The 72089-nt window shown below is 39.6% G+C and overlaps 1 protein-coding gene across 4 annotated transcripts; it reads right to left on the bottom strand.

Annotated features, from left to right (window-relative positions):
* Positions 1-19910: 19910 nt before the first annotated feature.
* TRIQK (triple QxxK/R motif containing) lies at positions 19911-57324 on the bottom strand. 4 transcript variants are annotated; one of them, XM_084864767.1, is made up of 5 exons: positions 57185-57324; positions 53238-53384; positions 40709-40790; positions 32055-32140; positions 19911-22950 (listed from the first exon to the last, which is right to left on the bottom strand). In XM_084864767.1, the coding sequence occupies exons 3-5, from the start codon at positions 40767-40769 to the stop codon at positions 22837-22839; spliced, it is 261 nt and encodes an 86-aa protein (XP_084720893.1). In that variant the 5' UTR covers positions 40770-40790; positions 53238-53384; positions 57185-57324; the 3' UTR covers positions 19911-22836. The 4 variants fall into 4 exon arrangements, with proteins under 4 accessions (XP_084720893.1, XP_084720894.1, XP_084720895.1 ...); XM_084864768.1 differs by having other exon boundaries at positions 53238-53381; positions 57185-57294; XM_084864769.1 differs by lacking the exon at positions 57185-57324 and adding an exon at positions 55165-55182.
* Positions 57325-72089: the final 14765 nt, after the last annotated feature.

Raw genomic sequence — 72089 nt, 5'->3', positions numbered from 1 at the left:
TAAGGGAAAACCAATGAAAATAACAAGATAAATAAAAACAAACAAACAAAAATCTGGTTTCTGTTTAAAGATAAGAAGACTGGAATTTGCCAATCATGAATAGATTTTATTATCAAGATCAATTTTCTGAATTTTTTTCCTTTTAAGTAGAACTTTAATTATACATATTAGCACATAAGAGTTGATAAAACTTGACTGGGATATGGAAGTCCCAAGTCCTCTAAGATTTTGATATCCAGTAAACAATAATAGCATTAATAAAGTCTAGATGAGAGTTTTAAATTACAATTAAGTCTGTAAATTTACATTTAAATAGAAGAGGAATTTAAAAATCTTATTGTGGAAGATTATACACTATTTAACTATTTAGGCTGATACACTTTTGGATTTAGCCTTTGATAAATAAATTTGAATTTGATTATGTATAAGCTATGTTTATAACAATAAAATATCAGTTAGTTGCTTCCTTAAAAAATAAAAGTTTAAGTAGCAGAAAACACTAACATTAATTTGAGTTTCTCTTGTTCTGATAAGTGAAATGATATAAAATTTAACTTTTCTTCTAAAACTAAAATGAGGATGATGTAGCTTTAGAAGAAAAATTAACAGCTTTTAAGTATATTATCATGTCTAATTAATTTTTATGGTTAGAAAACATGAGGCAAAGTCATTAATAAAACTCTTGCTATAGAGAATATAAGCTATAATAAAATTCATCAATGAGAAGATCAAAATTCCAGATTACACAAACAAGAGTTTTATGCAAGAGGGAAATCATAAGTGTCATGCTTTTTCTTTATTTTCCTTTACTAAATTTTCTGAAAGTGAAATATTTTACCTCTTGAAACAAAATGCATATAACAATAAATGAATACACTGATCCCATTTATATTGAATTGATCCCATATATATTTTATACTATTTATGAATAAATTGATCCCATATATATTTTGTATTTAATGGTAATATCTTCAATTAAGAGAACCAATATAATGTATTATTTGAATGAATATAATGCAAACTACGCAAAGGATATGTTTCAGATTTATCCTGAAAGCAGAATGCTTCCCAGTTACATCCCAGACTCATCCGACCAACTGGATACTTTCAAAGGGTAATGTTCTCCTCTCCTGTACATTCTGGGTTGTTTTCCATTTTTAGTGGAAACATTTCCCAGGGTCTAGCCCTATCCAGACACAAAACTGATTAGCTCCACCCTTTCATCTCCATTGGAGGGCATCATTATTTCTCTGTACATCCTCTGAGGAATGAACAGCTCAGTTCTGCCCAACTGCTTATCATTATACAGTCTTGAGGATTATTTAGCCTCATCAACAAATGGGACTCATCTTTCCTTTACTCTATTTGTTATGATCCTTCCCTAAACTTGCAAAGTTTTGGTTCATTTCATGTGCTAGTTCTTTGCTGAGGTCAAATACATAGCCCTGATCATTATTCTCAGTGATCTTGGTTGTGGTTCCTATCCTTTGTACATGAGTCCCATGTGGTCATTGTTTAGTATAACATGTCTTTATCCTTCATATTCCTACTGTTTGAATAATCACAGTACACAGTAATAATATCTGCTGTTCTTTTAAAAACAATTAAGAAGCATCGTTATTTTTTTCCTGGTAAAGAACAAAATTTTAATAGAAAATGTTATAAGAATTTATCTTTATGTAGGTTGTTTTGTGAATTAAAAAAAAATGGGTGCATGAGGTCAAATACAGAGAGTTAAAATGAAAAAAAATCAAAGACTGTGATCAAATTCCAGTTTAAAATCGAGTCTGCTTAATAGTTTCTGATCGACTTTCCCTAAAATTCCTTTTAAAATACTAAGCAGACCCCAAATATTGTTTTATAATTAGCACTAGTATGCAGAATTAAGATGCTAACATCCTTCGACCAGAATCAAGAAAGTATTTCATGAAATATAAATCTGAGGCAGTAGGAATCTGGGAAGTCTCTTAGTAGACACCTCGTGCTTTAACCTCAGAAACAACAGGTGGAAACAATGACAGACCCTCTTAGGGTTCTCCTGTGTGTAAGAGTGTAGAAAGGAACCTTTACTTCCTCAGTTCCAAGTTCCAAACATGTAACAGCCCCAAATCTGGCTCTAGTTCTTTTGGTCATTATTGCTATTTTTTTTTTCAAGTTATTCCCATTTTACATGATTTTCAATATCCCTTCAGACAAGACGTCTCCCAGAACATAACAAGACAGTCATGAGACGGTACTTGTGGGACCATCTTGCATTCAGAGAAAACTTGAAGGAAGAGTAGAAAGAATGTTTTCATCAACAAGGTGAGAGACTCTGCGGTGAAATGAGGCATGGCGCTAGTTAGGAGGGCTATTCCGGCTACAGCATGGGGACAATGGAGGAAAGGAGAAGGGGAGTGTAACAGGTTTAGATTTTACCCTAGTACTCAGCGTTGCCATGGGAATGATGGACACTGGTTTGTGCTTCGGAAAGGGCAGTCATATTGTAGCACAGAAGAGAGTTTGGAAAGCAACAAAAGTGAAGGAAGGGAGACCAGACAGTAGGCACAATCACAACAAATACCTTGACTCAACGGTGCTTTATATGTGTGTACATATGATGGTATCCCTAGCGGACAGTTATGGTGAGATGGTTATGAAACAAAGTTAGCTTTTATTTGGGATAAAAATGACTTCTTATTGGTACTTTTGGCTGGCAAGATTTCCAACACTATGTTAGGTGATGATCATATTGTTTTGTGAAAGGATTATGGCCTGCATCATGAACCATTCAGAAATGTATTATAATATTAAAATCATTGGCTATTTCAAATATCATATTCAAATTGAATTAAAAATTCTTATCTGTCTACAAACTAGTATGTCAAGTCTAAATGACATACTCAATCACTCATTTATTCTCACGGTCATTGTGTGCATGTGCCAGACACTATTCCTGTTTCACTGAGTGCTGTTACCATAAGCAAAGAACCTTTTAAAACCCCACAACAAATAGCTGAGCTGTAAATAGTTACTTTCCCCATGACTTTTTTTTTTCAGCATAGAAAATAAATTCCATTAGGCTAAGGATATCAAGAAAAGTGCTTCAAGTCTTGGTTAGTGTAAGACATAGAGTCTTTTCTCATATATTCTTTAATAACTACAAAAGTAGTTATTTCCTGGTTAGCTAGACAGTCAATGGGACTATTAGTGCAATTCTTTTCAGCAGAAAATAGTTTGGGGGGCAGGGGAGAAAGGTTGATGAAGAGGGAAATGTGGTTATTATATAAAGAGTTTGAGGACATATAATAGGTACAAAACTGTACTTAAAATGTTAGTCATTGTGGAGTGCAAACTGGGAGGATTCCGCAAATAGAGAAGGGGACTGAAATGACAAGGGCAGTGAAATAAATTTACTTTGCAATCTCTGTTGGTTGACTGGTGTGTGCTATAGACCCACTTTGGACCCATTTTGTGGTACTTTCTTTTTTTTAAGATTTTTTTTTTAATTGATTTCAGAGAGGAAGGGAGGAGAAAAAGAAACATCAAGCATGAGAGAATCATCGATTGGCTGCCTTCTACATGCACCCTATTGGGGATTGAGCCCACACCCCAGGCATGTACCCTGACCAGGAATCAAACCATGACCATAGGTCAACACTCAACCACAGAGCCACACCAGCTAAGCTGTGGTACTTCCTTGAGAGCAAATAGGTAGCCATTCAGCAATTTATCTCTTCGCCAAACTCATAAAATACTATCCAGTATTCTAACATACCCCAATGAATATTCAATAAATGCAAGACTGGGCTAAGTGGAAGCTATATATACAGAAAACCCCCTATTTATGCTATCACAATTTTGCATTTTCTCATTTCCCGAGCCATGAATTTGTCTGTGTTGCTAATGTACAGATTTCCTCCCATTTGCTATCATTTTCAGAAGCTGTAAAAATATAATTCCATGTTTGCTGTGAAATTACCCTTGAAATGAAAGCTGCTGAAGAGTACATAGCACCTTCTTGAGTAGCACACACCTCCCCGATTCCTCCTGCCTTCCCATTTGGGTAGAAAAATATACTTTTCCTAATCAGCAAACAAGCAAGCGTTAATAACACACTCTAATCTAGGCCCTGTGCTGGAGACAGGTACGAGGATTCCCTAGGCAACAGCTTCTCCGAGAAGGCCATTCGGAGGAGGATTGTTCTGACTCGGGTTGTGAAAGGGTTGCTCTCACTGCTGTGTGACTGTGTCCGTGGTGGGTGAGCCAGAGGAGAGAGCGAGAGGGAGGACAGAGAATCCTGTCCATGGCTCTTGTGGCAATCCAGCGTTAGGACAGTGGCTTTGGTGAGGCCATTATTAGTGAATATTGTGAGAAGTAGTCAGATTTAAGAAATACCTTAGAGGGGGAAATCTATGTGAGAAAAGGATCAACCATGGTAATAGTATGTTTTTTTCCTCTGTCTGAAAATGAATGGTGAGGTCATTTACTGAGATGGGGAACATTAAGAAAGAGGACTGTTGGGGAGGAACATTAAGAGGTTTGTATTGGAGGTGTCTCTTAGATATCCACCTGGAGATAGTAGGTAGGCAGGGGAGAGGTGGGAGCTGGACATCAGCTTTAAATATCATCAGCACATTAAAAGTATTTAAAGCCCGAGACAGGATGAGATCACCAAATGAGTAAGTTATATGGAGAAGAGAAGATAGAATGGCAAATTGTCTCACTCCCCACTAGCTCATACCCAGCCCTGAGTGATGGTGGCCGCCGGTCCCTCCTGGAGCTCACAGAGGACCCCCGTTTTTCCTTACATGGATACCACTGGCATCATGCTAGTCCGAGTGTGAGCTGTGCGCTGTCCCTGCACTGGCCTTTTCTGAGCAAGTGTAGAACCTCCTTCCTTCATTCTCTCAGCTGGAGGAGCTGGTAGCACAGTGTTGGTGTGTTAGGAAGACTGGCGAAAACCACAGTTTATCACAGGAAATTATGTTACAGAGAAGGAAACCTTTCCTCTTCTATTTCTACACCCCAAACTGTGCCTCTCATAACCCAACAAGGCTACCTTTTTCTTTTTTTATATCACGCAATTTAATTTTGCTTTTTCTTAACTTCCCCATTCCATACAGATTCTTGACACTGTCAGGCTGTGCTTAAAGTTCTAGTAAAATGTTTTCCAAACAAACAGAAACACACACACACACAGTTTTCATTCTATAATAAATTCTGCTTATCCCTAGGATTTGAAAAGTAATTTGTTTTTGTTTTTAAAAAGTGGCATCTTTCATTTGTCTTTTTTCTAATTATATTCACTCCAGAGGCCTGGTGCACAAATTTATGCATGGGTGGGGTCCCTTGGCCTGGCCAGTGATTGGGGCCCATCAGGGCCATCTTGCCCAGTCCAGGGGTGGGGAGACTGCTGGAGTTTGGCTGGCCACAGGAGGTGGGTTGTGGGAGCACACTGATCACCAAGGGGCAGCTCCTGCATTGAGTGTCTGCCCCCTGGTGGTCAGTGTGCATCACAGTGGCTGGTCGACTAGTAGTTCAAGTTCAGTCGACCTGTTGTAACTGCCACTTAAGCTATATATATATATATATATATATATATATATATATATATATATATATATATATCCTACAAATGACATATCACACTTCTAAGGGGATTCCTAAATATATTCCTATTCATGCTGTAGTTCAGGTACTTGAAAAAGTTCTGCCAGTTACCTGAGGTAAGTCAAGTTTAGAAAAAGTAAAGTTGTCCTATTTAAGTATGTAATAGCAGAGGTGAGCATATCTTCACCTTTGTAATTGATTGTTTTCCTTTTTTCCTTTATCATTTATTCCTGTTGATATCAGTCCCTCCCCTTCACGACAAAAAGTGAACTAGAAATAATTGACCGAGTTGTAGGTAGAAACAGAAAATTGCTGGGAAACCAGCAACAGAATCTGGAAGCAACCCAGCTTGGGGACGGGGCACCCTGTGTCTGATCTGAGCTCTTCTCACTCTGAGCCGTGCAGCCCTGAGATGCTCCTCCACCTGCCCCTCCGTGCTTCACCTCAGAACAATGACCGTCACCTGGAGAGTCCTTCTGAGGACAGAGCAAACATCGGTAAATACCTGCTACATGACAGGCACTGAGTCCTGGTGACTTCCCGCCTCCACCTTCTTGTTAGGACCGGGGGAGATGACGGCCTAGCCACTGGGTAGCCAGGCAGAGCCACAGCGCTTCCATGGACACTCTGACCCAGGAAGATGCAGCCGGACGCTCCCTGGGTTGCCCATCTCACTTGTCAGCTCCTAGACTTGACTCACGTCTGCCATATCCAAGGCACAGGACACCTGCGCTTGGCAGGGAGCCCTGCCCTGTCAGCAGTTCCTGACAGGGAGACCCCCGGGCCCACGATCAGAAAGCTTGCTTGCTTTGCAGACGGACCCGCCTCACCTGTCAGCTGTCACGGTCACTCTGTTTCCACTGCTCCACTCCAGGAGAGGCGGGACCTCAGCCTGGAGTTCTGAGCACAGATGAAGTGTTTGCTGCTGTTCACGGGACTGTGTGTGGCGTTTCTTAGAACGGGTTTGCTCTCCATGGATACGTGAAAGAATGGCTTCTCCCGTGGCACGTTAGGGTCACACCTGAAGGTTGTGAGGCTGACTGCCTCGCTGCAAAAGTGGGGTTTGTTGCTTAAAAGATCCCCAAATTCATCCGTCTATTCCAGGTGACAGGACAGTCTCAGGGTACGGCTGCTGGGGGGACACGGGGGGGGGGGGGGGGGGGGGCTCCACCTGTCAGCTGTCTATCTCAGTGCAGAGACCTGGTTCTAACCAGGAAATACTGAGCTGCATGCAATCAGTGGTCTGCTCTCAGCCTCCAACTGACAGAGAACATCCTTAGGAAACAGAAAATATTGTTCAAGAGCACAACCTGCCTCCTCAGAACTCAGTAAATACAAGCACCATCCAAATCCTACCAAACTGTAGGCTGTAAGAATGATGGCAATGGTATCTCTTCTGCTATTGACATGCATAAACACACACACAAGGCATGCCCCCCACACACGTGAACATGTGTGCATGCATGTACATGCACATGCACACCCAAAGTTTTTTTTTATGTTGGGTCAAAAAAAAAAAATCTACTCTCTCAGAAAAGGTCTTTCAAATAACAACTACCTAAAATTAAAAATAAAATAATATTCCCAAATATTAGAGTCACGCAGTCAGAAAGACAAAAACAACAAAAGGAGAAACAATAACCATTTTAAAATGCACAATTTTTGTTGCACCAGTAATTCAAAAATTGGAGTGCATAAAATAGAACACTGAAGTACCTTCTTCCCTCAGCTACTTCCAGATATCCCCATGGCAAAACTTTTTTATTTGTGTTTTTTTTTTCAAATATTTTATTGATTTTTTACAGAGAGGAAGGAAGAGGGATAGTTAGAAACATCAATCAGCTGCCTCCTGCACACCCCCTACTGGGGATGTGCTTGCAACCAAGGTACACGCCCTTGACCGGAATCAAACCTGGGACCTTTCAGTCTGTAGGCCGACACTCTATCCACTGAGCAAACCGATCAGGGCCCCATGACATAGCTTTTTAAGCGGCTTTTTAACTCACACACTGACTCATTGCCTCTTCCCTCAGGGAGATTTCACCTCAGCCAGAGTTGACTGTCTAGCTCACCATCATTTCACCAGTGTTGAGCTCAATGTCTGGCATGATGGAGGGACAATGGTGCCTGGGATACATGAGATGTGATCTACTGGCCTCCAGGTTCTCAACCATCATATGACCTATTGGTCCCCCTTGGGAAGAAGGAAATATGGAGCAGAGACTGTAAAGCCAGAAATGGTCCCTTCAAAACTCCCCAAACTGGCCCCTTGTATGGGATATAAAGATAAAGGATCCTCCTTAAAAAACCTACCCAGCAGGACTGGTAAAATGAGTAAATGAAGTATACATGGAAAGCTCCTCAATATAACCAACCACATAATAGATTTTACATAATATTGTATTAGTCTAAACATAAGGATAGTCCTTTAACTACAGTGTCTGACCTCCAATAGGAAGAAGTTGCCAGTAATAACTAATTACTAATAATGACTAATTTTTCAACAAGTGCTTTAATCAATCCTTATATATCATTGCTATCATTAAGTACCTAACAAGGTTGGTTGGCATAGAACAATGAATTCCTTGAATTAAAAAACAGGCAGTACTTCAATAGAGAAATTGATAGGCAGTGTAGAACCCTTTAAATTGAATTAGATTCTTACAATAGTACTTATAGTTTTCTTGGTGTAAGCTTTGTTAAAGCATTAGGGGAGTTAAACAAAGTCTATATTTTTGCATAGCGAGTTTTATGTTCAATGCTGAACATTTATGTTTGGCCCTATTCATTTCATAGGAAAATATAGGTTGTGCATCTTTTATTTGCTACTCTGTGTGTCTTTTATTTGCTTAGTTAGACTCAGTGATAGTTCAGGGGCAATCAGGCAGGCAGGCAGGCTAGTGGTTGGGAGCCAGCAGTCCTGGATTGTAAGAGGGATGTCCGATTGCCCATTTTGGCCCGATCCCAGTGGGGTCCCAGATTGGAAAGCGTGTAGACTGGGCTGAGGGACACCCCCACCCAATGTGCAAGCATTTCATGCACCAGGCCTCTGGTTTTCTTAACAAGTCTTTAGTGTGTCCTATTAGTTGGAATCTTCCCACTAATATCAACCCTTCTTCCTAGCCCTGCCCTTAACCACCCAAAATGTTAAATTTGTTGACTTTTTTCTTATCCCCAAGTTGTCAAGAAACCAAATATTAAAGTAAATCATGTCCAAACTTAAAGTAGCAATTATTATGACAATATCCCTGAAGAAAGGCCATTTCACCTCGCCTGAATAGTTAGTTATGCTAATGCTTTTATTGTGTAATTAATTAAGAAAAAGGAATCCAGGTCAGATGTGAAGTACAGTGTGGTATTCTTCCCTAAAAGCAATTAGCCACTTGGTTTTTAACATTTATATTCCTTTAAAACATTATGTTTATTTACATGTGCTCCCCCTCTCCACCTCCCCAATTCATGTGTAAACAGTGATAGAGTGTTAGCCATTTCTGGTACATCTGTTAGGAGAATATTTGCTTCTAACAGCTGAAGATGACTGGACCTTCACCTCTACTCAATTTCCTGAAAACAACAGTTGTCAGATACATAAATATGTCTATATAAATAAAACCTCGGAAATAAGCATATGCAGAGAATCATATGCTCATAATAAAATATCTTACCACAACTCAATTAATTGAGGTTTTAGCTTTTTCAAGTTCAAGTAATTGTCAAAGATCTATTCTGAGGCAGGTTGGGAGAGTCAAACACATGCAAATACAAGATAACTGGGAGCTCCTGAGTGTTGGGTATGCTAGAATGAAATAAAATCGTTCTTCTAGACTGGGAGTAGTAGTTACAAACTCAAAAGCCTACAGGGGCCCGGCAGATGGTGGAAAGCAGTGGAGTAGTGAAGAACAGTGGTCAGCTAAGGAGCCTGAAGTCCTAACCAAAGGCAGTCTGGTCACTAGGCATGAGCAAAGCTTTTCTATCAAAAGATGCAATCTCAGTTTTCTAGCTTTTGCTATTTTTTTTAAGAGAAGTCAGACAGCTTTTTCTTTCTTTCTTTTTTTAAGGAAATCTCTTATTTTTAAATGTTGGACACTAGCTCAATGAATAAATAACAAAAACTCAAGCAAAATCCTGGCCAAACAAAATATCCAGGCAGGCCCTGGTGTCTCCGTTTAGGTAAACTTGTTTTAGGCAGCTAAGCCAGTTTCAGCTTCTTCCCTAGTCATTTATTTATATACTTACTCGTAAGCAAATTATTTTTTTTCTAATGTTTTCAAAGTGCTGAAATTAAATTAGGTAGGGAATTCCTTCGAGCTAAATCATCTTAGATCAGGGTCCGCTAGTTAAGGTACCGACAATTATGTTAGGTTGTGGAAGAGGGAGGGAAGCCAGAAAAAAATGTTTCCTTGTAGAAATTTTTGTTAAGCAGCACTAAGGTCACCGTCCCTTAGAAATATCTGCAATGTGAGTATGTGAAGCACAGAGCTTATTCTTGGTATTATTCTTTATTAATTATTGTATTATTTTTCATATGAACAACTGTAGACCTACTTTTGCCCCACCCTGTATATCTGCTTGATTCAAACAGTTGAAGGATTTCAGAAGGACAAATTAGTGTTACAAGATAGTCACAAAGATGTAAAGTTCAGCATAGAGAATACAGTCAATAATCTATAATAATAGAAGTGTAATATGCTAATTAGACCAGACACCCTTCCAGACAACCTTCTGGACGCAGCCAGGGCTGCGAGGGAAGCCCAGGTCCCGGGTGCCAGAGGGAAGCCAATCCTGGCCGCCCAGGGGTAAGGGGTGGGGTGGGGGTGGGGGGGGGGGGAAGGCAGGCCTGCTCTTGCACGAATTTCATGCACCAGGCCTCTAGTGTTGTAATGACTATGTATGGTGGCAGGTGGGTCCTTGAAATACCAGGGAAAAGGCTTTGTAAAGTTTATGACTATCGATCTACTATGCCGTAAACCTGAAACTAAAACAAAATATTTTTAATGTAAATTGTAATAAAAACATAAATTAGAAAAAAAAAGGGAATTCCTAGATTGAGGAAGGGCCCAGAGACTTGCTTTTGAATGAAGCAGCCCATGTGACTCTTGTTCTTTTCAAAACACAAGAAGGCATTATGTAGTTGAACCCCGTGAAAAGAGCCTGGCAGCCCCAAAAGCTTGGGCTTTTGTCACTTGCAGGAGTCAGACACACTGCGAGCAGATCTGGGCTGAGACTGGGACTCCTCTGAAAGGCCATAGCTATTCCGAGCCTGAGCTTTTAAGACAGAAAGACTTGAACTCTGATCCAGCCTTTGCCACTTACTTGCTGTTGAATCTTGAGGTTACTAAATCACTGTGAGCCTCAGTTTCCCCCTGTGTAAGATGTGGGTACCATGATAGCTACCTCAGAGGGTTTGGGGGCGCTTAAAGGAGATCCTGATGCAGGTAAAGTGCAAAGTGTGACACCTGGACTAAAAGGATTGCCCAATAAATGGCTGCCATTTGCATCAATCACCGCTGTCCTCTGCTCTCGGGAAAGCACTGGACGTATTCGACTAATGAAGCATTTCTTGAAAACATCCAGCAGTGAAGCTGTGGAAGGGTGAGTTGCTCGGTGGGACAATAACTAGAAAATAGATTTGGACCTAAAATTGGGGTGCCATAAAATGTGCTACCCAACCGGGCCTTGTTTGTCCGAGACAAATGCTAAAACCAGGGCACTGCCTAGACAACAAATCAGGGGTCTTCAAACTACGGCCTGCAGGCCACATGCGGCCCGCAGAGGAGTCTGATCCGGCCCACCAGGTTTTTTGGGCAGTGAGCGCAGCCGAGGTGTTACAGTAGGAATTAGTAGTTCATATAGTCCGGCCCTCCAGCTCTCTGAGGGACCGTGATCTGGCCCCCACTTTAAAAAGTTTGAGGACCCCTGCAACAGATGAACTTTGGAATCTTCCCAGGAAAAGCAGACTATATGACTCACCCTGTTTACAGCCCAACCTCCACCCTGCAAAGAGCCTGCCTTTGACATGGAACATCCCAGCACAGCACAGTCTGTCATCTTCTGCTGGTACCTAAAAACAACAATCCCTGGATTTGCCCCCAGTTGGAGACTAAACCAGGGCCAATAGTATTCTTTTCAATTTCGCATTAAATAAACTATTCCACTGTTGAGCAGATCGTATGTGCCAGGTGAAGTTACGCTATAGATTTGTCAGCTCGGCCTAACAGCTAGGACGAGGGATAAAAATTACAAAAACGATGGCTAGCAGGTCATAACCTAATTCCTCTTGTTGCAGGGTGACGTACGATGCAACGGAGAACCGTAAATAAGGATGGTTCAGTTGCCCGGATGCTCAGCTGGCTGTGTGATCGCAGGCAAATCACTAAGCTCGGCTGTGTCACCGGCTCCATCGGCTGCAGAATGAGAACATGCCATCTGCCCTCAGCTCCTCGGAGACTGGTAATACGATCAGATGAGACTGCCAGAGCACGTGCTTTGGGAAAAAATAAGACAGAAGAACGCACTTTCGGTAAAAGATGGGGCCTCCCTCCTGGAGCAGGAAGCACCCCCATCTCTTCATCAGCTAACAAATGGCACTGAAAGAGGGCAGGCATAATTGCAACAAAGCTCCAAAGATCTGGTCTCGGGGGCTTCATTTTCCTCGTGGCAGACGATTAATGACCAGGTTTCTGACTTCCCCCTTCTCTGGCCGGCCACCCCGGGGTCCGGGCCACTTTTCAGATCCATGTCTGGGCTTTGCAGCGAGTCAGAGCCGAAAGCCCTCCCTGGCGACAGGTCCTGCCGGAGCGAAACCCAGAACCCGCATTAGCCTAATTGACGGCGTGCCTCTCCCCTGGGGAGGAGGGTAATCATCGAGCTATTTATCTTGTCTGTGGGGCGACCACCACGGTGCTGAGGCGGGACGTTTGCACAGAGAGACGGGGTGAGGGGACATGAAAGCCGGGCTGGGGGTCAGAAGGATGAAAGGGGAGCATCTGGGTTCGTGGTCCTCTCTGTGGCCGTTTCATGTCTCAAGTGGCCTTGGAGCGCGTGGCCGCTCGGGAGGCCACGGAAGAACATGTCTCTGCAATTGGGAGCAGGCCAGGCTGCTGCTTTCCTGCGAGGCAGGCGAGGCCCGTTAGCATGGCGAAGGGGTGGTTTCATTCTGCAACGAGATGGGTACAAATGTCTGCCTCCTGTGCAGACCCATGCAGCGGCTTCCAACGTTAATTAAAAGCTCATTTCCTAATGAGGTGGCAACACTGGCAACATGTCATCGGGGCGACAGTGGCAGCCAGCAGCCGGCGAGGGACCAGGCAACCTCTCCCCCCTCTTGCAGAATGGAACCATCCTACCTGCGCCTATTCATTAGCCTCCAGCAGCATCGCTTTAGCATTAGACACCGGGATAGACTGTCACGGAAATCAGAAATTGCTTTCAACGGTGTTGCCAAAATATTGTTGCTACTTGTTTTGCGGCGAGACTCTTTCCCGCTATAACCTCACAGGCAATCAGATGCGTTCCGGGAAGTGTTACATCCAGGCGGCGGTGCCATGTGACGCGAGGGTTTGCTGACCACTGTTCTGGAGCAAAATACAACACAACTTTACAGAGGTTCAATGTGAAAACTGGAAACGCCAATGGAAGTGGTGTCACCTACCCAAATCATGTCCTGCTGAAAGCAAACCGATTTAGAAGCGAAAAGGTTCAAAGACTGGCTCTGGGGTCAGACATTTTCGTTTTTGGAAACCAGGATCTATCATTTCTACACTATGGCCTTGAAAAATCACTTTACTTTTCTAAGCCTCAGTTTTGATGTAAAAATGGGAAAAACAGTACCGTCTACCTCCGGGGATTCTGAGAGAAAGAAAATGATATACATAAACGGTTCACCAGTGAGCCTAGGCTGGCACAGTGCTCAGAAAATGGTAGCTTTTGTTGCTTTTATTATTCCTAGCTAATTAAATGTAATGGTTTTTGGTAGCTGCAAGCCCAAGGGATGCTCAAGGGAAAGGGGCCAATATAATGGCATAATAAATTTTAAAACTGTTAAAGGAATTATCATATAAGGAATATTAGTAATCAGTTTAATAAGCTCTAATCTCACATGTTAATATTAATGCTCCATTAAAATATAATTAATAATCATTAATGTTAATTTTATTTCAGAGTGAGGTTTGCCAAGATACTCAGAGAACTGTGGAGTCATGCATAATAAATGTCTAAAACATTATAAAAATGTGAAATAACAGAATTGATATACATATAAATGGCTCGGTGGAAGTGACTAAAGATAACTACTGTGATCTGCATGTTTGTAATTGTGTTTCCATACGTTAGCATCCAGTTATCAAGAGCTGTGAGAAGATGTCTACTTATACGTGAAATTGTGCCATACCCGTCACTCACTGAGATGCTTTGTTAAGCCCAGTATTTAAAACAGGCAAGGAACTTGTTTGCTCAGTCCTTAATTTGGGAGTGTGCTAGGCAATTCTGGAAGTTGCTAACTAAATGACCTTTTCATAGTGACTATACTATGTCATTGTAATATCAGTACATTCTTCTTTATTTATTGTCCATTCAGTTCATTTCTTGACTTCCAGCTATATGATGTATGTAGAGCTGTGGTGCTTGTGAAAGGTACAGCTGAAGTCCTCTGGGAGGGAAGGAAAATGCTACACTCCACTTGAGTCTTGAACCCCCCAGTGCTATATAGATCTTGAAGAGGGTTAGAAAGAATCTGGAGAATAGGGGCAGCTTATTAAAGAACAAGAAGAAAGACGCAAGTGAACACTGGGGAATGAATGAGTTTAATTAGATTGGAACAAAGGCTTCATGTAGATTAAAGACCAAGCAGTACTAAGAGAACTATGAACTCCAAGGAACACCCAGGAGGCTGGGAAGAATCGGAAGTGAAGGAGGATAATATGGTGTGACTGAGCCACGAGAATAAAGGGTCTCAAGCAGAAGATAGCTTCCAACAGTGCCAAATGCTACCAACAGGCAAACTCAAAACTGAAAATTGTCCATTGCATTGGTAATGAGGTATTAGCAAGCTCAGCTAGATCAGAGCTTGCAGGAAGCCAAGCGTTGTCTTCACTAGCAGAGAGATGTGGACCAGGAACCCAGAAGGCTGGAGACCTTGAACTCTGGCAAAGGTCAGAGCCATACACCCACGGTGTAGTTGAGACAAAGGGAGCTGAAGCAACTTCCACCTTTTAGTCTATGTAAATCCTTGCTGTTAGGCAATTACTGGAATTGCCTGCCTAAGGGCTATGGGTGTGTCCCAAGCAAAGGGATGGCTAGGCCAGAGCAAAGCAGGGTTCTTCTTTGGGCTTCCTTCTGGCCCCCAATTTCCAAATTAGTATTTCTTGTTTGTCTCTTTCACTTGCAAACCCTGAACCACATGGGATGTGGGACATTCGCAAGAGCTGGTGGTGATGTGAGGGCACAAGTCAAATGCGATAAAGGAGTAAAGAAATGGAAGTGAAAAGGGGAGTGAGTGAATACAGATGAACCTTAAGAGAGATGCACTGGGTTATGAAGAGAAGACAGAAAGGGTAACAGGAAGGGCCTGGAGGGCATCCGCAGAAGGCAAGTGGAAGTGCAGAGGTGAAGAGGCCAGGATGCGAAGCCAACAGCCAGTCCCTTGGCTAGAAGGGAGGGAAGAGGAATAGTGTGGGACAGCCAGGCTTCTACATAAAGATGTGCCATTGACCGGAGCAGAAAACACGGAGAACAAAGATAATGGAGAAAGCGGGTATTGAACTCCTCGTTAGACCGTCTCCACCTGAGGTCCCATTGACTCTTGTAGATCAATGGTCTCCAAAGTGCAGTTGTGCATCTTAAGACTTTAGAGATCATCGTTCATTCACTGGGATACCCTGCAGTTCCTGTCCATGTGTTGCATGTGGCTAATTGTATGGCAATGAGAATATAATACTTGGTAATAAGATTAGAATGACAATAAAAACGTATTTACAACTTAGAAATACAGAGGTTATCTTGCAGTGTAGTAACAAAAGAGGAACAAACAAAAAAACGATTCCATATTTGCTCACATTTCATTGAAACATTTCCTTCGCTTGGATTATAGGAAGCTCTGCTGCTTATTTCCCTCTTCCTACCTGCTTTCCGAAGCCTCTTCCCTAGAGGCTCCTCTTCTTGTAGATTTCCTAACATGGGCATGCCCAAGGGCTTTTCCGAAGACCTCTCCTTTCCTCTATTTTCACTCATTCCTAGATCTCTTCAAATTTTCTAACTGAAAATGTCACTCCATATCACTCCAAAATTTGTATTTTTAGCATGAACTTTTCCTCCTAAACTCAAATCTTAGGTATTCAACGACTTATTCAACATCTCCACTTTAATCATTTATATACATTTTTTATTGATCTCAGAGAAGAAGGGAGAGGGAGAGAGAGGTAGAAACATCAATGATGAGAGGGGGTCATTGATCAGCTGACTCCTGTATGCCCCCCACTGGGGATTAAGCCTGCAACCCGGGCACATGACCTGTCTGGGAATCAAACCCTGACCTCCTGGTTCTTAGATCAACACTCAACCACTGAGCCATGCCAGCTGGGCCCACAAATATATATATATTTTTAACTTATTACCTGCCATGCACTAGGTTTAACATTTGTGATACGTTACAAAGCAAAAAATCTCTGCTCTTTTGAACCCTATATTCTAGTAGAGGCAGGCTGAAAATAGATAATATGCATAACAGCTAAGTAAAATACATTTGCACAATGTTCAAAAGTAAAAAGTGTTAAGTAGTGAATTAAGACTATAGCAAGTGGCTTGTGAGTGCTGGGGTAGGACAATGGCATCGGATTGCAATTTTAAATTGAGGTGACTTCTGAGTAAAGATTAGGAAGAAGTGAAAGTGTGAGTCACAGAGGTAGTCAGGGTACAAGTCAAGCAGGTCTGAAGAAATGGAAAATAGTCTGAATTGTGCTGTGGTTGAGCCACTAGGATGAGTGGGAACTCTTAATTCTCTGCCTCCCTCCCTTCCTTTTCTTCAGTAGCACTCCTCACCACCTGACATACTATGTGTGTATGTCTGCATTATTTTCATGTTTATGTCATGTCTGCTTACTTATTCCTTCAGAATGTGAGCTCTGTGTTGACAGATATTTTTAGTTTTAATTCACTACTATATTTCCAGGTGCTAAAAAGTACCTGGTATATAGTAGGAGTGCAATAAATATTTGTTGAGTGAATGAATAAATAAGAATATGGTAATTTCTATATGTAAGCATTTTTTGGTTAAAACAGCAAAATTTGGGTATTACTGCAGTCACAAGCCATTGTGGCCTAAGGACAAATAAATTGCATGTTTTTTTTAAAAAAATATATTTTATTGATTTTTTACAGAGAGGAGGGGAGAGAGATAGAGAGCCAGAAACGTCAATGAGAGAGAAACATCAACCAGCCGCCTCCTGCAACACCCCCCCCCTGGGGATGTGCCCGCAACCAACGTACATGCCCTTGACCGGAATCGAACCCGGGACCCTTCAGTCTGCAGACTGACGCTCTACCACTGAGCCAAACCGGTTTCAGCTAAATTGCATGTTTTTATAATATGAATGTATCATAAAGTTTAGAAGACTAAAAGCAAAATAACAAATATGTAAACATTATTAGGGAATATTTCTGGATACCATGACTTGGATTGAGTTTTTAATTATTTTTTTTAATCCTCACCTGAGAATATGCTTTTATTGATTTGAGAAAGAAGTAAAAGGGAGAGAGAGAAAGGGCGGGGGGAGGGGAGGGGGGGGAGAGAGAGAGAGAGAGAACGAACACTGATGTGAGAAAAACCAATCCAATAGGTGGCTGCAGTAGGGATTGAATCTGAAAACCTGGGCATGTGCCCTGCCTGGGAATTGAACTTACAACCTTTTGGTGTACGGGACAACACTCCAACCAACTGAGCCACCCAGCCAGAACTTACAGCTTGTATTTTTTCTATAATAAACATACAATTATATGTTAAAACTACATTTGAGCATTTGAACACTTTTTGAAACAGAGAGCGGGTAAGTGCATTGTTAAAGCTTTGCGTTGGAGTCGTTACCATTGTGGTTCAGTAAAATAAAATGTGGTGTACCTCCACGAGCTGCAATTTAATGAACCTGGGGCCTCATTTGGAGGACCAAAGAAGTCTGGGAAACATGGAGCTCAATAATGCCGTTTTGTTTCATTAAATGTCCTCCCGGCCTGCATGGCCATGGACGTGACTTGTCCCCGACAGATGATAAAAGGCCGCAGACATCATTAGTGTCCATCGCAGGACTCCTGACGCCTACTGGAGAGGCCTCTGCTTGCTCATGATCAGAGGTAAAATCTTTCCAGATTGATCTGAAATTACTTCTTTAGTGTTCAGATCTAGCCATGAAGCCAAGCGTGGCTTTCCATTTCAACCTTAAAAACCTGCTTGTGCGGTTTTGAAATCATGTCAGCTCTGCTTTTCACAATGTTTTTAGGGGGTCACCATGTCCCCAGAAGAGGGCTCATGGGACAGTTTATTAGAATTTCAAAAAAAAAAAGTGCCACCTCTTGATCCGCTCATTACTAGGCACAACCTGACGCCAGGCCATTTGTGATTATGAGAACATGAAAAAGCTACAGGTGGTAGCTTTTTGAGTGGCTACTCTATACAGTTAGATGTTAAGGCGTCTGCTGTTAGACGTTTCTAAATATTGAATAGTTTCTTTACTTTCTTGACTTGTGTATGGTAGCACAGCAAACTCATAGGAATTAGTAGCGATGGTACATGCTGGGTTTTCTAGACTTGCATTTTTTAAATTTTTGTAATAAAATTATGTATATTAAAAAACAAGTAGATGGCTGAAATCTAAGAGACTTTTTTGAATGTGTTTAATCATTTAAACACATTTAAGAGATTTTTGAATGTGTTTAATCATGTTAATCACTTTATAAATGTGAAGACGGAAAAAGAGCTCTCTGAATTTCACATGATCCTAGTGTGTGCAGGTTAGCACACCAATGAAGACCCGCCTGGTCCCATACCACAGGACAGCATCACAAGCAATTTGTTACAAGCAGAGGGACAGTGGAACACTAACATGGACGGTAAACTAGAATGAAATTAGATATTGAAATGTATTTCTTTCAGGCTTCCCATGAAATTTCACATTTACACAAACGATCGCATTGAAAGAAGTCAGCGGGGAAATGCGGGTGTCCGTAGAGACAGAACTTGCCACACGCTATAGCCTGCATAGTCACCATTCCCTCGGTTGGTCCAAATATTTACAGTTCATTGTTATGACTGCCAACACTGGCAACTACGGGATTGTTGTCTCAATTAGGACAGTAAACAGACTGTCTCTTTTTTCTTTAATGAAAAAAAACCTAAAATGTAATACTTCACAGTTTAGCATGTTTATTCATTCCAACGAGCTCAAAAATAATGGTGTGACATCTGTTCGAGAGGCACTGGTACCTCAGATTTTGGCTGCCTCCCCACCAAATTGGTTCTTTGTTTTTTTTGTGTTTTTTTTTTTTAAATAAAGAATAGAGGGAGGTGCTGTCATCAAAAAATCTTCTGGCATTTAAAGTATCTTATTTTTCTAGAAATAAGGATTTCAAGTCTGTTGCTGGTGATAAAAAAAAAAAAAATTAACAAGGAGACAAATGCAGAACATAGCAGCAGTTCCATGTTTTTTGCATGAATTGACTGACTCGCTGTATGTGTTTCCACACTGGTATCATTATTTAGGTGACTCCCCTGTCCCCTCTATATTTACCTGGATAAGCTGAACCCTGTATAAAACAGTAAAGATGTTTATGTAGGTGCTGAGTGCATCTGTTACAGCCTCAGATAAGCGTCAACTAATGGTAAAAAGAAAACAAACTTTATATAGGCTCTGGCTTGACAACCTTCTATTATGAAAGAAAGAAAACCACATTAAAATTTAAAATATACGTGGATAGAAGTTTACTTTGGAAGTTTATTTATCTAAAGCATAATTTGCACTACTGAATTATCATTCACTATATATTTTAGAATCTGGAAAATATAGTTCTTTTGCATTCATATAAATATAACCATCACAAGGGAAACGTAGCTTTACTTTCATTAGGAATGAAGATGCGTACTCAGTTATATTGAAAACATTTGAGAATGGTTTTTAATGATACTGAGATTTAAAAAACACAGCGTATTTGGTTTTCTAGAAAAGAACAATGTGACATTTCCACAGTAAATGTATTGCTGGTTTCTTGATAGTAAAGAGAACCAGGATGAAACACATATACGACCCAATTCAACCAATGACCATAAATGCTAAGTGTTAAGAGTTGATGAATATTGTGATTTTTAAGTTTTATTTATTAGGTGCAAATAAATTTGATCATCCAATACATACAAAAACTGTGTCAGGCTCTGAGAGGACTAGAAAATATTAACTGAAATTTTAACATGCATTTACTAAATACATGTAGATCATTATATTGTTGAAATTAATAGAAACGAATAAGAACATATAATCAGTATCTTACAATCATTGGTTGGGATGGGAATACTCTTTCCATCTTTATGAAATATTGAAAAGATAGAAAATCTTCAAGTGTTTTACCACCTTAAAAAACAGTAACAAACCCCATGCTGTTACTACTAGTAAGATAGGCTTTTTTGTTCATTTGTTTTTAAAGAAATTCTAGATGAGGTTATCTTTTTACAATATTTCTTCCCAAATGAATTTTATAGTCTTTCTTTTATATGCAAACTTCATTCACGCGGGCGATCCGTTAAGTCTGCTGCAGTAGTTGCAATTTATTCTGCAGAATATGTGAACAGACTCAAACATTCTGAAAAGCCATTATCATTTTTCTGTTTTTGTCTTCTGAGTTACTCTGTGCAGTCGATTATTGGAGGGGAAAAACCCGTGCTTCAAGTGAGTATCCGGTGCCAGTGGCAGACGTGTGCCAAACACCACTTACTACGTGTGGTCCCTGAGCCGCAGGCTGCCTGCCACCTTTGCAGAGAGTGAAACCAGACTGCGACCCGGGATTTCTCTGCAGAGGACTGGCTGCTTCCCAGTGAGCGTGAGTATGGAATATTTGCCCTTCACAAAAACAGTATTATATAAGCATACTAGCATACTGTCTCACGTCAGCTGCTATTTATTAAAATCAGAGTTTAGCCTTCGGGACGTACGGCTGTCTGGGGCTATCATAAGTCAATCAGTCATACAAATGGACTAGCCACAGGCTCAGGGTATCAGAAAACTGGGTAATGAAACTTTAGGATTACCTAGTGGGGTGGTTTTGGTTTCCCCCACCCCCACCCCCCACGATAATATTCAAACATTTCCAAGAATATAATCATCTATTTTATATACTATGAATTCTGTTGTCACTTGGATTGGTATTTAATAAACAATTACTACATAGCCTCTCATTTAAATTATCACCGAAATCAGCAATAACTTTAGTAAGACTGTGTTGAATGCCATATGGGAGGGGAAATAACGAAATGAAAACTGTTCACGTAAATGGAGCAGGAGTGGGGGAAAGTATTTCTTGACATGTGGCCTGTCACTTGGGAAAGGAAAAGGCCCATCGGATCCAAAATGCCAGCTTGGATATTCCTTTGCCACCCACTCCGCAGACAGACACACCACATGGCATTAAATGCTGTAACCTTTCCTGAAAAATGCCATTTGGCTGGGTCTGCGGTGGCGAGTGTGTAAGAACTCTTGGTCTCTCTGGAGTTTGTGATTTCAAGGGGAGGAATCCAGTAAGTAACACAGTCTGAATTTTGCCCTCCGATGTTTGGCACACATGATTGGTGAGAATAATGGAAATTTTGGCTGTTTTCACGCTGATGAATAATTATGCAACTCGAAAACATTCTGCAGAACATAATGCTATAGTCACATCCACTATTTGCAAAAGTCTCAAAGAATATGTAGGGTATTTATGAAAGCTTTCTTCCCTTGGCAAGTAGGAAAACAATCTTAACATTTTATTTATTCTTCAGAAATAGAATGCATATCCTATAAAACATTTTGTGCGCATGTTTCAAACTATTCCTTTTCTATAAATCTTTATATAACAGTAAACACATATTCTTCCATCTTCTAAACTTTTTGTATTCATGCGTTCTAAAAATATGAAGAAATTGTATTATCGGTAAAAATATTGGATATATTTGTCATTATAGTGTAACAAATGCAAAATACTTGAAAAAAATGTTATAAACAAAAAACTGTATATGCCAGCAACGAGACATATATTTCCTTCTTGTTTTTCATAAAAGAGTTCTAACTGGTTATCTGTCAAGAGAAAAACAATGTAATTTTGAAAAATACTTCATATCGTTCAGCTTTAAAAGATAACCATAACCCACGAAAATCACTCTGAATAGGTAGGACTTCTCCTACTGCCTACCGTTATGTGAAAAAGACTGCACCATCACGTGTGACAGACTGCCGCATGAAGACCTCGCAAGAGAAGCAAACTGATACCGCAAGCAGCCAGAACAACATAATTAAAATAGAATTCCAAGTTTATATTAATAGTCTCATAAGTTAATTAAATTCAAGATCAGCTGAACTTTCTATTTACGCCAGCTTAGGCGGCCTAGGAGGGAAGGAACTCTATTTCAGAGACATATGTGGCTCATTGTGCTTCTGCCATCCAGGTGCCGTTTCTGAGGGAGCACATGTGCACGGAACAGTTGGCAAAGGAGGAGAGAGATTGCTGTAGCTGTCTGCGCAGAGTCTCTCTCTAACGATACAAAATATGTCTGGAAAGAAAGCAAGACTTCTTTGTAAGATGACAAATTTCCCATGACTTTTCGTTCCTTCTTCGGCACTGGATGTGAGCTAAGCATGTTTCTGTAAATAAGGATGTACACTTTGGCTTCTGATGTACGCATGGAACAAAAACAGGTTCCATAATCTGCACGTGATGGAGTTATCCGCGTAGATGGGGTGAGACATCTGAAGGATTTGGGATCTGTTTCCCATTTTATCTAAACGCACCATGAACAGGTTGCCTGTGTAAGTAGAAGGATTTGTGAAAGCATTCGGTGGCATACATTACACTGCATTGCTAGGTTAAGGTTCTTTTCTTGATATACGACCAACTATTTAAAAAAATCTCTCTCCAAAAGGAAAATACTAACAGGAAGAACTCAAGATGTAAAAAAGCATTGCTCCCGAAAGGTCCTTTTATAAAATGTTTTCTTATAACGCATTGATGGCTGCTCGGCTAATTTTCATCAGGCTCCAGGTGAGGGTCCCCGTCTGTGGACAGTCTGAGATAAAAGAAAGCATAGAAAGCCAGGAGGAGGGCCAACAGAGCTGCGAGGACAAGACCAACTTCCTGAGGGAGAAAGAGAAAGACTTGAAATTGATAAAATGAGATTGGTTGATGTTATCAGTTTCATCAGATAAAATAACCACACAGTTCCAGTCTCGAATGAACATTTTGAAACTAATAATCACATTCATTTGAACACTTTTGCCGTTAAGAAGCATATTTTGACAATATCCATTTCAATGGCAAGTACATCAGTGGGTGTGTCATTCTGTATTATTTTTATTTTTTGTTTCACTAATAGTAAAATTAACATTTATACTTTTGAATATATTTTCATAGTTTGGATATCAAAATGTCGGGGACAAGAAGTGTTGTGTGTGCCTACAAAGTTTATCTGTTCTCTATTTGGTTATGTTTAATTTTATTTCTTGTTTCAATAAATGTATTAGTTATAACACTTAATCAGAGATCTTAAAAACAAACAAACTGATCATTTCTTTTCTAATGGGAAGAAACCATTGCAGCAGTATCTAGATTATGCCTCTTTAAGATCTTTATTGAATACTAGAGGCCCGGAGCACGAGTGATGGGGTCTCTCGGCCTGGCCTGTGCCCGCTCACAATCCGGGACCTCTCTGGTTTCAGCCAGATCCCTGCAGGCCTGGCCAAGGGAACCCAAGGGAATCCATGCACCGGGCCTCTAGTGTGCATGTAAGATCTTTGGTTAATCTCTTCCCGCTCTCCCCCTTCACCCTATCCTCTGAGATTGATCAGTCTGTTCCGTGTTTCTATTCCTGTGCATTAAGCATCCACCCCCGGTGGTCAGTGCATGTCCTAGCTACTAGTCAAATGGTCAAATGGTCTCTTAAGTTTATATACTGTATTTTCCAGCATATAAGACGACCGGGCGTATAAGACGACCCCCTAGTTTTACAGTTAAAACATAGGTTTAGGCCTATATTCGCTGTATAAGACTACCCCCCACTTCCGAGGCAACACCAGTTCTTTTTTTAATAGACCACCTCTCTGACTCTGGCCAATCTGAGCAGGCTTTTTTTCATTTCAAACGTCGTCTTATACGCCGGAAAATACGGTGTGTGTGTGTGTGTGTGTGTGTGTGTGTATATATATATATATATATATATATATATATATATATATATATATATATATATAATAGAGGCCCGATGCATAAAATTAGTGCAAAGGGCTCGGCCCTCGCATCTCTGACTACCTCAGCTGTCTCAGTCCTCGAAGCCCCAGCTGCCTTGTGGCCACAGCCCAGCCCACTGGTTGTTCCAGAAGGTCATTTGGAAGGTTGTTCTGTCGTCCAGTCTAATTAGTATATTAGCTCTTTATTATTATATATAGGACTAGAGGCCCAGTGCATGAGATTCATGCACTTATTTGGGGGGGGGGGGTCCCTCGGCCTGGCCGGTGCCCTCACAACCCAGGAGCCCTCGGGGGCAGTCGGACATCCTTAATGCTGCTGCGGAGGTGGGAGTCTCCCGCCACCAGCCCTGTGCTTGCCAGCCTTGAGCCCGGCTCAGGGCTTCTGGCTGAGTGGCACTCCTCCTGTGGAAGCACACTGACCACCAGGGGGCAGCTCCTGCACTGAGCGTCTGCTTCATGGTGGTCAGTGTGTGTCATAGTGACCGGTGGTTCCACCATTCGGTTGATTTGCATGTTAGCCTTTTATTATATAGGATACATGATTTTGTTGAACCTCTAATTTTTATACTCTAAATTCTATAGCTTATATAATGTGGTAGGACAAAACTGAACATTCAGCTCATGAAGCATGATACAGTATAATTTATCACAACTGTGAAGAATGGCCCTGGATTTTTCCGTGGTGATTGAATGTGGGTCATATTAATCAATAATGTTGAAATAGTAGTAAAAAAAAATTATTACATATAAATGGCAATATTCATACTATGTCTCAAAAAGTCTATAAAAATTTAAAATATATACACACCATCAAGGAATTTCCTCAACAGTAACAGATCACGTGGCTAAATACAAAAAAGAGCAAATGGTGCCAGCTCAGTATCCTAAAGGGCCTGCCAGTGCCTTCTAATTTTCACTCATTTCTCACACTCCTTCCTGGCATTATTTTACGAAGCAGTAATTTATTTGCACTCACATGAGTGCACTTTCCATTTCATTAGAATGCAAAAGCAATAATTCAGCATATGCCAACTAATAAATGTTAAAAACACTAAAATGAGTATGTTGCTGGTGAAAAGGGGTCATGAGAAAAGCATTTCGGGAACTACACGTCGGCGGGTGGATAAGGTGCAGTGTCAAGATTTACTGAAGCAAAAACAAACGGTGCCCTCAGCTCTGTTCTGTGCAAGTCCCGCCTCCGGGGTCTCAGACCCGCACCTGTGCTCCCCAAGCCCGGGAGGGCCGGGGCTCAGTAATGCCGAATTCTCTAGGTCTCATTTCTCCATCTGCTCACCCCCACCAGTGCTGCGCTCGGGGCTCAGCGTGGGCCACGTGAGCGCCAGAGAGAGCCAGCACATGAACAAGGGAAGGCACTGTGCTACTCCCAACGGCCTGTTACATTGCTTTTGGGAGAGAACAGGCCTTCTTTCAAACTCACCAATCTCCTTCCTAATCCCTCCCGGGTTTATGCTGGGTCCTCCTCTAACCAATCCTTCTATGGGTCTTCTGGGTTTCCTGCCCCTTATCCAATCAGATCCTCTTCTGAGGTTTCCCAGGATACACTCTGCCCTTTATGTGGCTATTCTGGCTACTATGGTGCATGCCTCAGAGTTTTGCCTCCTCATCTGGTTCCTGCTTCCTCCCCTGTGCCATCTTGGTTTCTACTGCCCATGTGCCCAGCAAAGAACTTCCCAGGAGGGAACTGGTCGTCCCTCAGGGAAACTGGAAAGCCAGTCCCTCCCCACCTACCCATTGGGGTATGGGCGGCTGTGCGGGAAGAGTATAGGGGAGGGAAGGTGTTAATCCTCTTGGCAGAGATTCAGCAATCCCTGGGGTATCTGAAGCTGTAACTTCCAGACTTAATGCTTAAGCATGGCCACTTTTGTGACCTTTTCTTTCATTCATGTCTAACTAGCTGCCTATGCTAACAAACATGGTTTATCATCAGCATGTAATGTTTACCTGATTGTCGAAATTATAAATCGACACCTTATACAGACTGTTAACGTCATAATTACATTTACTTAGATTTCCAAACTATAAGAATAAATACTAATAAAAGCCATGGGGTTGGAAGGTTCAGTGTTAACTATTTTTCTAAGATTTGATTTCTTTGCTCTGATATATAATGTCAAATGAAAGTGAATTTTTCTTTGCTACAGTTTGGAACGTTTTGGCATCTCCAAAGGGCATGGTAGCATCAGACAGGTTTCATTTATTTTCTTACAGCCACAGCTGTGCTCCCAGACCCATCTGGTTACTCAGCGACCAATTCCAAAAGGGTGTATAAACAAGTGGCACACAGCTGCAAAGCCTATCTGTTCCCTAGAGTGGACAACAAAAATACCCAACAGCAGTGCTGACCATTCACACGTATTTAACGCAAGAATAATTTTTGTGCTCTTGATTGGGGGCCATGATTCTCATCTCATTGATAACTGCCTCCAATTGGTGTTTTTTTAAATCTCATCTTGTCTTTCCAAATAACTCTATATCAACTCACTGTACATTTTCAGAATATCCAGAGGCATGGAAAAAGGTCTTAAGGGAAGGAAGCAGAGAACATTCACAGGATACAAGATCAGAGGACCCATTAATTCAATTAAGTCTATTCAATATATGGTGTGGGAGGTGGGGGTTAAAAAGTACTGGATGGGGAGGTATAGCAAATAATTTTTTTCATAATGTCCTATTCTTTTAAGAAGATATGCAATATAGGAACTGCATGTTTAGAGGGTTAAAACACAGTAAAGTTAGAAAATACTTCTTTCAGGAGGCTGGTAACACAACCATAACTTAGAAACCTGTAGGCATTTTTTGGATCCACCCCCCTGGCCATTTTTAGTTTTAAATCAGCAATACAAAAAAGAAAAAATAATAATAAAATGTTTCCAGCTGGCTCATCTGAAGGGGTTGTTAGAAGGATCTGGTTGACACTTGAATATTTTTGTTTATATAAAAGAGAAGTTTTTGATACTAAATTTTTTTTATTCTTTAATTATGATTACTAGTAGCCCGGTGCATGAATTTGTATACATTGAAAGAAATTTAATTAGAAGAAATATTTTAATATCACCTTTTGCCCTTTATAATAGAAGTGTCAACTAAATTCACCATTGACAATGGCAGATGGAAATACACACATGCAATTGGTGCAGTGAGAGCTTTATATGTATTGTGCATGCGTGAGTCAATGTAGCCTATTATAGATATAGATACCTTTCAACTAAGCATTTCAATAAACTAACTATTTATTTGATAAATTCAGCTTATCTTTTTCCTTCTAAATACTAGGAAACATAAGTATTTACATTCTATAAATATTTTTGGTGATTTTGTAATTTTTGAAATATAATCTTTTAATTGGACAGCAGCCATGTATTATAGCACATATATATTATGATGCAGATATATTTTAGATGGTACTCATTGCATTAGTGGGTCATATACTAGGACATTTTGTTTACATTGATAAGACATAAAGATAGCTTCTCAATAGAAATGAATCCTAAATTCTGACTTCCATATCACATCTTATTCTAAATCATGACTGTTTCCTCAAAACGTTTTCTATTTCTAAACATACACTTACAGAAAGCGCTAGACTCGCAGGGGTCTTCAAACTACGGCCCGCGGGCCACATGCAGCCCCCAGGGGAGTCTGATCCTGCCCGCCAGGTTTTTTGGGCAGTGAGCGCAGCCAAGGTGTTACAGTAGGAATTAGTAGTTCATATAGTCCGGCCCTCCAGCTCTCTGAGGGACCGTGATCTGGCCCCCACTTTAAAAAGTTTGAGGACCCCTGTGCTAGAGCCTCTGAAGTTAAGGACCCTATTGTAAAATTCTTTATATTTCCAGTTCATGATTTCTCAATAAATACTGATGACTTTACATGGTACTAAAATCTGGAAATGATTTTTTGTATACGTTCCTGTAAGATAATCACATTCTAATAATCTTTTCACAGGTTCTACATCATGGTACTTATAGTAATTTTTAAGTTAATAACAAAGAATTAAGATTTATACAATTTATATGTAAAGTATATTAACATTATGCAATGCTTTGGAAACTTTACAACAGTAATAATACTATCACATAACTCTATTGCCACAGCAAAACTGAGAACATTTTGTCATCTATAATGTAGTCACACAATGCAGACTTAGTTGAAATAGGAGATCATCAGGCCAATGACAAACATCCAAGGGAAGTCTTATATATACAAACCAGTAATAACACAAACACCTTTTCAATCTGCTAACGATTCATAAATGACTTCGATGGGCTAGGTTCAATGTTAAGTATTTTCCTTTTGACATTAACCTCTCCTAACAACACCGTGAAGCAAATGGCATAATGTGCACTTAGCAGTGTGCCAGCTTGAATTCAGCTGGACCATGGGAAGAGCAAGAGGCAAGAGGGATCTGGTCCTGCGCCTCTTTATTTTGTGTTCACAGTTGTCATTTCTGTGATTTTTCTATTCCATGCAGCTATTCATAGTTTCTGTAGATTTAAATTATCTTAAGACCATAACGATAATTCATCTTAAAGAATAAGTCATGAAGGGGTAAACTATTGAAAGATTATGGCCATCCTGTAACAACCAGATAAGAGTCAAACATGTTTGACGTTCATTAGTCCCTAGTTGCTTCTCTGACATTATCAATATGGATAAAATGACTCACTGGGGAAATTAATAGCATTAAATCGCAATGGCTAAAAGAAACTTTGCTGTTTAAAATCCTATGCTAAAATGACAATGTAATCAAACTTTGACAGGGCAAACTAATTGGTATGCCATATTTGAAATGTAAAACACCTCCACGGTTTTGATTCTAGAAAGTTTCATATTATTTAATGAGCTCTTTACATAAATTTGCAAGCAAAGTAAACAATGTTTAAAGTTAAGGCTTTTCTCCCATACGCTCATAAAGCAATATGACATGCTAGCTTATTTTTAAAAAGTTATGTTCTGATGTCAGAAACTCTTATGCACATACTTCAAATTGTAAATGAAATCCAAGGAAAATTTTTCTCATAAATAGATAAACAAATTCCCCATTGCTTTTTAAAAAGACAAGTAATTGCACTATAAGGTAGACTCATCTCACACTGGGAACATAGTTATTTCCTTAAGCTAAAACAACAACAAAGGTTATAAGAACAGCCCAGCCTGGCGGCCCAGTTGGTTGGAACATCTTCCCATACAATAAAAGATTGGGGTTTCATTCCCAGTCAGGGCACATACCTAGGTTTCAGATTTGATCCCCATTGGGGTGCATACAGGAGGCAACAGATCAATGTTTCTCTCTTTCTCTCTCTCTCTCTCTCTCTCTCTCTCTCTCTCTGTCTGTCTTCCCCTCTCTCTAAAATCAGTAAACATATACTTGGGTGAGGACTAAAAAAAATTATAAGAGCAAATACAAAGAAGGCTGTGTTTGAGAAAGTGGCATATATTTGTAGATAAATGGCTGCAGTATTTCTCAAATTTTACGTTACGGTTGTTCATTGTATTGTGCCACATGTGGAGTGAGCTGCTCCAATATTTTCTAAAAATAAAAATGACTTTTGTAATGTACTCATTACAAAAGACAACCATCAGGTAACTAATTGTAAAAGAAAAACTAAGCACTACTTTTAGAAAGGTTATGTTATGGAAATAATTTTAAAAATTAAAGAAATTTCTAATCAAATTAGAAGAAAACTTCAAAAGATGAATCATCTCTCTTTTACACAAAAAGGCAATCCACTCTTTTATTTTCATTAAAAACGGACACAGCACTAACTGAGGAGACTGTATTATAAAAACATATCGCATCACACGGCAATGCTTGATCAAAATCTGCAATCAGGAGTAAAAAGCAGCAGTGTTTCATCATCATAGCAAATTCTGGAAGACAACCAAATATATCATCTGGCAGTTCAACAGCTGTTCCAGCTTGGTATTAATACCTTGGCATTTGCTATAAGCTATAACTTTGAAAAATTGATTTTTCATCTGCCAGATAAAACCCAAAATCTCCTTTTAACATTTTAACATTTAAATAAAATATATGTACTAGTGATTCTAATTTGACACACTTGACAGTAAAGCCACCAAATTAATTTTTCTATTAATAGTTTAATTTGAGTATAAATACTTGGCAAAGAATTGACATGAGTAATAATGGAAATGTAATTTTGCTGAATTTCATTGTGCTAGCACAATGGATTAATATCTCCTAATATCATCCCCAGTCGCTTTTTTTGAGAGATCAAGTTTGGGAACATGATTAGAATTCCATCATAGAGAGTACTGACAACAATAACAATTCAAAGAGTAAATTTATATATATTAACGATCTAAGAATATAGAATTAAAACTGAAATTTAAACAACTGTCAAATGAAATTTACTGAAAATGAGAATTTTTTATTTAGGCTACAAATCACTGAAATGTGTAGTTAGTAGTTGGAAAAATAAATTGCAACTTTAAGTATAACTGGTTCTTGCAAGTGACACAGTGTTTTATTGGGTCGGCAGCTAAGTAATTGCGGGTTTCACACATATATGGCTTCAGTTGAATTTTTAGGTTGGCAGACGTAGTACAAATGTAAAACACATTTTGTTATTTGATAGTTGGCTATTCAGCTGTTAATCAGTAAAAAAAGTTTTTTGATCTGTTTTGTAGTTTTTGTTTGGCGTTCGTTGAAAAATGGAAAATCAAAAGGAACATTTTCGTCATATTTTGCTTTTTTATTTCCTCAAAGGGAAAAACGCATGGCAAGCTCATAAAAAGTTATGTGCTGTTTATGGTGATGAAGCCTTAAAAGAACGGCAGTGTCAAAATTGGTTTGCCAAATTTTGTTCTGGTGATTTTTCACTCAAAGATGAAAAACGCTCTGGTCGTCCAGTTGAAGTTGATGACGCCCTAATCAAAGCAATAATCAATTCGGACTGTCACAGTACAACACGTGAGATTGCAGAGAAGCTTCATGTATCACATACATGCATTGAAAATCTCTTAAAACAACTTGGCTATGTTCAAAAACTCGATACATGGGTTCCTCACGAACTGAAAGAATCACAGTTAATGCAACGCATTAGCAGCTGCGATTTGCTAAAGAAACGTAATGAAAATGATCCATTTTTAAAACGACTGATAACTGGCGATGAAAAATGGGTTGTTTACAACAATATCAAGCAGAAAAGATCGTGGAGCAGGCCAGGTGAACCAACTCAAACAACATCAAAAGCTGATATTCATCAAAAGAAGGTTTTGTTATCAGTTTGGTGGGATTACAAAGGAATTGTCTACTTTGAACTCTTACCACCCAACCGAATGATCAATTCTGATGTCTACATTGAACAACTACCGAAATTAAACAATGCAGTTGAAGAAAAGTGGCCCGAATTGACAAATCGAAAAGGTGTTGTATTCCATCATGACAATGCAAGGCCACACACATCTTTGGTCACTCGGCAAAAATTAATGGAGCTTGGTTGGGATGTTTTGCCACATCCACCATATAGTCCTGACCTTGCACCATCTGATTACTTTTTGTTTCGATCTTTACAAAACGCCTTGAATGGTAAAAATTTTAATAATGATGATGATGTCAAATCGTACCTGATTCAGTTTTTTGCTAATAAAAACCAGAAGTTTTTTGAACGTGGGATTATGATGCTGCCTGAAAGATGGCAAAAGGTCATTGATCAAAATGGGCAATACATTACAGAATAAAGTTATTTAGTTCCATGAAAAAATTGTCTTTGATTTTCTTCAAAAAATCCGCAATCACTTAGTTGCCGACCCAATATTTTAAGACTGGTAAAATCTCAGGATAAGAAGGATGTTTCCCATTAAGTAAATTCTTTATAAAAACCTTCGATTCTGGCATTCGACTTCGATTTTGAAATGTCATAAAACATTTAGAACTCAACATTTATGCAATCCAGTGTTAGAAAATAAAGTGGCACGAATATAGCACATTTTAAAGTAATCAAATATAGGTACCTTAATGCCTAGTGCTGTTTTCTTTGCTTCTGCTTTTAATTTGGTTGCTCGTAAAATAGGTTTGGTTTTTTTATAATCCTGTTTACCTAAAAGAAATAATTCAGACAATGAGTTATGCTTATATATACTTCAAGTTTAACAGCCATCTGAAATGTCAAAGAATGTTTAAATAGAGTAAAATTGGGACACAGTTGCAAAGTAGTTCATAGTTATGGAAACCATAAACTTGTCTCCCTAAGATCAACTTTTCCTCCTCCTTTACTTTTTCAGGAAGAAGATTTGACAGGCATCTTTGATTTGCTGAGCAGTGATTACAAAAAAAGACAAAAACTTCTTTTAGAGAATAAGATGTTTAAAGCACAGAGAGTAAACCTGGTGGAAACATTTGGAAACAAATGTGTAAATAAATGAGTATACATAAGGTCCCATTAAGAGATAAAGCTAACTTTGACTTCATAACTGAAGAATAACATTCACTATAAATTTACTATTTATATTATATATTTGATATTCTTTATTATCTTATTATGGATGTTTTAAGTATTGAAGTAATTAACTTGAGAAATATTGTCAAGGTTTTCTAAGTAAGAAACTCAAAAAGATAAATAACTTTTAGTCACTGGATCTTTTAGAGAACAGAACATATGAATTTAACTTTTGGTTCTTTTAATAGAAGACAGAATAAATATGGCCAGATAAAATATATGGGATAGCTACATTTAGATATTAGTTTCAATTTTCTCTACCACACATTTCACAGCCAAAAATGAAAACTTAGTGCCACCAAATATCTTTTTTTTTGTACCATCTCATGAGCCCACTGAATAATAAAAGCTATCAGTCTGTAAAGAAAATAGATTTAACAACAGCAACAACAACAAAAGCACTGACTAGAATGATATGGATTTTTGTTAACCACACTCTTAACTGGGTCAAATGAGTCTCAAACATCATAGTATGTTATTCTGAGTGGGACTTAACATTTGACCATATAATCCCTTCAGCTCTTTTATATTGTTATTCGGCCTTGTTGTTTCCATCTTAGTACTCTCTTCCCTTTCTGTGATCAGTTCTTTCCAAAAATCACCTCTTTTTTTCCTTTAATTTCCACATCTTCCACACACTAAAATAAATTTGAAAGCAGTTGATCTAAACTAAAATACATCATGAACATGCAATGCATGATATATTTCTTAAAGTATCTGTGTGGGAGAGTAGAGAGGATGAGCAAAAAAAAAAAAAAAAAAAGAAAGAAAGAAAAAACTCAACGATACTAGTATGGACAACAGCATGGTGACTGCAGGGGAAAGGGGTGAGAGGGGAGGATGGAGGAGGGCGCAGGGGAGAGAGTGGTGATGGATGGAGACTTGACTTGGGGTGATGAACACACAACACAGTGTAGAGATGATGTGGAACTGTGCACCTGAAACCGGCATGACGTTGCTAGTTAGTGTCCTTCCCAATAAATTCAATAAAAAGGAAAAAAATAAACATGTAACTAAATAAAATTTTAAAAAATTAGCGATGGCAGAGAGGAGTCAAACGGATGGGAGCGCTGAAGAAATGCTCTAGTTGTGTCCATTAGACACATTAACGTGTTTGTTTGGCTGGAGGCCTGTTTTTCAAAAAGAATAATATTCACTCTGATTTCACATCTGGATAGTCAAACTGTTCATGCCATCATTCCTGCTGAGATATGAAGCTTTCCAGAACAACGAAAATGGTGACACATCAACTGTCTCTGACACTCACGGTTACAAAGCAAGTTTCTAATGAGAATCTTCAAATAAGTTTAACAGATTATAGATTTGAGGTTAAGCAGGCATTCTGTTCTATCTCATATTGCCCTATAATAATCTCTAGGTGCAAGGGGGGAAATAAGCAAATGAAAAAAGATTATATTAACCGGCACACTTTCATACACATATGCAATATTCTGGATGGTGTGTCTGCCATAAAGCACACTCAAATATACCTCAAAGAGTAAATGTTAAAGTGAGAATTTATCACTCTACTTCACATCCCATATAACCATTGGTAAAATGTGTTCTATTCCGATTCAAATCCTATAATCTCAGAGAATAATATTGCAGATGTATGTTACATTTAACATGAACATTTGAGACTGTATTATAAGTAGATGATTTTTAAAATGATTGTACATCTGGCACTGCTCCACATAGTGAATCTGTCATGAATTCAGTATTCTCCTTGCTGACTACGAAATCCAAAAGTATATACTGCAACACATGGTTTCAGTCTGCTCAGTGAAAACATTTACAGCAGCCATCTATTAAGTTATTTATAACTAAAACCAGATCTTTCCATTATATCCAAAGAGGTTTTCAACATGTTATTTTTGTTATGGCTTCAAGAAGGAAACCACCTGGCCCCTATGGCTCCGTTGGTTGGAGCGTTGTCCTGTGCACAGAAAGGTCATGGGTTCAATGCCTGGTTTGGGCACATGTGGGAGGCAACTGATCAATGTTCCAATGTTTCTCTCTCACACTGATGTCTGTCTGTCTCTGTCTCCCTTCCTCTCTCCTTACCTCCCTCCCTTTCTCTTCTCCTTCTCCTTCCTCCTTCCTCTCTTTCTAAAATCAATAAAAATATATATCCTCATGAGGATTAAAAAAAATAAAGGATGCGATATGTTCACGATTGTAAAATATATATCATACAGAAGGCCCCATCTTCTTCTAAGTACATTTAGAAAATATGCACTTACACAATCTAGATTTTAGCTATAGATGGTTTCTTAATTACATTGTGTCTGGTTTTGGTTATATTAATAATGCAACAACCAAACTAGCTATTGAGCAATTGTTCATTACATTTTATCTGAGGGAAAACCTAGATAATCCAAGCCAATGAAGCCCATTGGGGCAACTCTGCAAATCACATCTCCCTAAATTTTTTTCTTGCTGCTATTAATCTAATTTGTTGGTGTTAGTGTTTGTTTATTTAATTACTTTTTATTAATCTAATTTGTTTGTGTTAGTGTTTGTTTGTTTATTTAATTACTTTTATGGTCTGATTCTGTAACGTTTATATTCTTTGTCATATACAGGCTCGTAGTTTAATTTTCATCTGATGGACCGATAGTTTTCAAAAATGCCTTGAATAGTAAGTCTTCTGGCTTCACTGAGGGGCTGTGTGTGTTATGGGGCGTGGGAGATGGGTATACATTTCCTGGATCTGATGGGAGTTTATAGATCTGCCTTAGCCTTCACTTCCCACTTGCTTCCTCAAGATCATCAAGAGAGGAGATTATAGCCCTTTATCTTTCTTGGACAAGGTATAGCTGTGCATAGCCTTCTGACTTTCTATGCTTCCCAGGAATGTCTGTCAAAGATTTTTAAAGACTCTATGGACATCTTATTACCCAGTTTTTGTTTGTCTGTTTGTTTTAGGTTTTTTTAGGTCAGTCACAGACTAGCCCCAACTAGTAATGCTGACTCAGGTACCCTGTTTCCCCGAAAATAAGACATCCCCTGAAAATAAGACCTAGCACAACTTTGGGAGAAAAAATTAATATAAGACACTGTCTTATTTTCGGGAAAACAGGGTAGTTGTAATGTTAAATACCCACACTCATTGTTTTGCTCAAATGACATGGGAAAAGGGATTTTCACAAAGACTGAGCTCTAAATCAGCTCAAATAAAGACATTCTGAGAATGGGCTTCTCAGGGGCTGCCAGGCAGGCCAGACAGTGACAGTCCTCGGAGGATTTCTGCCTTCTCCAGCGCCTGCAGGATGTGGTTTTTCACAACCACTACAGTTGCAAGAGGAAGGAGAGGAAAATGGAATTACAAGTTAAACGAAACAAAGCACAGTATTCTTATTGAAATTCAGCTGTTTTTCTTGAATAAACATTCTATGGATTGTTATAAGACTTTTGTTAATTTCCAAATATCTGAAAAAGTTGTTTTTAAGAATTAGCTCCCCTGTTCGTTTTGCTTTTATAAAGCACAGCGTTCAGAAATAAAGATTTAGATTACTCACTAAAAGCAAAAGGCTCATCAAACCAAGATCCTTAATAGAGACAAGATCTGGAATGAGTATTGGAGGAGACAGGTATAAATTACAACCACAATGACCAACCAGAGAACTGATGATAACCTGAACCTATATTTATTTTCTTGCTCCTAGAGTGTAATGCCAGTTTCCCCACACAGCCCATTATTTTGTAAAATCAGCATTATCAAATTTTAAAAAATATTTCTTCTTCTTCCTTTAGGCTGGGTCATTGGAAAAAAGAAAAGAAGGAAAGAAGGAAGGGAGGGAAGGAGAAAAGGAAGGAAAGTAAGGAGGGAGGGAGGAAGAGTATCACTAAGTATCATTCCAGATCCTGACCTTACAGAACAGCAGTCCCAGGACTGGTTGGGAAACACTGGGTAATTGTTGAGGTTCTTCTTAGATCCTCTTCGGGTTTATCCTATATATTAAAATGTTAATATGCCAATCGACCAAACAGGGGAACAACCAGTCACTATGACATGCACTGACCACCAGGGGGCAAACACTCAACGCAGGAGCTGCCCCCTGGTGCTCAGCCAGAAGCCAGTCTGACAGCAAGTGAGTGCAGTGGTGGCGGCAGAGCAGCGCTAAGGATGTCCCACTGCAGGCTTAGGCCTGCTCCCCCTAAGCCACATGTGTCAAACACAAGGCCCGCGGGCCAAATCCAGCCCGCCAGGCCTTGCAATGTGGCCCGCACCGCGCTGTCATCACTGCACTCCGCTGTCAGTTTATGACATTGTCAGTTTATGACTGTTCAGTAAACCATTCGGCCCGCGATTTAGGCTGGATTTTAGATTTTGGCCCCTTCTCTGATTGAGTTCGACACCCCTATCCTAAGCCATCAGTTAACATCCCCCAAGGGCTTCTGGACTGCAAAAGGGCACGGGCTGGGCTGAGGGAACACTCCCCCTCCCCCGCCCTGAGTACACAAATGTCGTGCACCAGGCCTCTAGTTTTCATGATAAAAGAAAGACAAAAATCCAAATTGAGATAACATGAAAATGAGGGAGAGGAAGGGAAAAGAGGAGAGAGAGATGTAGATTAACTGGTTACTGACTGATTCCAGGAGTTAAACATAGGAGTTTAGTTGCCATTGACATGAATTCAAGTCTTGACTGACTATGCAGAATTTTCTCTTTCCACCACCAGCTTCTATTTCTTGCTTCACTCTGGAATCATGGCTATATCCAGCTCTGGCTCACACCCCTTTAAAACTAAGACCAAAGTGTAATGGATACTTTTCCTTGGAATCATTTTAATTATTCTTATACCCAAAACGATTATCAAATTTCTTCCAATTACAGAAGACTAAGATAATGTGTCTAGTTCCCACTGCAACCAACTTTAACAAATCAAAGTAGTCTGTCTCTAATTGTTCCTGTTAAACATAGATTGAAAAGATATACTTGAAAACTCATTGTACATAATCAACAGAATTTTCAGCTTCAAGTCCTAAACAGGGAGTATGAGAATCAACTAAAAGCAAAATCATAACTAAAAAGAAAACACTGATGCATAAGAATTTTCAAATTATGCCTGGATTTTTTTATAGCAAAGATGATACTACCCATGTTCATGTTTTTTATTTATATATACTTTGCAGACATTCATGAAGTATCTGCTTTTCAAACAATATTTTAACATGCCATTTTCAGTAATAATTTCTAATAAGTAGGTATTATCTGTGTTAAAAGTCCTTTCTGATTCAGTATAATTAATATATTTAACTTTAGCATAGGCACTGTTTCTATAAAGAACCACAAGTAGCTATAAAAACATACAGTTAATAAAGACATAAATAAGTTTCTACCTTAATATTATCATTTACTATCCGAATGTTACACTTAGAAAAGGACAGAATAATTTATATGGTCCATTTGATGCAAAGTCAAAACCTATGCTTACGTCATTATTTGATATTTAATGCAATACTCACTTACACCTATGCCACTGCTTAATTGCTTTTTGAATTTGCTTCTCGGTTCCTTAGCTTTGCCCACATATAAGACTGCCTCTTTGCCCTTGGTTGGTATTGCTACCTAAGTTCATTATCATGTGAGTATCTGGTTATTGTTCTATAAATGTTCATCTTTCAGAAGGCCAGTCTTTTTTCCTTCTCGTCAGTGGACTTTATGCTAACCACACTCATTATCATCCTGTGGCAGGAGTGCTCTTCCTCTGCCTTAGCTGCTTTAAAAATTAATGCACGGTTATTTTCTGAATACTACATAAGCTGCTTATGAGTACATTATGCTATCAAGCAAGCACATGCAGAAAAGCTTGCTAAACTGTTATTCTTTCAATGAAAATACAGCTGGTTCTGCTTCACAGGCACATCTTTTCACCTGCAAATGGACTGCTCCTATGCTTATTCCTCAATTCATTGTCTTTTATTTGTGTCTGGAAATCTTTAATTGCCTTTAATTAGAAAAAAGTAAACTCAGTGCCTTCATCTTGCAAATACATTCAATCATAATTCTGCTTGGGATGAATACCAAGTTCTATTCACTGCCTGATCCCTATAACAAAAATATATAATTTATTGTCCATTTATATAGACCACACCAATTAAGATACAATAGAAAAGCAGAGATGAGTCAAAATATTTGAAAAAAAATGCAGTCTAAATTCAATTGCTCAAAGAAATTACTGGAAGATGAGTTATTTACTGGATGCCATAAATATTGAGAAAAAAATAAAATTTGGTAATCAACAGTAAAAACTTTTCTATTTCCTTCAACATTTTTAGAATAGTTTCCCATCAACTGCTCCAAATCCCTACCCCCTTCCTGAAAAAGCAAAACACTATTTGGCATCTAATTTTTTCATGTTACCAAAATTACTTACGAAAGGGCAGTACAATTTGGCATATAAAGTAATTTCTCAACTGCCATATGAACACAATTTTAGTTACTACATTAAAAACTACAAATAGCCCAGCCCTTGTGACTCAGTGGTTCATATCAACCTATGAACCAGAATGTTAGGGTTCAATCCGGTCAGGGCACATGGCCGGGCTGTGGGCTCGGTCCTCAGTAGGGGGCGTGCAGGAGGCAGCCTACCAATGATTCTCTCTCATCATTGATGTTTCTATCTCTCTCTACCTTTCCCTTCCTCTCTGAAATCAATAAAATTATGTTAAAATAAATAAGCAATAAAAATAACTGTAGAAAACTCATTACAAAAGCAAGGGTCGATAGTCTTTCTTACGGAGTCCTATAGCAAACTCGGTAGCTATGTCAATAAACAAAGGTAGCTACAAGATGAGTAAAATCATAAATGGCATGGTCACAGGCAAAAAATAATGAAAATGTTAGTCAAGTTGATAAAAATAATAAAACCAGAAACACAATAAAAAATTCATAGTATACTTTTATTGTCAGCAACATACAAAATGATGCCACATAGTCACTTAAAATAAAGGGGGGGATGTTATCTATAGAAGTAAAACCTGCAAAAATTATTTTTCTCAAAATTATTTAGACATACCTGGGCAGATGAGAGGAAGCTGGTAAATTAATGCTTATAAATAAAAATCTCATGCAGACTTTTTAATATTATGTTACAGAGGCAACTCAAGTTAATAATTTTTCAATGCTTGGTCAGAACAGCTTAATATTAGTCATGCATTGCAAAGGATACACCCTCACTTAATACCACATTAAAGTACTAAGAAAAAGTGCCATGCTTTAGTTTGCTACTAAGGTAAAGCAACAAGTTGCTCATGAGATATAAATTACTTTCCAAAATAACCACATTAAAAATGCTAACCAAGCAACAACCTATTATGTACACAGGAAAATGTAACTAAGTGGAAGATGATATAAAATATATCAACGTTTACTTGGCACTTAGCCAAAACATGTTCGCACTGCAACCTCTCGTTTATCCTTCAGTTATTTAGAAGGTTTTTTATTAACTTTTTTTAATTAAAAAAAAAAAAAGAGCGGAATAGAAAGAAATGTGAAAGAGAGAGGAGATTAGGTAAGAAATTACCTTTTTTTGCTTCTGACTACTAGTTTATCACAATTTATTCAGAGTTGTGGTTGTAGTATATTGATTCTTTAAAATTGAGGGTCTTGTTTGTAACTAGTATGTAATTCTTTATAAATACTCCACACATCCTTGAAAAGAATGGGTAGAAAATCCTACATAAAGTATAGTCTAAAACAGATAAGATTCTTATCTTCCTATTCTGGTGAGTGGCAGTCCACCATTTTACTAAGGTAAAGGTTTAATGGAGAATTTGGAGATTATCAAATTATTACCATTAATAAACAAGAGAGTTACAAGTTGTTATATGGATAAAAACCATTTAATAGATGATAATATTAAAAACACTGCCTATATAAAAGCTTCTAAGCCTTAAGAATAAACATATTTTTTGCTTTTATTAAATTAATAAAAACTATAAAAGCTTTGAAAAAATTATAGTTACACAAAATGTATTTCTCCAGTGGTAGGCAGGACTGCACATTTTTGCTCCTTAAAAACTCTCTATGGTCTTTTATTAACCATATTCTGTATGTTATATGTATTAGGGGAAAGTTATTTTCTTAATACAATATATAATTGCTTTTTTTTTCTTTATCTTAATTTGCAGAAATGAATCAAAGGGAAATTTACTGCTTACCAATTTGCTTTCTGTACTGATCAACAGGCATCTTTATAGTGGAGGCATCTTTTCTACCCATCTTTAATCTCCAAAATGCCTTCTGCAAAAAAAAAAAAAAAAAATTATGATAAAATCCTAAAAAATCAAAAGCACTGGAATAATTTATTCCATAAAATTAATTTTTAAAGCATTGGGTAAAAGTGCCTTTGACTTATTCCCATTAGATATTAATAAGGAATACAAAATTATTTCAAATACATTATCAAGGATACAAATGCTGATAATTAAATTTCCCAATCATTTGTTCTTAGAACACTCATTTTATCAAGAACTATCAATGCTCAATTAAACCACACAGAGAGGGCACTGTCTGTAAAGGTGAAAATAAAGTAGTTCTGTATTTATCCACATGCTTTGCAGCTGTAGGCATGCGCTGGACAGTGTGATTCTTTCCAATTACCTACTACACACCAAGACTAACGTTTGAATCCCAGGTTCTTAAATTTTATTTTATAAAACATGACGTAGGTAACAAAAGTACATGAATTTGAATGCTAGTTCTGCCTCTTCTTCAGTAAACAGTTTAAACTACAACCGTTTACTAACATTCTTATCCTTACTACATTATAAGCCCTGTTTGATTCAATCCACCACATATCTTTCAAATCCTATTATTTTTATTGAGTTTAAATATTGTGGCAGAGACAAGCTACTCTCCAAAATCCACATTCTCCTTTTCTTCCTGGCACAGAGCTAACGTATTCCTCGCCTCAGTTCAAACATGTGACTGAGTTGTTGTTAACGGAGTATGGATGGATGTGTCACTTGCAGACCTGAGCATTCAAGATCTCCCTCGTAGAGTCCTGAGTTTTCCTTCCCCGTCTACTTAGCTAGAATGGAAATGATCCCCGGACAAATCCTAAGGGCACATTTACAGGAGCACAGAGCCTGGGTCAGCCTGGGCTGGAGGGCAGTTCTAACCTGCTCACAGTGCTCTACTGGAAACGGAGTGAACTTCTATTCTGGTTGAGCACATGACATACATTGGTGGGGTCTTATTACAGACCTAACAGTTCCTGAGTGGCCTGTAGGCTGTTCTGCTTCTAGTAAGGATGCTGCTAGATAAAGAGGAGATCTGACAACAACTGACCTGTATTTAAGCAAGGGAATCCAGAACCAAGTAAGAGAATAATGAGGCTGGAAAAGCCAACTTCTAACAGCCAAATACTAGGAAATAAAAGTGAAAAAGCTGTTGAAGAACAAAGGCCTATTAAGACTTCTTAGTTAAAAAAGAGACAGAGAGACAAAGAGTGGGTTAAGGATATTCCTGTCTCACCTTATCCTATCCCTTCAGATCACCTGGAAGCAGCCGCTCCTGGGCGGAAGGAGGAAAGAACGGAAGTGCTGAAGTGCAGAAAGGAGGAAGACAAGAGAACCATGTCTAGGACAGAAGTTGCAGTGTGACTACTGGTACATGGAACTAAGCAGAAAGGCCAAGAAGGCTTTTAAAATCTGAGGAAACTGTATTTACAAGGAAACCAGATTCTGTCTAAAATAAGCTGTGAGTGAAAAACCAATCTCGCTCAAACAAGGCAAGCATTGCACACCTGTAGCATCCACTTCACACCTGACCAGGAAGGAGAACCGTTCAGAAGGCAGAGCCATGGAGAACAACAGACAAGAAAATTTTCCTTAAAAAAAAACAACACCAGAATTAGGGTCTAAGTGTAAACACCAGCTCAAAATGGTCCTATCTTACTTAACAAGACACTGAGTAGCTTTTCAGACAACAGACCCAAACCGCAGGTCATGCAGCCGACGCATGCAAAGAGGAGAGAACTTTGACCTCCAGCTGCACGCGGAACCCAAGTCTCCCCCAATCTCCTCCCCACCCCCCAACACCGAGCCCTTTCAGAAGCAAAGGGCCTTTTTCCAGGAAGATGGGTGCTGATGCGCCTTTACCATAAATGGCTCAGCTCCAAGATCCTCCCCATTACAGCCTGTCCCACCAGCCCTGTCCAGCTGACTCGTTGGAGCGTCGTCCCCTATACCAAAAGGTTGTGGGTTCGATTCCCAGTCTGGGCACAAGCCCCTAGATTGCAGATTCAATCCTAGGTCAGGGCACATACAGCAAGCATCTAGAGGATGTTTCTCTCTCACATCGATTCTCTCTCCCCCCCCCCCACTCCTTTCTATAAAATCAATAAAAGCATATCTTTGGGTGAAGATAAAAACAAAACACAAACCTACCCCGCCAGCATTTCCACACACCTGCTCCCCTTAGCCCCTAGAAACTCCCCTGAATGCCTGACTGGGAAGCTCAGGCTTTTGAACCACGGCTTTCCCGTTCTCCTTGCTTAGAGCTCTGCAGATAAAGTGACTAATTTCTCCACTGAAATTCGCCATGTTTAGTGTTTGGCTCTTGCAGTGCTGAGTAGACAAACTCTCGGTTCTGTAACACAAGCAAATAACTTCTACTGTCAGTATAATGGGCCTTCTTAGTGGTCTCCTGTGCAGCAGGTTTCAGCCTCAGGATGGATCAAGGACTCCTGTGCGTTTCCATTCTTCTCTTTCAAAACAGCAGTAATTATTGGAGGGAAGATGCAGTCATCCTCTGCTTTACCGTTATTTATTAGGGGACTAGTGGCCTGGTGCATGGATTCATGCACATTGGCAGGAAATTAATTAGAAGAAATATTTTAATACTGCTACTCGCCCTTTCTTTATAATAGAAGTCTCAACCAAATTCACCACCAACAATGACAGATCAAAACACTGGCACCAGTGAGAGCTTTATATGTGTCACACATGCACGAGTCTATATCTATATATATATATATAATAAACTTGGTTAATTAGACCTGCTTTCTGATGTAGCTAAACTTATTCCAGCCCAGTGAAGCACCCCAACTTCTCTTTCAGGTAATTGTCAGCAACACAGCAGTAAATATTAACACAAAGCATATTATTATTGTAGATCATGCAGGGAGAACAAAGGGTAAAATATGTAACTGCAGCAGTGTTTGACTATATTCTGGGCAGTGAGAAAACCTGAAGTCATTTTCAAGGTCCACCATTTCTTAATTCTTCTCAGTCAGGTCAAGTTTCTAAGCTTTTTAAATCTCCGTTTTCCAGCTAATGAAAAGAAAATGGGATTCCACTGAGTCTCCTATCTACCTACTCCAGGACTTCTGTGAGGATCCAATGAGATGAGGTACAGAAAATGCTTCACGGACATTTGGTTCAAGTGTGAAATGCTTGCACTTGGCTGTGAAGAAACTGCGAGGAGGATAGTTGTTGCGAGGGAGAGGAAGCAGGGCATTGCTATGTGATGTCACTACCCGGATGGAGGGAAGGACACTTAGCGTATGAGCCTTTTATATATATAGATTGGTGAGACTGGAAAAGAGTAGGTAAATTTCATAGTCTGTAAACCTCAATGAGCCGCATTCCATTTTGAGAGGGGAGACTGCACTGGCTTTAGATCCTTGACTTTCTCCTGGATGCGACAGATGGGAACTTTAGGATTTCCCTTCGGGGAAGGCAGGAAGGAGGATGTGCTATTTCATGACAAGAAAGACAGACTACAGGGAAAACTGTTGGCTTCTCAATGAAGTGCAATTTAGTTTTGCTTTTCACCTTTATAGAATAACTTAAATTTTTACTAAGTATTAAGGTTCTCTCTTTTGTTTACTGAGCACACTGGACCACATTTTTCAGACTCTTTTGATGCTAGCTGTGGGCATGTGACTGAGTTTCAGCGAATGAAATATGAGTAAACTGTTGAAACCGGTTTGGCTCAGTGATTAGAGCGTCGGTCTGCGGACTAAAGGGTCCCAGGTTCGATTCCCATCAAGGGCATTGTACATTGGTTGCGGGCACATCCCCAGTGGGGGGTGTGCAGGAGGCAGCTGGTGAATGTTTCTCTCATCGATGTTTCTAGCTCTCTATCCCTCTCCCTTCCTCTCTGTAAAAAAAAAATCAATAAAATATATTTTTTTAAAAAAGAAAGAAATATGAGTAAACTAATGTCTGCAACTTCTAGAACTAACCTATTAGAACTTTCCATACGTTACTCATTCATCTGGCTAAAATGGAGGTAGCCTCTAGAGTGACAAATGTGATGAAGATGGCAGACATTACGTCCTGGCTCCGGAGTGACTGCAAAGAAAAGGGCTATTCAACCAACTTGTTTTCCTCTTTCATGCTGACATGAGAACAAGAAATAAATTGTAGCACATGGGCCTCTGTCCTTTTTTGTATCCATTAATTATAGTAAGTAGTCACCCTAATTAAAACAATTACATTTAAATGTCTCCATATAAACAGATGTAACTATGAAGGTATAGTTCTACTAATAAGTATTAAGGTTCTCAAATGCCAAATGAATTTGAATACGCTCAGACCAAACGGTACTGTTCACATATGTATATGGTCACCCAGAGCAATGTTAGCAATGATCCCACCTAGCACAGTAACAGGCATCCCCAAATTAATAATGTTTACATGTGTGTTTAGAAAATTATAAACTCAGCAAAAATCCATTTTCTTTTCATAAAATCTTCAGATTTGATATTATGGTAATATTTAAGAATACACAAAGGAAGACAAAAGTCAAATAAATTACATTTTCATTCCTCATAAACTATGTAGTTATTAAAATACAAGCTAATACATCCTTAAAGTTCCAGAAATGAAACCAGGACATCACCTAACCCTATAGTCTCACTTAATAATTCAGAACATTAAAAATTAATACTGTTAATATAAAAACCATAAAAATGCCAAAATATATATTTATTCATACAGAAACTATTTGCATAGTGTTTTGTATTTCTTAATTGTAAAGAGGAGTCAAGTTATTTTAATTTTAATTGTATGGGGCTAAAAAATATATCACTTCATTTTAAAAGTTAGGATAAATTAATAAAACACAGAAATATTAATTCCTCTTCAATTTAGTTTTGCTTTTCACCTTTATAGAATAACTTAAATTTTTTTAAAAATTACTCACACTATCTACTAAAACAGTCACTCACTATTCCTCCTCCGATAACATTCAGAGGCCAGTATTTTATTGATTCGTTACTCACAATAAACAATAAAATAAGGGATCCACAGACAATATCTTTTCATCAAAGTAAATTGAGTTTTATTTATTTTAAAATACTTTAAATAAAAAATTATAGCCAAAAAATCTCAAGAACCTAAATTTGTATAAGGACATATTATTTATCAACAAACACATTTTATATTATGTGAATATTAAAACTTTAAAAGAATTTCAAGCTAGGAAATTATTTAGGAGAAACGAATTTTAAATTTTTGTTCCTATTTTTTTAGTGGTTGGTAACCCCTAATCAAAATGTAAAATCTTCATCTTGTCTTTGAAATTATTATAGTCTACCAGGGTGGAAGAAATTCATGCCCGGGAAGGGGGGCAGGGAGTGTCCCTCAGCCCAACCTGCACCCTCTCACAATCTGGGACCGCTGGCTGCCTGCCTGCCTACCTCATTGCCCTTAACAACTCGCCTGCCTGCTTCATTGCCCCTAACCACTCGTCTGCCTGCCTTATTGCCCCTATCCATTTTGCCTGCCTGCCTGGTCACCCCTAACTGCTCCCCTGCCTGCCTGATCACCTAACCACCTCTGCCTCGGCCCCCACCTGCTGTGGCGGTCACCTCTGCCTTAGCCCCTGCTGCTGTGGCTTTATCCAGAAGGACCTCAGAAATGACATCCAGAAGGTGGTTTGGCTGTTCGGTCTAATTAGCATATTATGCTTTTATTATTATGGATTCTTTGAGCATATTATAAAAATGATATTCCACCAAATTTTAAGATGAAAGTGCCTAGAGAACGCAGGCATGCACAAAGGATTCACAATTTATTAGCTACAACAAACACAGGAAGTTAGAAAATACTTTACTTTCCTAATGAAAACACTGAGGCTATTTTAAATGATCTAAAGAGATCCCCATTCGTGTGTACTGTGACAACTGTCAGTGCCTCAGCCATCTACAGCCTCTAAAATATTCTGACTTTCCTTTGTTCTTCAGAGCCTTACAGTAATCACCATTCTTTTCCGTTGCTTTGATGGTGAGATAGCAAACGCCAGAGAAATCCAGGGAGACCTTAGCACACACAGCCCCCGTTTCTAATAAGACATCTATTTGCATACAGCACCGGCGCCATTTAAAATGTGCTCTGATGGATGCGGAGAGGGAATCACAGATTTATATTAGCATGTACAATACCGAGATTGTTCTCCCGACCTGATTCCTGGGAGAGGGCATCTCACCACCTTCTTTTACAAAGAACATTCCCTGAGGAACTGACTTGCTCTGATGCCTAAAATGACTAAAATATGGATAAGAAAGTATTTATTATTTATGGACTTTGCTGTAGGAATAATTTGATTAAATCATCAGAGATTTTAACATTTTTGAAACTTAACACATAATTAAGGAAGGAGATACTAATTTTATTTAATATCTAAAATTGCATGTTAAAATGCAATCATAATTTCTTATTTAATTGAAACTTTCTACTCTTTAGAACTTTTAAGATTAAAAAGTGTTTTTGTTTAGCCCTGGCTGGGTGGTTCAATTTTTTAGGGTATCATTTAGATGTTCAGTTTTTTGGAGTATCATCCCAAACACCAAGAAGTTGATAGGGCAAATATGGGAGACAATTGATATTTCTCTCTTGCATCAATGTTTATCTCTCTTTCCCAAAATAAACCAATAAACATGTGCTCAGTTGAGGAATTAAAAAAAAAAAAAAGTTTTTGTTTTTAATACCCTTTCTTAAACTGGTTTTGCACATTAAAAAGTTGTTAAAACCATTGGTAATCAGCCAAAAACAAATTAAATTTAAAATTTAGGTAACACTACACACCCACTAGAATAAAGATTAACTATACACAAAATAACTGGAAGGATGCAAAACAACTGAAACTCTGATACATTATTTAAAAAATAAAAAATTTAAAAAATTAAATTTCCTTATGACCCAGAGATTCCATTTCTGGGAATATATCCAAAGAAACCAGAAACATTGATCAAAAAAACATACGCACCCCTATGTTCACTGTAGCATTATTTATAATAGCCAAAATTTGGAAGCAGCCCAAGTGCCCATCAGATGAGTTGATAAAAAAAAAAAAAAGCTGTGATATATTTAGAGAACAGAATTCTACTCGGCCATCAAAAAGAAGAAAATCTTACCTTTTGCAATAGCCTCGATGGACCTGTAGGGTATTATGCTAAGTGAGATAAGCCATTCAGAGAAAGACAAATACTTATATGTGGCATCTACTGAGCAAAATAAACAAACAAAATAGAAACAGACTCATAAATACAGAGAATAGTCTGACAGCTTTCAGAAGGGAGTTTGGGGGGTTGGGTAAAAAGGTAAATAGATTAAGAAGAAAAAAAAAATCCTCCTAGACATGGACAACAGTACAGTGATTACCAGAGGGAAAGGTGGTAAGGAGGTAGCAGAGGATAAAGGGGATGTAAATAGTGATGGAAGGAGACTTGACTTTGGGTGGTGAATACACAATACAATCTATATCTATATATATAAAACCCTAATATGCAAATAGATCGAACAGAGGAACAACCAAACAACTGGTTGCTATGATGTGTACTGACCACCAGGGGCACGTGCGGAACATGGTAGGCGTTGACCACAGCAGTAGGGTGGAGCAGGTGGGGGGGGGGGGGGGGGCACCAGACCAAGGCAGGGTGCTGGTCACTATTATCGGGGCAAGCTGCTGTTTGTAACTGAAAATTCTCCCACATGCCGAGGTCCCGCCCAGCGCCAGCACTGCTCCCTGATTGCTCAGGGCCACCTGTGGGTGCAAGTGGCGGCTGCCGGCCCGATCGCCCCTCAGGGCTTCTTCACCTCCCCCTGCTCCTGAGGGGCAATTTGGGCAACAGCCACTGCTTGCACCTGCTGCCAACAACATCCCTGCTGCACTTGCTAATGGAGTCCACCCCAATCACACCTGCTGCCAGCAGACGGGACTGGGGGCCATGGCAGGAAAGGTCATGGGGAGGGGGTGCAGAGAATGGGCCAAGACCCACCCCTGTGCCCACTGCAGCCTTGTGGCCCCCAGTTTCTTTAAAGGTACACAAATTCATGCTCTGCAAGGTACACGAATTCATGCACTGGGCGCCTAATATATACATAATGTATATATTATAGAACTGCACACCTGAAACCTACATAATTTTATTTACCAATGTTACCCCAATAAATCCAATAAAATTTTTAAGAAATTAAGCAATAGTAAGTGTGGGAAAGAGAACATATTTAAAGAAATAAAATAAAATAGGGATATTATCCAAGTGGGACTAATCTACTATCAGCACTTTAAATCTAGAGGTCAGAGAAGTCAGAGAAATTCAAAGTGAAAGGGATACGATGCACAAGAAAGTCTCTACTGCTGATTGGGGCCACTCTGCCAGAAATGTGTGTGGCCCGGAAAAGGTTACTCAGACGAGGAGGAAATGAGGACACCAGTCGTACAACCACAAGGAAACAAATCCAGCCATCAACCTACACGAGCTTAGAAGTGGGTTTTTCCAGAGAGCCTGGAACAGCCTGGTTGGCATTTGATTTCAAGTCTGGAAGACGCTGAGCAGAAGACATTATGTTGGCCTGCTGATCTATAAAACTGTGAGCTTAATAAGTTGCTGTTGCTGTTGTAAGCCACGTGGTTTATGGTAATTGGTTATGCGGCAATAGGAGCTAATACACACCTGAAACCTAATGGTAGGTTTCACAGATTTAAGCAATATTCTGGTCTTCATGATGATTCTGTAAATAATTTAGATGTGAATGCTAAAAAGCAATACAAACTTTTAAATAATAGTTTTTTTGGTTTCAATTATTAAAAAGGAAAAATATTTAAGTCTGACATAATCATATTTCATATTCAGGAAGGTAATGTCTCTGTAAATAGTGAAACTTTATTTAATTTTACAAGCAAGCTATACAAATTATCTCTACATAAATCCATAATCACATTTATTCACAATAAATCAATATATTTATTATAAAAATACTCTGGGAAAATTTTTATGTGTAAGTACATATACAGAATGTATAAGTACAAAGATAGTATGTGTGATATCTATCCTAGTGTCATCTTGTGCCAAAGAAATAACTCCATGCATTAAGTTTAGAGCATAAAGTATAATTAATTTTTAGTTAAATAATAAAATAAAGTTTCTAAAATAAAACCAGAGAAAAATAGCATCATTTGTGATTTAAAAAAAAAGAATAGAGGCAAAGAATAGAAAATAAAAAGAAGAGAATTATATCTTATAGTAAATAATGTAATTATATAAGAGAAAAGAAAAAGTTAATTTCCCAATGAAACAGACACTCAGGGAAGAATGAGAATGACTAAATTATCAAAACGGAAAATTAGAAGGTGGTTAATTTAATAACATAGGCTGACTCTTAATGAAAATTTCCTGCAATACCTAGAATACACTGGTAAAATGAAAATGATGAGTAAATTATTTCTCAAGTGTGATATATCTAGGAAATAGCTCAGTGAGAAAACAGCACACAAACAGAAAAACTCACATACAGAAGCAAAAGGAAAAACTGTTTACACTGGATTCACATTAAAAATCAAACATCACTCTTTCACATTCTGACAATCCCCACCTCCCCAACTACAGAAAGAAAACACACCATGGCTTTAATGCAATATTTCTTTCCAACCTAAAACAGCTGCAAAAAAATAAATCTTGTTGGAGATAAGCCTGTTATAAATATCAACACTCCCTTTAAATAAGGGAGTCCAGTTTTCATGCCATCTGCCTCTTTTTTTAAAGGGAAAACATATGAAAATCATAAACCAGAACATTGTTTGAAAGAAGGCATCTAAAAATGAGTGCAGTAAAAAGGCTACGGATGACTCTGAGGCCCGGTCTTTAAAACTGTCCTGTTTACCTCCAATCAGAAAATGGGTTTCATGAAAGTAAACAGCTCTTACTCCATGAAAAACCTGAAGTAATGAACAAAGACCAAAAAGTCCTGCCATGTGCCATACACACCACTGTTGATGTTTTAGCTACAATTTTCTTATATCTACTTTTTCCAAAACTTGATTACAGCCTCTTCAAATAGGTTCATGTCATAAGTACAAAAAAAGTGTTACTAACAGAACTGGTCTCTCCCGTTAATACAGATTCTATCCTCTGCAAAAATCATGCCTGTGCCTTACTCGACAAAGTGGGTTCTAATACTCGAGTGTGGATTTTATCTTAAAACCTTCTTTCTTCTTTTACCCTTAATTTTTTTCCATTCTTTGTTAACGACCTTGTGATGGAACATTTTAATTTTTTCTCTCCCACATCACTACTTCAATAATTAAGTCCAAAACCATATTCATTATTTAACTCCTAAAAGCATTCACACACACACACACACACACACACACACACACACACACACACAAAGGATTAATGCGAGATGGGTTATCCAAAAGAGGTGTTCCAACTAGTATGCTCGATATGCCTACAATAAAGGAATAGCCAGTATGGAAACCCTTGGACAGCTTAAAGAAAGGAGAAGAAGCATAAGGTAGAGAAAAATAACATCCTCTATCTTTAAAATAGATGAAACTGTTTAGTCCGTGTTCTCAATTCCAGGGCAGGGCTCTGAGAAGCTCCTGAAACAAAGGCCCTTAGGGAGCCCGGGTTCATTTCCTCCTCCTCCTCCTCCTCCCCCTGCCGCCCTCCTCACGCCCACGCAGACACACCTCTATATCACACACTAACCAGCACAACAAAATAATCAAATCACTTAATCACAAGCTCTTGCAGTCATTTTAAAGTGCTAAGACTGCACTTAAGTGTGTCCTTCATAGGAAAAATATGTCCTCAGACATTTTTTAAATTCAATTTCATTCTGTTTTAACTATGGACCACCTAGGCCTGTCATTATGTATATGTTATTTTACAAAAGATAAATGACATTTCATTGCTTTCTTGGAATGCTGAACTTCATGGTATGAGGGAGGAAAGAAAGAGATTTCTTCAACGTAATGGTCAATAAGATTTAATCTCAAATTAATTATTTAAAATAACCATTTTACAACAATAAATATTTCATATTTTTTGTAATTTGATGTAGGAACTGCAAATGACTGAACAGTTAAGATTATTGTTGTTGCAATAGAAAAACTATTTTGCCTTAGACCTATCAACGATTAGTTTAAAAGTAAAAGGCTTTTTTTTGGTATCACATTAAGTCTACTGTTTATTTTCTAACTTCCCTCCACTAGAATGTAGTAACACAAGAGCGGGAATCTTTGTTTTATTCACTGAAGAACCCAAGCAATATGGCATAGAGTAGATACTCAATTTTAAGAAAATATTCTCCATAAGACAGTTATGTTAACTTAAACATCCATGTTACACTTAATTATGATCCTATATAATAAAAGGGTAATGTGCAAATTGATCCTAATGGTAGAATGACCGTTCGCTATGACTTGCACTGACCACCAGGGGGCAGATGCTCAATGCAGGTCAGTGCGCTTCCACAGGGTGAGTGTCGCTCAGTCAGAAGCCAGCTCATGGCAGTGACAGTGGTGTGAGCCTCTCCTGCCTCCAAGGCAGCACTAAGGATGTCCGATTAACAGCTTAGGCCCGCTCCCTCTAACCCGTTAGTCGGACATCCCCCCAGGGCACCAGGCTGCCAGGGGGATGTCTGACTGCCAGCTTAGGCCCGATCCCCCGGGGAGTGGGCCTAAGCCATCAGTTGGACATCCCCCGAGGGGTCCCGGACTGCGAGAGGACACAGGCTGTGCTGAGAGACCCCTCAGAGATCATGAATTTTCGTGCACCAGGCCTCTAGTAAAAACTAAAAAACAATTTGAGTTATAATATATTACCACAAACTTGCTTTTATGAGAATATGTGCGTAATTAGTCTTTTCCTCTCTGGTCCTATCATTTTTTTTTTTAATTAAATGTATTGGGGTAGCACTGGTTAATAAGATTACATAGGTTTCTATAATACATTTCTGATAACAATATGCATACTGCACTGTGTGCACACCACCCAAAGTCCAATCATCTTCTGTTATCATATATTCGACCCTCTTCACCCTTTACTACACCCACTTCCCTTCCCCTTGGCAACCACCATACCCTCCGTGTCCGTGAGCTTCTGTTTGTGTTTCTTGTTTACTCATTTTCAGGTTTCTATCCACAGGAGTGAAATTTGATGGTTCTTACATTTTTGTTCTGATTTATTTTGCTTAGCATGCTATTCTCAAGATCCATCTATGCTGTCACAAATGGCAGTATTTCATCTCTTCTTGTGGCCAAAGACCACAAAATAATACAAGTAAAATCATTTTTACATTGTTATACTGCTTTTCATAAGAAAATAACAACATTCTGAACCCGGGTCCACTGCCAGAGGCAAACAAACCAAAACAAGAAAAACGAAGTCAAATAAAACAAACCCCAAGTCCAAAGGCCTTTTGCCAAACGTAGAGCAAACGAACACACCTTGCGTTGTGCTGCGGACACTGCCAGGTCTGGGCTGCGGGGGAAGGTGTGTCCAGAGGCAGGATCTCTACGGAAGAAGCTGCACTCCCATTCCTCGCAAGTTCACTCCCAGATCCCAATGACACTACTCTTAGCTGCCTTCTCCTACTGGAATCAAAATACAACAGGAGCATTAAACGGATCATCTGCTGTTCCCTAACTGTCCTCAAAATAAAGTCACTGGGTAGCATTTTCCAACAGCTCCTTTAAGATGTGCTAATTCTGATCCATGGTCAATTGAATTAAGTTGCTACGGCCGAATACACTTACAAATGCTGCATAATATGCCCCTTTTTTCACAAGACACGCTTTCATAAAAAGGCTTTGAGAAGTGCAAGAAGAGAAAACCCTAAATGGGGTTGGTTGCTCATGCTAAGCCCCACATCACCAAACCAAGACAAACACCATTTCAGCTCTCCCGGAAATGGAATCTTAAACCACCCTTATCAGGAATCACTTGATCGGCACTAACTAGTTAATCTGCCTCATAGGCCCTGCCATCTCCTAGGCAGTGGTTCTCAACCTTCCCAATGCCTCGACCCTGTGAAAGGGGTCGCAACACACAAGTTGAGAACCGCTGCCAGGGGTCACCTAAGACCATCGGAAAACACAGATATTTACATCACGATTCATAACAGGGACAAAATTACAGTTATAAAGTAGCAACGAAAATAGTTTTATGGTTGGGGGTCACCACAACATGAGGAGCTGTATTCAAGGGTGGCGGCATTAGGAAGGTTGAGAACCACTGTCCTAGAGGAAAGTAACTTGCAATAACCAACCCACGTTTTGGCCTGGATAAATCCCGTGTTCCCAATCCCTTCCAGAAGCTCCTCATTTTGTACAGTCCCTCAGCGCAGCTAGACTGAATGCTGCCCAAGTCAAACCAATTTTTGCTCAAATAAACTCTCAAAATGTTCAATATTTCTCAGTTTATCTTTTAACGAACTAAGCAGTTGGAATAAAAATACGTGTTAAAGAAACAGTATTTAATGACATGATTGCTGATGCCCACTTTTATTGATAAAGCTAAGAAAAGAAAAAAAAACAACAACTATTTTTAGCCTTCTATTTTAAAACAGAAGTCAGGAAGAGCCACACTGGAACTATCCCTAATATGTGTTTAGGCACAGGAAGTTAAATGTTATAGAAGATTGCTCACTGAAATTAAAGGAGTTTTAGGAGTCCGGTAATGATATTCCAGTGGCAAATACTAAATGTAACCAACTTGCCTTTGTCCAGTATGGACTGATTAAAGAGAAAATTTATGTATTTAATGCTTACTTCAAAAATACAATTTAATCTTTTCCCAAAATATTTGATAAATTCTCTCTTCACTTCCTTAAATATAGAAATATGGTTTAAGAGAATGATCAAAAGACATTTGGGATAAAATACAGCTGACATGGTTTTAAAAGACAATAACAATTTATGGAACATTGGTAGTTCCTATTTGATAAATGTTTTTTTGTTTGTTTGTTTTTTGTTTTGTTTGTTTTTCAGTCCTCACCGGAGGATATTTTTCCATTCATTTTTAGAGAGAGTGGGAGAGAGAGGGAGAGACAGAGAGAAATATCGATGTGAGAGAAACACACTGATTGGTAGCCTACTGCACGAGTCCTGACCAGAGCCTGGGCCCGGGGAGGAGCCTAAACTCTATCCACTAAGCCAAACCAGCTAGGGCTGTTAAAAAAGAAAACGAAAACAGACTGGGGATTGGCTGAAGACCTTGAACTAAAATAGAGAAAAAAAATACCCAATTCTGCTCCTGGCTTGTAGCTTTAGATATAAGTTACCCAGTGTCCCTGTGGGGTTAAGGAAAGAGTAATTTCCTTATGTTTTAAGAAGTTGATAGAAAACGCATGTTCTTAATCTAGCTTCCACTTACTGTTCACATTGTGTCTCTTTCTAAGAGCAGAGTCAATAGCTTTCCTTAGCATCTCCGAGTGGTACAGGATACTAAAAAGATCACTCGTCATTGGGTTACAGAGTACTCTGCTCCAGTACTTGCAGGGTATGTATATTCCCTAATAAAAAACCAGCGATGTCAAGCGGGGGAAAGGTATCATGCAGAACATGGCTGGTGCTACCGACCCAGAACTAATCAACCACGGAGGGACGAATGGGTTTCTTCCCCATTTCTAAGGAACTCAAAGATGAAGTTTGAAAAATACTATAAGCAGATGGGTCATAATCACGTGTGTTTGCAAACTCAGATCATATAGATCCGTGGTCAGCAAACTGCAGCTCTCAAGCCACATGTGCATCTTTGGCCCCTTGCGGGTGGCTCTTCCACAAAATACCACGGTCTATGTTGAAGAAGTGGCATTAGAAGAAGGTTAAGTTTAAAAAATGTGGCTCTCCAAAGAAATTTCAATGGTCGTACTGTTGATATTTGGCTCTGCTGACTAAAGAGTTTGCCGACCACGGATATAGACAAAAGATATAGACAAAAGGAGAGGTTAAAAGTGTAATCAGTAGCACTTGACATCTGTGTAGATGATTGCTTTAAAACTACTTTCACACCCAGTTATTCTCCTTACAGGGAACAGAGGGCACATCAGCATCCTCACTGGATAGATAACCATCATGCGGGTTTATGGCCCAAAGACCAACATTTTCCAACCCTGCCCGGTTCCTGACTTCTAGGCCCAGTCCTTCCTGGTGTTAACACGCTGGAAAAGCTTCCTTCTTGGACATGCAGACAGTGAGCCTCGCAGAAGGAAGTAGAAGCAGACTTTCAGCTCCTTTTCTCTGGGGAATGTTTATTCTGCCGAATCACGTGGGACCAGGTGATGTGGCAAAGAAGAGATAGTTACTTGTGGTTACCACCTCAGAGTTCGTTACTTACGATGGGCCAATGAAGCAAAAAATGGGGAGTCCAACGCTACTCTTCCCCCCTGCCCACAGTAGGAACTGAAAGGGGAGATCACACATCTCCTGTCCCAGAATGCACTGCCTCAACTTCCTGGAAAGCTCTTTGAGCCAAAGGGGCAGCAGCAAGAAAAAGAATTCGAGCGAGAAGAAGCCAGGTCTCCTCTGCTCCTATTCCTGGTCACCCACATGGACACCACCAACACCTGGTGGGCGCAGGAGTTCATCCAGCACCAGGAACAAACGCCCCCCCCCCATCACCACCACCCCCTCCCCCAACAAAACCACCCCACACCTCTTCTCTGCACCTGTCCTGTCTGCAGATACTTGTTGATTAAGAAAGGAAGGGGGAAGAATGTGGAGGGGCGTAAAATGGCAAAAAAAAAAAAAAAGAAAAGAAGGCCTGAGCTTGACCTCCAGAACAACGCAGGGAGCTGAAACACCGAAATAAACCAACGCCAATCACCAGACTCAGCAGCACAAAGGAGCCAGCCGGCCTGGATGCCCGGGGAGGTGGGCGGGGCCAGGGCCCAGGGCCGGCAGGCCCCGCCCCTCCACGCAGGCAGGCAGAGCGGAAGCCGCGCGTTCCTTAGCAACCGCGGCGGCCACGCCCACCGCAGCCCCGGTCCGCGCAGCTCATTCCCACCTTAAGCGGCCGGCCCCTGAGTCGCGGCCGGACCCAGGGGGTGTCCCCAGGCCCGGGCCCCTCCTCTCCGGGCCCCCCTCCGCCCAGCCCGCCCCGGGAGCGGGGAGACGGTCTCTCAGAGACGCGGTCTCTCTCAGAGACGCGGTCTCTCTCAGAGACGCGGTCTCTCTCAGAGACGCGGTCTCTCTCAGAGACGCGGTCTCTCTCAGAGACGCGGTCTCTCTCAGAGACGCGGTCTCTCTCAGAGACGCGGTCTCTCTCAGAGACGCGGTCTCTCTCAGAGACGCTGAGGAGGAGGAGGCGCGCCCGCCTGCGGCCCCGGACCCCGGGCTTCCGGGCCGGGCCACCCCGCCGCCCAGCGTCGCCCGCGCCGGACACACACACACACCTCCGCTCGGCCGAGGCGAGGCCCACAGGCTTCGGCACCCGCTGCGCACGGCGCCCCGGGCCCCGTCACTGGGAGACGGTGGCGGGAAGAGCGGGCGGGCGGCCGGCACGCTTCCCCTCCCGGAGCGCGGGGCGGAAGGGGGCGGGGCTCCGGGAAGGGCGGGGCTCCGGGGGAGGGGGCGGGGCCAGCCCTCACCCCGCGTTCCGATTGGCCGGCCTCTCTCCCGCCTCCGGGCCGTCCTGGAGGACGCCAGCGCATCTTCCCTGAGGCCTGAACTTAACCTTGGACTTGAACCCTAGGTTCAGACACCGACCTGGAAATGAGACTGTGTACGTTTAAAATGAGGACACCGCCCACCCCGTGTTGCTCAGTGGTCAGGCATCGGCCTATGAGCCAGGCGGTCCCGTTAGATTCCTGGTCAGGACACGTGCCTGGGTTGCGGGCTCCATCCATTCCCGGTATGTGGCGTGCAGGAGGCAGCCAATCCATGATTCTCTCTCATCATTGATGTTTCTCTCTCTCTCTCTCTCACTCCCCCTTCCTCTCTGAAATCAATAGAAATACAATATAATTTATAAAATGAAATAAGGACGCCTACTTGTTTTATAAATATAAAACACGAAAGTGCATTCCTTCAATTTATTGAATATCACCACATACTGAATCCATCCACTTTGACGACAAATACATACCTACCAATAAGTGAATCTAAAAATTAAGTGAGTGAAAAATCTGGTGAACAGAATCGACTGGTGAACATAATAGAATCAGGGACATAGAAAGGGAGTGGTCTGGCAATTCTCAGGGGCAAGAGGGTGTGAGGGGTGCAGGAAGAGATTGGACAAAAATTTCACACCTATAGATGAGGACAATGGAGTGGGGAAAAGGGCATGGGGTAAGGTGAGGAATCAGGTGGAGGGGAGCTTTGGGGGGGGGGATGAACAATTGTAATAATCTGAACAATAAAGATTTATTTAAAAAAAAAAAAAAAAGAATCCATCCACTGTCTCCAGGGAGCATCTGGATGCAAGTATGCACCCTCTCAGGAAACAATGTTGTTTGCCAGTTCAAGCCATAAGGATGCGTCACCGCCAAAACCTGTTTGGCTCAGTGGATAGAGCATCAGCCTGAGGACTGAAAGGTCCCAGGTTCTATTCTGGTCAAGGGCATGTACCTTGGTTGTGGGCACATCCCCAGTATGGGGTGTGCAGGAGGCAGCTGATCAATGTTTCTAACTCTCTATCCCTCTCCCTTTCTCTCTGTAAAAAAATCAATAAAATATCTTTAAAAGAAAAAAAAGATGCGTCACCATAGGAAAGGTGATTCCTGAAACATGCCCAACAACTGAGGCTTGCAGGAAGGTCCAGGAATCCAGTCTGACATTTACAAAATCAGTTGGGAAACATGTGACAATGGAATGATTTATACGCTGTACTCATGTCATCCTCACAACACCCAACGGGATAGATTATTACCCACGGGCTATAAATGATGAAACTGAGGTTCAGAAAAGTTACTTGTATTCAATAATTTAACTAATGAAAAAGTGCCTGCAGACATTATTTTTATACTTGTGGTACATTGAATTTAAATTTGTTTCAAAAACTTATACAACTTCCAGTTTAATTTTTCTCTTGCTCAAATGTCACTTTCCTTTAGGCCAGTCCAGTATAGCTTTTTTAATATATATATATAATTGCTTTTTTACAGAGAGGAAAGGAGAGGAATAGATTTAGAAACATCAGTGAGAGAGAAACATTGATCAGCTGCCTCCTACACCCCCCTCCCCCCCCACAGGGGATGCGCCTAAAACCAAGGTACATGTCCTTGACTGGAATCGAACCTGGGACCTTTCAGTTCGCAAGCCAACTCTCTATCCACTGAGCCAAACCAGTCAGGGCAGTCCAATATAGCTTTTAAAAAAATGCCTTAAGGAAATACTATACAAAAGAACAGATAGACTAACTAGAAGGTTCTCTGAAATAAAGGCCAGGAATTGAATCCAAGTAAGAGGTTTATCTTCTCTTCTCCTAAATCATTTGCTGGTCTCCAGTTCCTCTCACAGAAACAAAGGTACAGTTAAATGAGATTATCTTCGTGATCACCAGATTGTTGGGTGTGGAGTTAAAATAGTAAAACCCTTTTCCAACTACTGTATATTAAACCAATACCCAGAAGTGCTTACCTTGTTAGATACAGTGGTAGTAAGAAAGAAAGAAAAACAAAAATACCTTTGGAAAATTGCTTTGAGATTTAAATATTAACTATACTATAAAATTATTGGCGTAAAAGAAACACTCTAAATTCTTCTGAAAACTTGCTAACTATGAATACTTCTGAAATTTTTTTATTGGTATGATTTGTAACCCCATTGTTTCTTTAAAAAATATATTTGGCTTTAGGCTAAAAATAAAGAGCTATAATATATATTAAGAAGTACATTATATAAATACTGTAAGATTAAATAAAAGTGGTGAATTATTTATTTGAATTATTTTCAATTGCATATTAAATAAGGACAGCAAATACATTTGTTTGAATATTCTCACATATATGAGATTATACATTTAAATAAATGTATTATAGTCATGTAAATGCATAATCATTGAAATAAACACAGCTGTACATCCCCATATGTATAGCTCCAGATGTTTGAAGCATACATTCAGAATTCTGGAACTCGACACCTTGGTATCTGGCTAATCATCCAGTAGAAAATACTGTGCTGAATATGCACAGGAATACATCCTAAAACTCCATGAAGAGGGGGGGGGGGGGGGAGCTGAAAACAGTGAATAATGGATTTCTGCCACTGAACAGATCCTTATGAAATAGCTTGTCCTAGCAAGTTGTTCTGAAAACAGTTTACTGATCTGTAAAATGGACACCAGCCAGCTAGTCATAGGAATAGGAGAATTGCAAAGTAGTTTTCCTGCATCTTTCTAAATAATTACACTTCAAAAAATAATGTTTAACATAGGTTAAAACCAGAAGAATACTGGTATAACAATATCTGTCAGAATGTGGCAGAATATGGTAAGATTGAAACAATGCTGGAACCACTAAAGAACCCAGATATTATGCTTTTTACATTGCTTATTAAAACAACAAAATGAAATATATTTCATGAAGATTTTCTCAATCCAGGATTCCTGAATTATTCATGTGGTTGAAAGTCTAAAGAGTAGGTACACAGACTGGCTTCCTGTGAACAGGTGATGCGTAACCATCAACTGTGAGAGGGCGCCAGAAAGAGGTTCTCCAATCCATGTTCAGTTCACAGTCTCAGTGCAATCCCAGGCTTGGGCATAAGAATGATCTTAGTTCATCTGTGTGTCTTTCTTCGCAGAACTTCTGGGCCCGGGAAGATCCTGAATTGTTGTAGCCCTACCCCCACCTGTAAGGTTTCACATATTTCCTCCTCCAGAAGTTTTGAACATGCGCTTGAACAAGTACATAGTGTTCCCACTCTGTTGAGCTACTTGTCCTGTTTCCTGGATTTTAGAAAACCTTTAGTTGGTAGGCTATTGGGAATGTGGATGTCCTGAACTTGAGTCCAGAACGTCATTTTCCAAGAATCTCCCTGAAGGAGCTTCTAACAATATAAATCAGATTATATCATTTCCCTGATTAAAATGGTTCAGCGATTCTCCATTGCACTTGAAACTAAATATGAAGTTCTTCCCATAGTCTGCAGAGTTTGCCTGATCCAGGTGCTGTCTAGTTTCCCAGCCTTCGCGTGTACCATGCCTGTACTTTGTCTTTCTGTTCTATTTTTCTACCAGAGGCCCGGTGCATGAAATTCATGCACAGGTGCGGTCCCAAGGCCTGGCCGGTGATTAAAGTGTGAGTGTCTGTTGTGGAAGGGCAGGTCCCAGCTGACCTCTGGACCCTGCGCAGCACATGGGCCCTAGGCCCCTGCATGCCCCCCTTCACCTGAGTCATCGGCCCCCCACCCGGCTCCCTCAGTGCCTGGGAGCTTGGGGGCAGGGCCCCACACCACCACTGGTCACAGAGTGATTAGTGAGGAGACTGGGCCCCACTTGGCCTGGTGTTACCTGCTCATTTGGTCCACCATCCTGCCATGGTCCCACTCTTATAAGGGCCCAACGGGGCCAGCAGCACCTCCAACTGCCACCTGCTGCCAGTGCCACATCACCAACACCTGCCAGGTCCCGCAATGCCCCCTGGTCAGTGCATGTCATAGTGGAGTGGTTGAGCTCCTGGGCGAGGGGACACTTTGCAGATTAGGCTTTTATTATATAGGATTCTTCCAAAATTCGTTAAAATTCCTGGTCCATTAATTATACCCTATATTATTTTCTTACTAGGGGCCCAGTGCATGAATTTGTCCACCTTGAAAGGAACTGTGGGCCACGAGACTGTGGTGGGTATAGGGGTGGGTCTTGGCCCATCCTCCACACCACTGCTTGGCGCTTCCCTCCATGGCCACAGGCCCCAGCTTGCCAGCAGCCCCACTCCCGCTACTGCTGCTCCCATGTGCTGATGGCACTGGCCCCACTCTCACCCCCTGATGGTGTGAAGTGATTGGGGCCAGCACCAGCAGCAGGTGTGAGTGGGACCGTCACTGGCAGTGGGTACAAGAGGCAGTTGCCAGCCCTGATTGCCCCTCAGGAGCAGGAGGAAGTGGAGAAGGTTGTTTGGTTGTTCCACCCTTCAGTCTACTTGCATATTAGCCTTTCATTATATAGGATAGCCAAGATATGGAAGCAACCTATGTGCCCATCAATAGATAGATGGTTAAAGAAGAAGTGGTGCATATATACAATGGAATATGACTCAGCCATCAAAAAGATGAAATCTTGCCATATACAACAACATAGATGGACCTATGAGGGTATTGTACTTAGTGAAATAAGGAGAGAAAGACAAGTACTAAATTCACTTATATATGGAATCTATAAACTAAAATAAATAAATGAAACAGAAATAACCATAGACACAGAGAACATTTTGATGAGAGGTGGAGTTGAGGGGCTGGGTAAAAAAAAGTGGAATGGATTAAGAAGTACAAATTGGCAGTTACAAAATGGCCATGGAGATGTAAATTATAACATACAGAATATATAGCCAATAATATTGTAATAACTGTATGGTATCAGATGGGTAACAGATTTATTAGGGTAATCACTTCATAAGTTATATAAATGTCTAATCACAATGATGTACACCTAAAATAATATAAAATTGAATATTAACTCTAATTTAAAAATAAACATTTATTTTAACAAAGAATATTACTCTTGATTTGAGTCTTTTTGATTTTTGAACATTGTGTTATCATCCCTACCCTCTCTCCTGACCAGTTAACTATCTTGTATATGTCACCACAAGGAAGATATGATGGAAAATAATTTACAATAATAAAAGTGTAACATGCTAATTGGACAAGGTGTCTGAAGCCAGGGCTGCAAGGGAAGCCCGGGTCCTGGGCGCCAGAAGGAAGCCAGTGCTGGCAGCTGCGGGGAGGAAGGCCTGCTCTGGCACGAATTCCGTGCACTGGGCCTCTGGTTATAAATAAGAACAATTGAAAACAAATCTTTGGTGGGTCCATCTATCTTTTGTCATATTTAAAGAATGTATCACAGCAATATACTTCAATATAGAAACCAGAAGACTAGTTTCCTTTTTGCCTCTGGTATGCTTTGAGACTGAATAAAACTCTTCAACACGGTTAAAAATCGGAGTTTGTAAGATAAAGAATGAATGATTAATAATTACATCCTATAATCAAATATTAAATATTTATCCTACTTAATATTGATATAATTCCCCTTCCATATTAATTTTAATCTCTCTATTAATTTTTTAGTGTTATAATAAAAATGTTGTGAGAAAGAGAAATAGTTTTAAGCTTCATTGTGAGTATTTATATGTAGCTTAAGAAAGACAATTGGTGGATAAGGCTGTTGGATAAGAATGCATTCTACTGATAGAGATTGGGAAATTTCTAAGGAGATAGTATTAGCACAGTAAAAAGGTAGAAAATAAAACTAAATCAATACTTTTTAAACTCTGTACTTGATAATTCATCAAAGACTGTCAAGAAAGTTGAAAACTACCATAATAACATTAAAACTTCTTTATTTTGTGAAATGGGTATTTTATGTGTAACATAAGGTGAGTTGTAAGAAAGTATATAAGTACAGTGGAAGGGATGGGGTAGTACAGATTCTAGCAATGTAGGTCTAGTGTGGACACAAGTTGTGGGAGAGAAGAGAAGAAGAAAGAGCAACATAATCAATTAAGCATTTACTATGGTAAATAAGACATTGGGCTGTACTTTACAAACACGGATCATTGAACCATTATCCCAAAACTGTATGGTGGGAAATAACCCTATGTATAGATGAAGCAACTGAAAACTGAGAGGTTAGAAAACTTGACTCAAGTAGCACACCACTAATTAGAAGGGATAGGATTCAAATTCATTCTGAATTGAAAGCCCATTCTCTTCCAACTATCCTTCTACTCAAAACTGCAAATACATCCAAACCAAATACAAGCAAATGCTAAGAGCAGAAGAGAAAAGTGTAGATGGAAAGTTGAGAGGAGAAAGAGGAAGTATTTGTAAGCCTTCAGAAAAGTATCTGGAGAGGGATTGAGTAAATATCGACTGCAGAACTATTATTAAGGCGAGAATTTTATTCTAAGCCAGGGGAATGAGACAGGAATCAGAAATGAGTGGGAGGGCCCCGGTCAGGTAGCTCAGTTGGTTGGAGTATCATCTGGATACGCCAAGTTGGTGGGTTCAATCCCCGGTCAGGGCACATACAAGAATCAGCCAATGGATGCATAAATAAATGGGATAACAAATCGGCCTCTCTCCCTCTCTCTCTAAAATCAATTAAAAAGGAGAAAGAAATGAGTGGGAGGAAATACAGAATGATTTTGGACTCTTGTAATGGGATGTATCGATCATACCCTTACATCATAAGCCAAGAATTTTGGTGAGAGGGCAAAGGTCACTTGAACTTTATGCATTGAAATGATTACCATCTCTCTCTCTCTCTCTCTCTCTCTCTCTCTCTCTCTCTCTCTCTCTCTCTCTCTCTCTCTCTGTGTGTGTGTGTGTGTGTGTGTGCCACAACACATCCTAATTAAAGCTTTATTCAGTAAATTAAAAATAACGGACATTTTGTGTATGTGTCTTCCTCGTTAGATGGTGAGCTTCTTGTGGTTAGGGACCATGTCTTATTGATCTTTGAACTGCCTTTGTCAGCTTACAGAGCCTGGAACATAGTACAGTATGTGGTCAATACATGCTGATGAAAGGAAGAAGGATGGAAGGAAGAGAGATTGGGAAGGGGAGAGAAAAAGAGGAACCAATTGGAATGAGATAAAGGAATTAACAGAGGGTTTTCAGACAAGCAAATTCAATAAACATTTTACTCTGTTACATGAATTTTATTCTCCAATCGTGTGTGGTCCATGAAATTAAACATCCCTCAAATTACTCAACATATAATAAAACTGCAGAATATAAATATGCAGTTAAGCAGATGCTGTCAGTGTGTGTAGGTGCCAGTTTTTACATATCCTTTCGTAACAGCATTCATGCAGTTTTCCTGTGTGTTTTCCCCCCACAAAACAATCCATTTTTCTTTAATAATAATAATTGCCAGCAGCTCTGCTCTAATAAACAGCCCTACAATAATAAGTTAGTATGTGCCCATATAGAGGAAAGAGAAAGGATTACTTCAGAAAACAGATGTCAGCTTCAAGCTTCCAAGGATTTATTATAAACAGAAATGAGCAAAGAACATGAAAAATACTTTGGCAGTGCTGTTTGAACACAGAGCTAATGAAAGGCTATATTCACCACCAAATGCATGCTAACAGCCAAATTGCCAGGTCCTCTACTGTTTCGGAAGGTCTATGCCAAAAAGCAGACTACAATTATCCATAAAAAATGGTTAAACAAAATGTGAAACAGCACTATTAACTTTCTACTGGGAAATCTCCTTCAGCATAATTGCGTTCTGTTGTGACAAATAGGAAATACATACAAATAATAAATTAAAAATCAATTTTGGATAACTGGTGCTATAGAAAAAAAAAGTCTGAGTAACATTTATAAATGAGCAATTCTTCAGAACCACTTCTTTCTTTTTCACGTTCGTTTCAATAAGCATTTTAACCATGGAAGCCCATGTACAGCTAACTCTGAAAATAATTTTATCACTTTTCATCCTAGTCACTGTGCTATATAAACAGACCAGTAAAAAGTCTTCACATTTTTATTGGTAAAATTCAATATTTTTAAAGACACGAGTCTATTATATAAAAGCAATGTTTTACATTTTTCAATGTTGTGGAACTCACTGGCTATTTTTTATTACTTATTTGTTTGTTTATTTATTTGTTTATTTATTTATTGGTGATTCTGTTGCTCTTTTGAGCACCAATCAACTGATGCCATGAAAAGTAGCTTAATAATTTTAATCCCATATATTTCAAATATCAAATAGACTACTCGGACAATGCACTGCTTAGAAGATCCTATTATAACGCACAATAGTGTGGAGTGAGGAGATGCCACGTTTATTTTGAGAGGAAGAAAAATCTGTGTTTCATTTGTTACACTGCTAACTTCACTTTAGGTAATTGCATTCAGCTTTATTATTGCCCAGAGCAATAACTGATGGTTAGTTATTGAAGTCTGAAGTGATTTTCTCATTTCCCAGGGGAGTCTAGAGATTTACATGGTACACAGCAGTAACTAATAGATATAATCTGGTCATAATGTAGCCATATAATGTGTTATTTACTTGTGGAGAACATAGATGTTTAACACTTTAACATGTCCTCAAAGAAGAATGGGATATTTCACTCAAGGTACATAAATATTAACTGAATACTGTTCTACCCAAAACTGACCAGAAATATTTTGTTAGAATTTATGAAAATTATTCATATATGTATATGTAGTAATACATAAAGTTGGTTGTAATATTTTAAATTTTATTTAGAGATTCAAAAAAAGTGCTTAATATTGTTTGAAGATTCTTTTCATATTGATAAAATTTTAGCTAAGTCACATTTAACATATAATGAAAATCATACTGCAAAATAAATTGAGTGTGTGGTTATCCTGTGAGTGTTTATTTACTTTTTCCCCATTATGAATTTTTAGTTTTATAGTTTTACTTCCCCTGCACTCAGAAAATTAAATAAAAATAAGCTTTTTCTCTCCTTTTTTATCATGTTCATTGGAGATTCACAGAACCCACACTAAAAATGGCATACACATAAACCAGGACAATGGAGAAACATGCAAGTTTTTACCAAAACCCTCACTTTCATTGTGCGGAGGCAAATTTTCTTTAACATGAAGTTATTGGTGTGCTCTCACTGTTTGCAAAATGTACATGTGATGTAAATATATTGTGTGATTCTTCAGTAAAATGATCATAGCAGCATAGTGTAATAGGGGCAAATGTTTTATTAAAGGAGGTTTCTCTGTTCTTCTTCTTCTTTCTTTTTTTTTTTTTATCCAAATGATATAAATGTTTTATGAAGGTTTCAGAGTATTCCTCCTGGAAATATTATGGGGCCTGCTCTCCTCACAAAGCAGGAGAGATTTTTGCATCTTAATGCCATTAACCCTAATGAGTGCTATCCACAAAACACCTTGTGCGTCAGAAAACAAAAACATCGTTTCTCACAGAATAAAATAACAAAATAAAACAAAAGTTCCCTGGACTACGCAGAGAAATTCATATTCCTTAGCACTGAATTCGGTATGTATAATGTATGCTAAAAGCATGCTAATTCTTTCACTTATTCTGGAAAGCCTCTCTGATCACGGTGATCACGAATGCTTCTTAGCAAAGAGTTAATAGCAAAGAACATCAGCGAGGCCCCCTTTTATTCAGACTATAAAATCAGGTATAAAGCATCACCATGAATAATTTAAACTAGAGTTTAAGTAAACAGAGTGCACAACAAAAGAACAAAATACACTTTACAAAGCAATGTCCCTTCTTTAAGACAAAATACTGTCCACTTGCTCATTCAAAAGGACAAATGTCTTGCTTTTCACTGTATCCTGCAGTATTGATTTCATCGAGAGGTTTTAAATCAGCACACATAATTCTATCCTAATGAAAACTTCTTCAGTGTGACTTGCTTTATTTTTCTTTAGGTTTAGAATGTATCTGTACAAAAAGGATGAAGCTAGACGTAATCTTAGCGGTGAAGGTAAGCTAGGAACAGATCTCAGACACTGGAATACCTTGTAGGTGGTACAGTGTAGGTGGGACACATGACAAAAATTGATGGAAGACATACTGCTTTTGAACTTGATGAGCCTGAAGTCCATTTCCAGGATGAGAAATCATTTGGGACAGGAGAGAGAAGAAAGAGAAAGAAATCTGATAAAGGAAAAATTACGGCAGAAATGAAGGTGCTATTTTTGTATCCTTCCAGCTTTTTTGGGGGGGTACATTTAGGGAAAACCCCCTCACATTTAGAGAAAACCCCTTCTCTTTTGTATCCTTCCAGCTCTGTTTTTTGGGGTGCATTTCGGGAAAGTCCCTTCTCATGAAAACCATGAGTGGAGAAAGATGTCACCCCTCAGAGCATCGGATTTCAAAAAGATGTTGGGACAAAATACCAGGCTCAAGTAGCCATATTCTTAAAACAGTTGGTTGGTTGGTTGGTTGGTTGGTTGGCTTTCCTTGAGGATTGGCTAAAATTCTAGTTTTTTCTTATTTTTATAGGATTCCATGTAAGAGGAAACCTGAATAAATCTCTGTTCCTTACAAATAAATAAATAAATAAAACCTACATAAGAACGAACATAACACTAAAAGTGGTTAACTTTGGGACTTAAAATATGCACCATACTAGTGAGATTTATTTGTGTACCTATGATCAATTATGGAAAACAATTCACTTACAATATTTTAATACTTTACATATTATATTGAAAATTTTTTGTTTGCTTTTCATGACTACTCTATGGAGGAATTTCTGAGTATATTTCCTAATTAGTCCATATTTTAAACATTTGTATAAGATATAGCAAATTAGCCACTTATATTCATTTCATATAGCAATATTACAATCATTATTATAGTCATACTAGAGGCCCAGTGCACCACATTCATGCACTGGGATGGGGGGAGGGGGGCCAGGAGAGAGGAAGGGTGTCCCTCAGCCTGGCCTGTCTCCTCTTGCAGGGAGTAGGACATCCCCCGAGAGGTACTTAGCGCTGCCGTGAGCCTGGCTTCTGGCTGAGCAGCACTCCCCCTGTTGGAGAGCAATGACCACCAGGGGCAGCTCCTGCGTAGAGCATCTGACCTCTGGTGGTCAGTACATGTCATAGCAACTGGTCATTCCATTGTTCAGCCGATTTGCATATTAGGGTTTTATTATATAGGATTTTAAAATATGACTATTTTATTTACATTGTTCATATTATAGAATTTTAAGGATATAAAATTTCTGGAAAAAAATCTATTGTGATTTAAAACTTATAAAAAATTGATTAGTCTCCTCAGCTATTATAAAATATATACACTGAGTGGCCAGATTATAATGATTTCTGAACACATAATAATTGGGCCACTCAGTGTATTTGTATCTCAAATGGGTACCTAGAGTATTCTAGAGGTCAACCACCTATTTGCCCTGAGCTTTCTATCAGCCATTGCAAAGGGGAAAACTGATCAGGTGCATAATTTATAGTATCTTTGATATCAAATAAATGAGATACTTAAGAGAAGTACACCGAGTGGCCAGATTATTATGTGTGCAGAGATCATAATAATCTGGCCTCTCAGTGTATTTTACACATTACATTAGGCAGTCACAGTTTGAGTTTTTGTTCATTTACTTAAAATTATTTGTTTTCCTATATGGAGAGTATGTAAACATTTTATTTTTAAATATCAAAATAAGCCACTATAATACTGGGTTGTCCTTCCACAAGCATCCCATGAATTTCTACCTATTGAATTCTTGCTTGCTTGCCAGTGTCCCTTGCTAACTGATAAACTTCTAGAAAAGAACTGTACCTTCTGTGTCTTATAGCTCCATCATCAGGCACATAGTCATTCAATAAATATTTGTTCAATTACATAAGTAGAAAAAAAAATCCCACCTTTTAAAGGACTGCAAATGATACATTTCCTTCTAAGAAACCAAATACCGCCATTGAATATCTATCTACATGATTATGAGACTTATAAGACCATTATGCTCCAAAGATGGTGAAAGCAGACGGGATATTTTGCAGTTTAACCCCTAGAAGGAGAAAGAAGTTGATCAAAATTTTTCACCAGAGAACAAGTTAATAAAGCATTAAAACATCATTTGGAACCTAACATGGTATGCACTTCCTGTGGCTATTAGCAATTTAATTATTCATGATAATTTTTGTATTAGAAACCTTTACTACTGAAGATTGAAACCATAGCAACACCTGTCTCTGCATGCACATTTTTGTGTGTATATTTAAATATGGAGCACTTGCCAAAATCGATTTGGCTCAGTGGATGGAGCGTTAGCCTGTGGACCGAAGGGTCTCAGGTTCGATTTGGGTCGAGGGCATGTACCTTGGTTGCGGGCACATCCCCAGTGGAGGGTGTGCAAGAGGCAGCTGATCGATGATTCTATCTCATCGATGTTTCTAACTCTCTGTCCCTCTCTCTTCCTCTCTGTAAAAAATCAATAAAATATATTTAAACAAACAAACAAACAAACAAACAAATAAATAAATATGGAGCACTAGGCTCAAGCTACTTTATGCGGATGGAGGTGGGAGGGGAGACCGAGGTGGAAGCCTGCCACTGAACTTGAATTATGGAGGGAAGGCAGCCGCGTTGTACTCTCTTGTCAATATCTCCATCCAGCTGGTGCTGACATAATTAAGCACATCAAGCACAGAAGACGACATTTGAAATTCCAAGTGCTGTTCCAAGAGCTGTGAGCAGCTATGAAAGGTGCCTACGGTAATCAATAACACATGGTAAGGTGTGCAGCTCTAGCCGTTTCTCTATCCATTTTGGATCTGTTACAAAACACAAAGAACTAGAGAAAAGCCAAGATTAGTAACTCCATAAAGAGTGGCCTTGTTTACGGAGTTTGACCTATCAGAGTGTATTTATTTTTAAAAGTATACTTAGGATGGGATCTTTCAGCACCAGCATAAAGCAAAAAAGTGAAACTCCCTGAGACCACGAAGGTCAACTTCCGTTGTTCTCAACTGTACCACCGACTCTAACGTGGTGTGTATCCACCAGGAAGCTGTCAATAAGTATTTGCCTGATGGAATGAATACTCTGCCCGTACAGTGAAATATCCTGTGCATTACAGAAGATTTATTTGGATTAGAAACAAAATAGATAAAAGCATCTACACATCTGTAGCAACAACAGATGCTCCATAAAGTGGGAGCAATGCATAGTTATAATATACTTGGGGCCCAATGCACAAATTCGTGCACCTTGAAAGGAACCGTGGACCGCGAGGCTGCAGTGGGCACAGCTGTGGGTCTCTGCCAATCCTCTGCACCCCTGTCCCTGCTGCCACTCCCAGGCACTGATGGTGCCAGCTCTACTCACACCTGCTGCCAATGCAGAGCAAATGGGGCCGGCGCCAACAGTGGATGCAAGTGGTGGCTGCTGCCCCTCAGGAGCAGGGCGAGGTGGAGAAGCCCTGAGGAGTGATGGGGGCTGGCAGCCGCCACTCACACCCGCCGATGGCACTGAGTGATCGGGGCTGGCACCATGCACCAGAGGGTGTGAGCAGCAGCTCCAGCGCCAGCAGCGGGCATGAGCGCCAGGTGGACCATCGCACATGGGAACAAAGAATTTTCAGCAACTGCCTGAGGCTCACCCCGATGACAGTGACCAGCGCCCTGACTTGGTCTGGCGCCCCGGCTCACCTGCTCCCCCATCCCGCCACAGCTAACGCCTGCCTCTGGTGGTCAGCGTGTATCATAGCGACTGGTTTTTCAGTTGTTCGATTGTTCCAGTTGTTCTGCCGCTCAGTCTATTTGCATATTAACATTTTATTATATAGGATAATTTGAATTATAATGGGATATATGTCGTAGCTGGTTTGGCTCAATAGATAAAGCTTGCAGACTGAAGGGTCTTGGGTCTGATTCTGGTCAAGGGCACCTATAGTTGCAGGCTCAATCCCTGGTCCTGGTTGGGGCATTTGAAAAGCAACCAGTTGATCTGCCTCCCTCACATCAATGTTTCTCTGTCTTTCCCCCTTCCCTTCACACTTTCTAAAAAATCAATGGAAAAATATCATCAGGTGAGGATTAACAAATAATAAATTATAATGGGATATAGTTATACATTTTGGCTTTTAAAAATTTAACTCAGGAGTCTGTCCCTGACTGTCTTGCCTGACTCTCATTGCTCCTCTCCCGGATCCTCCCATTCTTCCATTTCATTCTTTTCCAGCCCTCTGTTTCCTGCACATTTGTTCAGCGGAGCAGTTTAGTTGTTGTTTTAAAATGTGTCTTCAAAGCTCATGACTGGAAGGTCTCAGGTGCAGCTCTAAAAGGCATACCTAAGCATTGTGCTAAACAAGGACGATTATCTCCCAGGAAGAATGTTGGCGCCAGCTGAGATGGATTTTTCACCTGCTTCCGCTATGTAATTTTCCCTGTCATTCACAGAAAGTTCTGTCGCAGTTGAAAAAAAAAAATTCAAAAAGACACCATATGGAACAAGATCTGTGACTACCTTCCTAAAGCTTGCGGGGCTGTAAATTTAGCCTGTGATCCCAGAGATTGGAATAATCTGCATGACGGTTTTCAAAATTCAAGGTAGAATTCTAGGAGTCTCTGGGGAAGAGAGGTTTAACAGTTGGGTCTCTGGGCCCTCATACACTGAATGGCCAGATGATGATGATCTCT

This window comes from Pipistrellus hanaki, assembly GCF_964339955.1.
Source record: "Pipistrellus hanaki genome assembly, chromosome: 17".
NCBI classification, from domain to species: domain Eukaryota; kingdom Metazoa; phylum Chordata; class Mammalia; order Chiroptera; family Vespertilionidae; genus Pipistrellus; species Pipistrellus hanaki.
This window is presented reverse-complemented; position numbering and strand designations above follow the sequence as displayed.

Excerpts from the sequence above, each read along its gene's own strand:
- TRIQK (XM_084864767.1), bottom strand. The coding sequence starts at position 40,769 with ATGGGTAGAAAAGATGCCTCCACTATAAAGATGCCTGTTGATCAGTAC. Across the intron at positions 32,141-40,708 it reads TCAGTACAGAAAGCAAATTG|GTAAACAGGATTATAAAAAA; the intron begins GTAAGCAGTAAA and ends TATTTCTTTTAG. Across the intron at positions 22,951-32,054 it reads AAACAGCACTAGGCATTAAG|GAAGTTGGTCTTGTCCTCGC; the intron begins GTACCTATATTT and ends TTTCTCCCTCAG.